The sequence below is a fragment of the Benincasa hispida genome, chromosome 2 (assembly GCF_009727055.1).
Source record: "Benincasa hispida cultivar B227 chromosome 2, ASM972705v1, whole genome shotgun sequence".
Classification (NCBI taxonomy): domain Eukaryota; kingdom Viridiplantae; phylum Streptophyta; class Magnoliopsida; order Cucurbitales; family Cucurbitaceae; genus Benincasa; species Benincasa hispida.
The window spans coordinates 40,634,201-40,706,289 of NC_052350.1; the positions used below are offsets into that span (position 1 = coordinate 40,634,201).

Consider the following 72,089-nt stretch of genomic DNA (forward strand, 5'->3'; position numbering starts at 1 on the left):
GACTATTAAAGTCAGTTACAAGAATCGTTTCTATCTAATGGTTAAGAATGTCTCATCCCAGTGAAGGGTCATTTGATCACCCCATCAGTGACTTTTGTCCTGCCTTACTGGGGCATCATTGCAAAATAGATGTCTTTTCACTTAGGATACACAGGAATTAGTTTGCTAAAACTAAAATTGGTGTTAAAAGTGGTAATTCATAGACTTGTTAAGTTTGTTCATGTTTTTCAGAAACATTAAAATGGCTACAGCCACGTTAGCTCTATTAAGTGTCGATAAATTAACTGGTGAAAACTACGCTAGTTGGAAAAACACGATAACTACCATTCTGATCATCGATGACCTTATGTTCGTCCTTACGGAGGAGTGTCCTCGTATTTCGACTTAGATTGCCACTGAAATGTTCTGGAGGCATATGAGAAATGGAAACGAGTGAACGAGAAGGCTCAAGTTTACATCTTGGCCTGTCATAACGACGAGTTAAGCAAGAAGTATGAGCCTATGGTCTTGACACGTGAGATCATGGAGTCCCTGAGGGGAATGTTCAGATGACCATCTGAACAGCTCAAGCATGAAGCTCTGAAATGCATCTTCAATTCCAAATGGAGGAGGGTACATCTGTTCGAGAACACATTCTGAACATGATGGTGCACTTCAATGTTGTGGAGATGAATGGGTCCTGCATCGATGAAGGTAGTCAGGTTAGAATAATACTACACTCGTTGCCAAATAGCTTCCTGCACTTTGTCAGCAATGTTGTGCTGAACAAAGTTGACTATACCCATACAACTCTCCTCAACGAGTTGTAGACATTCCAATCCTTGCTGAAAAGTAAGGAGAAGAAGGTTGGTGAGGCAAATGTTGCTTCATTTTCAAAGAAGTTCCATCGGGGTTCGACCTCAGAAACTAAGTCTATATCTTCTACTTCTAACACTTCCAAGTGGAAGAAGAAGAAAGGTGGTAAGGGAAAGGGGAAGGAACCTACTAACCCGCAACCTGCCGCACAGCGGGGTAACTGACTAGCGTCGATTGAAAAAGGAAAATGCTTCCATTGCAACCTAGATGGACACTGGAAATGGAATTGTCCTCGCTGATTAAAGGAGAAGAATAAGGTTAAGGCCAAGACAAAACAAGGTAAATATGATATACTAGTTTTGGAAACTTGTTTAGTGGAGAATGATGATTCTACTTGGATTATTGACTCTAGGGCCACTAATCATGTTTGTGCTTCGTTTCAGGGGATTAGATCCTGGCGGCAGCTTGATGCTAGTGAGATGATGATGTGAGTAGGTATCGAGCACATCGTCTCAGCATTGGCAGTGGGAAGACTTCAGTTGACTTTACATAATTAATTTATTATTTTGAATGATGTTTATGTTGTTCCCGAGTTAAAGCAAAACTTAATTTCTGTAAAGTGTCTGATTGAATGTAAATATACTCTCAACTTTTCGGTGAATAATACATTTATTCTGAAAGATGGTGTTGAGATTTGTTCAGCGAAACTGGAAAATAATTTGTATGTGCTAAGGTTGTTAGCAACAAATTCCCTCCATAACATAGAGATGTTTAAAACTGTCGTAACTCAAAATAAGAGACTTAAGATTTCACCTAAGGAAAATGCCCAACTTTGGCACCTTCGATTAGGGCACATCAATCTCAATAGGATTGAGAGGTTGGTGAAGAATGGACTTCTAAGCGAGTTAGAGGACAATTATTTACCTATGTGCGAGTCATGCCTTGAAGGCAAGATGACTAAAAGACCTTTTACTGGAAAAGGTTATCGAGCCAAAGAGCCTCTAGAGTTAGTGCATTTAGACCTTTGTAGTCCGATGAATGTGTGAGCCCTAGGAGGCTACGAGTATTTCATCACCTTTACTCATGATTACTCACAATATGGGTATGTTTATTTGATGAAACAAAAGTCAGAATCCTTTGAAAAGTTCAAAGAGTTCAAGGCTGAAAGTTGAAAACGCATTGGATAAACAAATTAAAACACTTTGATCAGATTAGGGTGGAAAGTTTTTAGATTCTGAGTTCCAGAACTATATGATAGAACATGTTATCGTTTTATGCTTGTTGTGGCCAACTTGGTGGAGAGGTTGAAGAAGATGTCACTCTCAAGCTTCTCTCCGACAGCATCTCGTTACCAATGGTGAAATATCGTTATCGTCCCTCCTATTTCTTTCTTGCAATCGATAGAGGTGAAAAATGACCAACTCTCTAACTAACTAATCGACTGACTTGCTATCTTTTTCTTTTTCATTTGTAGAGAACTTCTCCTTATATAGGTAATCATCTCAACTACTTGGTGATATGATTGCATTAAATTCCATACCCTAAGATAGCCGCCTACCATTTTGCCTTGATCAAACCCGCCAGTTAGATGTTCATGCCTGCAAGTTGTGATTTGATATGGATTGCACGCATTAAATGTATCTTTCATGCTTCGGGTAAGCTAGACGCATGTCCCTTGCGTTGGCCTTATCTGCAACACTTAGTAGATTGTTCTGATTCCTTCATTAAAGTGCGTTAGTGATGCAGCTTTTCATTTAAGAGGATACTTTTGCATTTGTTTATTACATATATACAATTTCATGCGTTGTCCTTTATCATGAGTTTGTTTACATCACTTATAATCTTAATTATTCTAACGTTGAAAGAATAATAACTTGTATTTCTGCAAGTTATCACACTCTCAAAATTTGAACAATGCTCGTCCTCGAGCATTCCTAAAATAATTCCTTACCATACCCTCATGGTCTTAATGCACTAGCTCCACCTCTCATCATGTCGTTTAGCCTATAAGTGTTTGAGATTGGCGTTTAAAATATAAGTTTGTTCCCTTCCCAAAAAATATGCACTTGATCTCTTATGCGGCAAGCACATTCTTCACAAGTTCTTTTGCTTTCCAAAACATTTGCGTATTTCAAGTTTAGTAATGTGTTAGAAGGTCGTTATAAAAATTCTTTCAACTACAAGATTTTATTTTTTATAGACTACCCATGCGTCGATTTAGGTATCTCACCTTCGTTTTGGCTTGCCCCCATGGTTTTCATGTGGATATCCAACTACGAGCAAGTACCTTTCACAACTAAACTCTTATCTAATCGTTATATTCTCTTCCTTGGGCTTAGATAGCGGAGATTGGGATGCGTTGGTTCTGGTTACTTACCTTCGTTTTGGCTGGCCCCCACGAGTGTCATGCGGATATCTAACTATAAGTAAGTGTCATTTCCAATCTTAACTCATATTAGGCTGGGTTTTTCCCTTTTGCCCTAATAGTGGAGTTTTGCTATTATGTCTAAAATATTTATGTTTTTTGTTGTGAAAAATGAAATGAAATTATGAAGATTTTTATAAACTAGAGAACAAATCAACTCGAACCTCCCCACCCCAAAATTTTGGAGGCCAGCAAGGTCCTAATTGTTGAAAAAGAACTATAAAAATGCCATATAAATTTCAAAAGGAGATTTGAGATGAGGCTTGCATGGATGGGAAATCAAAATATGTTTCATTTAGTAAGGTTTTTAGACTTTGATTTCTAATGCTTATCTAAACATGTGAATTATTACACATTAGTGTTATCATCGAGGTATCAAAGCATAACACAAGACACAAGAATGATGATAAAAGGAAAAATAAGAGGAATATTTAAGATAAATGCAAGGATCAAAGTGTTGTAAATTTCATTCATGGAAAAGATATGTACATAAAATTTTAAAATGGATAAACGCATATAAAAGTTGATAAACTAACTTAGAGTTAGTTTAGGACCAAAAAGGAAAAGGTAACCTATTAAGGACCTTCTTTTGTCCAAATCACCAGCATAGTCAGCATCAACATATCCATAAAGCTCTAGTTTTGGTTCAGCTGACCTTTGATAGACTAACTTAGAGTTTTTAGACCAAACTAGATACCTTAGGATCCATTTAGTAGCCTCCCAGTGTCTCTTACTAGGATTAGACATACATCTACTAACTAAGCTAGCTAAATATGAGAGATCAAGTTTAGTAGAAATCATTAAATACATTAGGCTTCCAACAACTTGACTATAGGGTATGACAGCTATCTGTTTTTGGTGCTCTTGGTCAGAATCCTTAGGAGAGTTAGCTGAGGAAAACTTAAAGTGTTAGGCAATGGGTAAACTTGCAAGTTTGGCATCATTCATGTTGAACCTTTTAAGGATCTTCTCACAATAATTGGACTGACTGATACTTAGAATAGACTTCTCTTTGTTCCTAAGGATCTCTATTCCTACGACCTTGCTTGCTTCTCCTAAGTCCTTCATATCAAACTCTCTTTTTAAGAGGTTTTTAACATAGGTTAGATCTTTTTTAGGCCTACCTACCAGCAACATGTCATCTACATATATGAGTAGGTAAACTTTGTCCTTGTAAGAACCTGTGTTTACATAAGCACATATGTCAAATGAACTTCTTTTGAACCCAATGCTAGAAATATAGTCATTGAATCTCTTATATCAGCATCTAGGTGATTGTTTAAACCCATATATAGAATTATTGAGTAAGCAAAAGAGATTTTCTTTTCCTTTAACTTCCAATCCTTTAGGCTGCGTCATATAGATTGTCTCTTCTAGATGTCCATGAAGAAAGGCAGTTTCGACATCTAGTTGATACAATTCTAGATTATTTTGAGCAACTAAGGATAGAAGAAATCTTATGGAAGTCTGTTTTACAATAGGAGAGAAAATTTCAGCATAGTCTATTCCTTCCCTTTGAGTGAACACCTTTGCAACCAATTTAGCTTTAAACCTAGGCTTTTGATCACAGGATACTCCTTCTTTTAGTTTAAAAATCCATTTAGATGCAACAGGTTTATACCCTTTTGGTAAAGGAACCAAGGACCAAGTGTCATTCACTTTTAGTGAATGTATCTTCCCATTCATTACCTCAATCCAATCCCTTGTATTAGCACAATTTGTTGCTTCCTCAAAGGTAGTTGGTTCTTGGCTAGTAAGAGCTACTACAACATTTAAAATCATATTCATATAATTCATTTTAGTAGATCTAGCTGGTGGTGTGATAGTTCTCCTTTGTCTATCCCTAGCTAAGACATATTGGCTTAAATCAGGTTGCTCACATGTTGTCTCCTCATGTTCCTCTACATCTTCCTCAGTTTCTCCTNCTAAGACATATTGGCTTAAATCAGGTTGCTCACATGTTGTCTCCTCATGTTCCTCTACATTTTCCTCAGTTTCTCCTGTGTTACTAGGTTGGCTAGACTCATTTGGCTGCTTCGAAGGTAGCTCCACCTCAAAACCGGTGTTGGATGACTCTCCCTCATCCTCTACCTTTTTCTCCTTTTGCATAAACATCCCATCTTCCCTAAAGGTGATGTCTCTGCTCACCAGGAACTTCCTCTCAATAGGATGCCACATTTTGAACCCCTTGACACCCTCTGTAAAGCCTACAAATATACACTTGACTGCTCTAGCTTTTAACTTTCCCTTATTTTGGTGTACAAACCATACACATCCAAAGACCTTGAGGTTATCTAGGTTAGGAGGATGGTTAGTCCACTTTTCCTCAGGTGTAAGCAAATCTAAAGATGTGTGAGGGCACTTATTTAAGGTATACACAGTATAGGATGTAGCTTCTACCCAAAAACATTTCCCTAAGATGGCATCAGAGAGCAAACACCTAACCCTTTCCATTATGGTTCTGTTTAACCTCTCAGCAACCCTATTTTGTTGAGGTGTATACCTTACTGTTCTATGCCTAATTATACCATTCTCACTACAAAATTTATCAACATATTCATTGCAAAACTCAAGCCCATTATCAATTCTAAAATATTTTAACCTTTTAGATGTTTGATTTTCTATCATGGCTTTCCATTCTTTAAACTTCTCAAATACTTAGTCCTTAGTTTTAAGAAAGTATATTTAGCTTTTCCCTAGAAAAATCATCTATAAAGGTTAGAAAATACCTTGAGCGACTAAGGCTTGGTGTAGGAGATGGTCCCCGTAGGTCAAAATGGACATAGTCTAAAACTCCTTTGGTGGTGTGCTGATATTTTGTGAAGCTTTGCCTGGTTACTTTATCTAGAATGCAATGTTCACAAAAGGAAAGGTACTCATTGATACCTTTGGGCAGTATTCCTTGCTTGGACAGAGCTTGCATCCCTTTCTCACTAATATAGGAGACTCTTTTGTGCCACACGTCATCCTCTATTAAGCTTAATGTTGAAGCTGTGTAGACACTTGTCATCATCTCTACTCCTCTTACAATGTAAAGGTCATTGACCTTTTCACCAACAAACACAACTTTGGAATCCTTGATCACTTCAAGAACTCACCCTTTTCCTCTGCATTCACACCCAATGGAGTCAAACATGCCCAAGGATATGAGTTTCTCTTGACCAAAGGTACATATCTAACATTTCTTAGAAGCTTGATTGATCCGTCCTTTAGCTTCAAGGACATTGAACCAACCCCCCTTATCTTGCAAGCTTCATTGTTGCCATGTACATTGATTCTCCATCTATTTCCTTATAAGTATTAAACAAAGGTCTGAAAGGTGTCATGTGATAGGTACATCCAAAGTCTAGCACCCAATCATGCTTCCTAAGAGGACTGATTTGGTTGGTTTGATTTTTGGTGGAGGCTAAGGCAACATAGTAAAAATAGGAACCTTCAACCACTGATGCTTCTAGTTGTTTCCCCTTCTGATCCTTTTCTTTTTCTTGGTTTTTCCTTTTCAGAGTAGCAATCTCTCATCACCTGATTGGTTTTTGTTCCCCTTAGACTAGTTCTGCTCGTTCTTCCCCTTAGCAAACAGCCCCTCTACACTAGGTTGCTTCTTCTTGATTGACTGAAGCTCTAACTCTCTTGTTCTTAATGCTGAGATGATGGCATCAGTTGTGACTAATTCTCTGCCATACTTCAGAGCATTCTTCACCTCTTTATAGGCTTCGAGTAGAAAGTTTAATAGCATGAAAGCCTCATTCTCGTCGTCAATTTTTTCACCGAAGGCTCTTGAACTCTGAGACTATCTACTTGAATTCATCCAAATTGTCTGAAAAAAGCTTGGCAGAATCCATCTTGAACGTGAAGAACTTATCCATCAGATACATCTTGTTGGGGAGATCCTTGGTAGCAAAAAGACCTTCTAGCTTGACCCACATCTTGTAGGTTGTGTCTTAATCAATTACTTGCCTCAGAATACTATCACTAAGATTCAGAACCAGAGTCTCATATGTTGTGAGCTCCATGTCTTCTCTTCTTGTGTTGATATGATGGTTGGCAGTGTTGATGGGTCCAAAAAGGCCTTGTGTGCTCTTTGTTGTACAAGAATGGCTTTGATTTTGCTCTTCCATAGGCCGAAATCGCCCTTCCCATCAAACTTCTCGATCTCATACCTTGCAATGGCCATTTCTGTTCAAACGAGTATCAAGTCTTGATTTCTTGAAAATCTTGAAACTCCAAGAAAGATGATCTTGATGACGTTTAAATGCTCTGATACCAATAATTGTTGGGCTAATGACCCTTCACAAGTCCCAAATACTCAAGATCAACGTTGAAGAGATGAAGAAATGGCTCAAAACAATTCTACCAAATCCTCGATGCTCGATTGCTTGCTACTCGATCCTCGATCAGAATTCTCTTTTTCTTCTGACTAGTCTCTGTTAAATCCTCGATGTAACTCGATGACAACAGAGTTAATACTCAATGTACTCGATCGTTCTTAAACGATACTCGATGTGACTCGAAGGTGAAAACGATGTACTTAGAGCTACTCGATAACGATGAATTGATGCATGATTGACTCGATAATCTGATTACTCGATGTGAATTGCAATGTAAACGATTGATGTGCAATTTTGCAGTAAAAAATTACTCGATTGGAACAAGAAAGATAAGGGAAGAAGAAATAGACATAGTGTTTACGTGGTTCAACAACAATGGCTACATCCACGGGAAGATCTGAATTCTTTTACTTAATGAAAATTGCTTACAGATTTATTGTTTGCAGGAAACTAAGAAATGATGATAACTCATTAATTTGAATTCGAAATAAGTGGTATTTATAAGGATATACTAGCTGACTGTTACAAATGTTAGTTATAAACAAAACAGAAATATGAGGTATTTGAGAAAAAACTTCTTAAAAAATTACATAAAAATTTGGGTTGTCACAAAAACAATTTTTAATAAAAGCTCAAATATAACCTACAACAAATTTTAAACTCAAATCTCTAGGTTGAATTCCATTCACCAAATTAACCAACTAACTCTAAGTAATTTTACCCAAAGCGAAGCTTGACCAAGAAAAATTACTTCCAAAGTGTCACTCAACGGCCTCCACCTAAGCACACGAATACCCAATTTCTAGCAAGGAATAAACAATCCAATGGAGTTTTAAGCCTTAGAAACTTACTAAAATCCACCAAAATCAAGCTTCACCTCCACTGGACAGCAGCCTCAACGCCCTCCAAACTACGAATCCAACCCAAAAATCCATGGCATTAACAATTTGGAACAAAGAATTATTGGGTACTAAAGATACACCAAAATATCCTTCAAATAACTCAAAACATGGAGTTACCCAACTCAAACGAAACAAACAGCGGGCTCCTGCGATGAGAACAGCGACGCACCGCGGAGTCCAGCAGCTCGGCAGTGGCGACAGACCTGTGCGACTGGCAGCTTGAAGGACAGCTTGAACGGCGGCAAAACTCGAGCGGCTGAGAGATCGCGCAACTAACGGCGACGACGACTGCTAGTAGATCCGGCACAAACGGCGATTGATGGGGCCGACGAGCGGCAGTTGACGTGCGACTGGGCAGACGGCGCTGAGAGAAGAAGTCTGACGTGGTTCTAAAAAAGGTGTATATATATACTTCATGTGAGAGAAAGAATCCATATCAGGCACGTATCGGATAATACTTTTCCCCTACGTATCCTACGCTTATTTTTTGTTAAAGAAAAAAGGCAAGCAACTCATCTAATCTATCCCAATCTAAAACTAGGACAACCTATTTAAAAAGCTTACTACTCGAGTCCAAAACTAAAAGGAAAAATAAATAAATAATTGATCAAACCCTAGACTAGAATCATCTCATCTCCATCTTCACATTTAAGTCGCCACAAAGTCCACCAAAATATAAACCATTGGATATCTTCAACGTATCAATGAAGAAGTTCTTTGTTTATCTTCATACTTCTCCCTCTAATCTTCTTCTTCTTTACAATATAAGTCACTTTTCTATTGCATTTTATTAACTATTGTACTTCAACATCTTAATGTTGCTTTTTTTTTTTATTGTATTTCAATATTTGTATTCTATTTTGTGCTATTGTTATTACTTATGCTAAATTTATCTATATCCTGGATTTTTTTTTAAAGAAAACGAAAATGTATCTTCAAAATATCAATATCCTTGTTTTTTAGAAATATATATATATATTATATATATCTATATACACTGGTGCATCTTAGAACGCTATCCATAATTTAGTGTTTTGGAAATTGACGTATCGCCGTATCCGATCGTATTCATATCGTGTAGTCGTAACTGTGTTTGTGCTTCATAGTATACATCTTTTCCTTCATCACATCAACTTAAATCACTTATTTATTATATATAAACCTATATTTTCCTTTGTCCTTCTCAAATTCCCATAAGTCCACCACTAAAACAAACCCAAAACTCAAACTAAACTCAAATCTTCCCTCAAATAAATTTCTATCAATTAACTTCTTAAATTATCTTAGTTTTGACTCTGAATTAAAAATTAAAGGAAACACAAAACTAGGAGGTTGAAGTAAATTAAATCATTCCCAATATTTAATTTAAATTAATTAACTTCTCAATTATTTTAAATTGGTTCCAAAATCGAAACACAATCATTAAAGATAATTAACCTCAATTTATCCAGAATTTGAGATTCTATATCTTTTTTAAAAAAATCTTTTACTATAGTCAATCTAAATGTACCCTAAATCTACTCTGGTTAGTTTTCCTCTTTAAAACATTTATCTCTATATATTCTTTATTTTTTTATTTATACGTCTCTAAATATTTCTCTCTGTTAAATATGTCTTCATCTTTCTAATTCTTTTTAAGAAAATCACAAACAGTTATGGGCAAAGTTTCCTTTTTTTTTTTTTGTTTAAAATTAGAAAATAAAATAATTATATTTGAGTTCTTAAATTACAAAAGATGAAATAAAAAAATAAAATTAACAGAAATCTGAAGTAGTTGTCAAAACTTGATTCCCCCACCCCAAAACTGACCAGGGTTTTTTAAAAACAGTTTTAGAAAGAGATAATAATTAAAAAATAAATAAATTCAAATAATTTTATTTTTTTAAGAAATTATTTTTATTTGTTTTAATAGATATAAAATAGGCTTGTTTTAAAATATAGGAAAATAAACCAAAATATTTACAAATATAACAAAATATCACTATCTATATGTGGTTGATCACGATAGACTACTATCTGTATCTATCTATGTCACGATAGACACCGATAGTAGTCTATTTCGTTCTATCGTAAATAGACGGTGATACTTTGTTTTTATTTATAAATATTTTTAACAGTTTTGTCATTTAAAATAATTTTTCTATAAAATAACTAATTTGTAAGAACTAAAGGATTGTTTGAAAAATATGTTTTCAATTTTCTATTTTTGTTTCTCAATCTTTATATATTAGAGTCATTTGATAACTGGTTATGACTTTTGTTTTATTTTTTTAATGTTTTTAAAATTAGTTGACAAAATGTATATATTGCAAAAGTTTAACTGATCCCAAATGTCTTTTAAAAATTAAACTAATATATAGATATACATATTACAAAATTCAAAATTTTAAATTTTAAAAATATATAAATATACGTATAATAATTTGAAATTTGAAATTTGAAATTAAGATAATATAAATATACTTAATAGAAAATTTAATATCGTCAACATGAACATAGCTCAATTGGCATAGTGTTTGTACTATAATTTCGTAAATAAAAATAAATAAAGAAATAATTGTTAATTGTGAGATACTAAATGTTGTCTTGGTAGACCATTAGATTGAATGTAGTCCTTTCAAGACAAGAAACTTTCTTCCAATATTTCAACTTGAAGTAGAATGTGATTGGAATATATTTTCAATTGTATAATTTAAAAAATAAGTCATTTTAAAAAAAAATGGAGTGTTTACCATCCACTTAAATAGTTTTTGAAGTATATTTTAAATCGTTTTTATCAAAAGTGTTTAGATAAAAATGAGTCTTTTGAAAAATATTTTTTCTCAAGTCAATCCAAACGAACTCGAACATTCACATGCTTAATCTCACTAGTGAAACATACACATACAATAGAGAGAATTCTCCAACTATCAGACGACTCAATCCCTAAGCTTATGATGGTTGAATAATAATCATCGAAGACTCGAGTCATTTTGAAGATATGAAAGCTTTCTTCCAAGACTTCAACTACTTCATCTTCTGATTGAAGCTCTCACATATAAGAGAGAGAATCAGATGATTGAGTTTTAGAAATGGAATCGTATCCGCATAAATCTTTTAAGAAAAAAAAACTCAAATTCAACAACATGGACAACATTTCTGTGGAAACCTTGTGTGAACAATAATAAAATAAAAATATAAAATTGGTGATGATATATGAAATTCAAAAACAAAAGAGTTAATAGCTACTCCTGTTAGTTTTAGTTGAAAATTTTGTTTGGGAAGGAATGTATATATATATAAGGTATAAAAGAAACATAACAGAAACTATTTTTAATAGTTTTTAAAATTTATTTCAAATTTTGAAAACAAAGATGAGATGAAACTGTGGGAGGTTGCATTATTTCGGCCGGAAAAACTTACTTTGTTTGGCATGAAACGGAAGAGATTTTGTTTCTCCCACGTTTTTGTTCAATGATTTGTTTGTTTTGTTTTGTTTTTTGTTTTTTTTTTTCTTTTTAAGGTTTTTTTGTTTTTCTTATCAATATACACAAGCTTTATAAATGGATATTTTCAAGATTTTTACAAATATCAATTTATAACTTTAAACTTTGGGTTGTATCAATTTAAACTCTAAACTATCATTGTATTAATATAAATCTCAAACTAATAATTGTATCAATTTAAATCTTATACTTTTATAAGTATATCAATTTAAATTTATCAACTTACGAAAGTTGAGGGTTTAAATTGATACATTTATTAATTTGGAGTTTAAATGACATACTTATGAAATTTTAGGATTTAAATTGATACAATTATTAGTTTAGGATTTAAATTGATACATCCCCAAAGTTCAAGTATATAAATTGATTTTAACCCTTAAAACAATTGTGAGAAAACTTTTAAAAAAAAATAAAAAAAATCTTATTATTCTTTGGGCTTTCTACATATATAGCCGGAATAAATAGGTCTATTTATATGATTATCTAAAATTTTCTATTTTTTTGTATTAATAACCTATTAAGCTATTAATTTACAAAAAAGTCACACCTTACCATTAAGTTAATATTAATACCCAAATAAGCATGTAAGGGAAGTTTATTGTTGTTATGTACTTTCCAAGACGGTTTTCTTTTCAAAACCTACACAAGTAAGGAAAGATTGTCAAAAAATTCAAAAATGGCCCTCATAAAAGAAAGCAATAATCGATAATAAGCTGCAAAGGAGAAAATAATGTATATCTAATATGTACAACACTATATATTTAAATTTTCTAAAACTATGGTATATTTGTTAAGTGCATGAACATGACAATTTATGTACAATATATTATTGTATATACCAAACAATATAAGCTGTATATATTTATAATTTTCAGCATATTTGTAAACATGCAAAAAATAAATAAATAAATTACGGTATATGCGATGTGTATTTATATTTTCTAGCATATTACTAGTATATTTGAAATATACGAATGTGGAAGAAAATAAGCGACATCTCTTCAAATGAAGGAAACAATAATATGAAATATTTTCATCAAATTAATATCAATCCAAATTAATAAATAAGGAAAACAAAGTCAAAATTCAAAAATGATGTTGATAAGTAAAAAATAAATATTTTAAAAATTTATTGATGAGAGATAATGAAATTAATGATATTCCAAAAAATACATTCCTAACATAATTAATAGTAAATTCTAAAATCATATATTTTTTTAATAAAATGATACAAAATTAAAAGATTAGAGATTTAAATCGATATACTTGTGAATGTTTAGAGTTTAAATTGATACAATTATTAGTTTGGGGTTTACATAGATACATTTATGAAAATCCAAGGTTTAAACTGATACGATTATTAGTTTAAGGTTTAAATTGATACAACTCTCAAAGTTCAAGGGTATAGATTGATATTTGCCCTAATTACATTGAAAAAGAAGTAACCTAACACACATTAGCTCTTGTCAAACATGAAAACACATCAATACAACGAACATTAGAAAATAAACGCAAAAAGCATTAATAGAACACAACGTATGGTAACCCAGATCAGTGAGTTGTTGCCTACATTGAGAAGGCAATGTGTCCGTAGAAAGATATTTTCATCAACATAGGAATTAAGAGGAAATAGGTTTAATTTTTTTAAATAAAAAAAAATAAAAGATCAAATAGTTACCAAACGAGCTTTAACTTTAAAATTATTAATTAGTTAAGAAATATAATTCCTCAAAATTAAGTAATTTTCATTTTTGTGGCTATTTTGGATAAAATTGAAATTATATTATAGTTTTTAAAATATTTATGAAAATGTGGTACTTTAAAAATATTTAGAAAAATACCGTAGTTTTCTAATAAGTACATTCTCTCTATTCTCTTCTCTCCCAAATTCCAATAATCTCTACTCATAACTCATATTTTTCTATCTTTCTTCTTTCCCTTTCTCTTTATATCCTCACTCAATGTGACGTTCCAAAATTCTTAAGATAAATTCAATTTTTTTCATCTTGGATTAATTGAGGATTTTGTTATTGAAAAAAATTGAATTTTATTCCGGGTTTAAAAATATGTGATGAGTGATTTGGAACTTGGAATTAAGTTAGTTTTTGGATTTATCTTGTTGTAGGTTATTTAATTTAATGGGGGGATTAAGTGGTTTTAAGGGGAAAAAAAGAAGGAAAAGAATAAGGTTTATTTAATTTAATAAGGGAAATTAGGGTTTCTTTGAAAAAGGAAATTGATTATAAATTAGGGTTAAAGTGGCCTCGTTATGCATGCAAGGAAAAAATTAAAAGGAAATTCTTTTCTCTTCTTCTTCCCCTCTCAGCCGTATAGTCGCCCCCCTGGTTTTTTTCTTCTTTCATTCACACGCCGCCCACGCCGCCAGTGAGGTCCAGTCACCGGTCTCGTCTCCAACCGCGCGTCGTCGAGACTACACCAGCCGCTCACGTCGGATACAGTCGCGCGACCTCCAATTGTCCACGTCCCCGCTGCTTCCTCCAGTCGTCCACGCCACGTCCCTCCTTCGTTCGCGCATGCTCGTTGAGCTAAATACTAAATTGTTGTATAATTAGGTTCTTGGTTTCACTTAGGAGAGAGAGTTTATTGCTTGGATTAAATTTTCTTTGTGTCTAATTCTGAGGTAAGCTGGCTACTGCCGTTTCGCCCTCAAACATAAGTTGGTGTAAGGTATTGGATGCATTCTGTATGTTGAATTAAAAGTTATGACCTGCTTTGTTGGATTGCTTGGCAAAATTATGGAGGCCTATATTTATGCCTTGAAACTATGATATTATGTGGTGTTTGATTGATGAATGGATCATGAAACTGTTTTAATTTGAAACCTCTAAAGCAAGATTTAAGACTATGAATGTATGCCTATGACTATATTAGTGACGGTTAGAATTTCTATTGGACCATGCACATCTTATGTTTTGAGCCTTTGGGTTCACACCTTATGTCTATGATTGTGTCCCTCTAGAGTTGTTACTTAAAAAAACGTGCCTTTGGGTTCGCTTCTTATGCTTTTGTCCATGCCTATGATGTGTACTATGCACTCAAGTCCCGATAGGAAGATTAATAGTTCATCTAGAGGGCCCAATAGTGGGTCATTTATAGGGTATATTTTACTCATTCTTTTCTTTCCACCTTTTTCAAGTAAGGGAAAGGATCAGATGACGAATAACAAGAAGAATTTGTGACTCGACCGTTGGGACATGACGTCACTTCCACATTTGTTCATTTCTTTAGTTTTACATGATTTAGTTTAGGAGTTTAGTTCTTTAAAACCCTTAGTTATTTCATTTATTCATTGATTAATTTATTTATTGGCTCAATTTATTCTAAAATTAGGTCAGGGGTACCCGATAGTAGCATTCCTAGAAGTATAGTAGAAAGTTGGGTGGTTACAATTGGTATCACCGACTTACCTAGTAAGTCTGGATTGTCTCATTGGCCATAAACGGATTCTGTCTTTGCTAGGTATGTCCATTAAATTAGATGCAAAATTTCTTGTAAGGGTATTTGATAAAGTTATGTGTGTCATTAGGAGATCACACCACGACAAAATTTCTTGTAAGGGTATTTTGATAAAGTTGATTGTGTGTCATTAGGAGATCACACCACGAATGAGATCAAGGGCCATTCGAGGCAAGAATGTTGCAGAAGAGCAGGACCCGCTTGCACGTGAGGACCTCCCACCACTTATAGACCCTTTTGTGTGATGGAAAATAAGTAGAAACATGCTCAGTGAAGAATCATAACGCTCTAATTATAAATAATTAAGGATTAAGCATGCAAAGAGAGTTAGAGATACAACCTTTGTAGTTTCCTCGATAAACTTCATCTCCACAAGCAATCAGCACCACCAACGGTGAATCCTCGCTATTCTCCGTGAAGAACACGGTCTTGGGGCCAAAACTTTAGTGAAAAAAAAAGGGAATTTCACTAATTAATTTGGAGAGTCGAGGAGAATTTGAGTAAGATTAATTTCAAAAATTACGGAAGCATTAGTTTTTAATTTTTTAAAAACAAAACCTATTTATAACCAAAACACGTGCAAAGTCTCTTCTTGCATGGCCTCCAACTCATACTCCATTAGCATGTTAAATATAGGTGTCAAGCTTAGCATGAAACACTTCATCAACCACTTAGTTAGTGGAAAAATCCAATAATTGGATTTTTCCACTAATTAATGTTTTATTAAAATAAAAATATAATACATCAATTTTTGACAAAAAAAAATATGAAATACAATTTTCTTATTTTAGAATTTATTTAATTAAAACAATTTTAATTAAATAAAAAAATTAATATCACATATTAAATTGTCTTGTTCATAGTTTTGTTCAAGAGAACCCAATGATTCAGAAAACCCAATTTTTGTTCTAGCAAACAAGAGATGGATATTAGATTCTTTTTCATAGAAGGAATGTAATAAACATTTTTAAGTAAAATGTATCTATCTCCTATAAATAACTTCATATCTCTCCCATCATATCTCCCTATTATTTTTCACTAAACACACTTCGACAACAAGTGTCTTGTTGTTCGAATTTTATTTTCTCATCTATTGAGTTCAAAACTTTAGATGAGTTGGGAGATCGAGGACAATCCTCTAGAAGAATTCGACATGCTAAAAATTTTAAACAAATTCTAATTTAGTAAAATTGCACCAAAATCCAAAATCAAATTTTATCAAAACAAGTAATAATGTACTCATAACTATTATTTATTTGCAACGATACTATAGTGAATCAAAATAAGTGCTACCAAGGGGCAGTCAAATACTCCTTCACTAAAACAAAAAAAATTTTGATCAAACACTACCTCGAGAATGACTATTATTCCTATAGTCGTTTAGTTACCGTTTTCGGTCAAAAATTACTAACACTTTAGTAATTCTGTAAGTGTAATCCTCCGTTCTCAAACCTTAGAGATCGGCCCCAACGATACTATCGAAATGGAGAGTTAAGGTTGAGAATGGACTTAAGAAATCATATCCATTTCTGGAGTTTAAGTTGTTCTGAATCCTATGTTACAACCCTCCGAGGGGATAGTCGTCGTTAAACGACTAGCAAGGGCTGCCTAGCAAATCAACAGTAGCAACATATGAATCTTACAATCTAAACTAACAGAAGAGACTGCAGGACACATTGACACATATCCTTCACCCATTTACTCTTGACTACTTCCCCCATTCACCTTGTTCTTGACTCGTACAAACACTTTTCGAATGGAGGTCACTCCTAGGGTGACACGAAGCGTCATATGAATCTCACGGTGTGAACTTTGTGGGGACATGAAATTTGTAATCAATGTATCATATACTTGATTTTTATTTGAACGACTTCCCTTTATTCACTTGGATCTTGATTTATGCAAATATTTCCGAATGTAGGTCATTCCCAGGATGGCACAAAATACCGCTTAAATCTCGATTATAAACTCTTAGGATGAAGTTGGGTATCTCATCCTAGTAACACTATTGAATGCGGCCTATTTTGTATATTGATACAAATGATGTGATCCACAAATCATTCATGTAGAGACATGTGAGTAAGGGCATCCTATGTAATGAGTCTGCATAAAACTGGATCTTGAAATAGTCACTTTTCTTTATAACAACCGTTTACTGTTAAAACTGACTATTTCATACTAAAATAACCTAGGATAACTCGATCTTAATCCTGAGCTAACTATGAACTCCTGTTTATTAAGGATTATCCTTTGATCGGCATAGGTGAGAGTAGTCCAACAACACTGCTCATAAGCCTCCCATTTTAGGGATACGACTAGATAGATAGCTGAGGATATAGCCTTGCAAGAAGGAATTCGCTCCCATCCATCTTAGGGTTAGCAGAAAGGTTGTTCTCTTAAGTGTTGATTTCTGGTATTGAACAACGGGGGCCCGCCCTCTCCTGGTAAAGAGGGACATGATTCATAAGTGGTATTATGAATCAGTTGTTTAATAGAGGATCAATGGGAGCTTAACGAGCAAGATGTATTCACAGGGGTAAAACGGTAATTTTGACCCAACTATAAATACAAATGACCTGTGAAGGATCGACTTACTTATTATGGTTACAATTGACAAAAATACATCTACAGTGAGGAGAGTGCAACTATCGAGTTATAGTGATATGTCTTGATAGTTAACGAATAGTAATCAATTCGGTTTACAGAGTTTAACCAATTAATTACAAATCATTGGAGCTCATGATTTGTAGGTTCATTAGGTCCCTCTACTAGCTCATAAATTGGATTAATAAATTGAGTATTATTGGTTGAAATTTGAAATTAGGGTTATAAATTTGAAATGTTCAAATTCATGTTTAGGGTTTCAATTAGTTGTATATGATACAATTGAAACGTTTAATTTAATTGAAATTAAACAAAATTGGAGAATCTATTAACATTTAAATTATGATTTAAATATTAATTATATGGAATTGAATCACATTAGTGGAATTGGTATTTTGTTAATTTAATATTAAGATATTAAATTAATATTTTAATTAAAAAGTTTAATTAAAATAAAAATTGGTTTTATTAAAATTAATTCATTTGAATTAATTTTATAAAACTAAATATTTAAATAAACTAATTTATTTAAATAGAAAATTATTTTTTAAACATTTTAGTTAAAAAAATGATTAAATGAGATTAATGGATTTTTTTTCCCTTTTTTAGGAAAATCCACTATCTCATTTAAGTGGTTAATCATCAAAATCCATTTTAATCTCATTAAATTGTTGAAGCTGGAGCTGGCCTCCATGCTAACACCATTTCCATGCATCATTTGAGCCTATAAATTGAAGTTGATAATTGAGGCATGCATGCTATGGTTTGAACCAAACCTCTGCTAAAGTAAAAACCCTCTTCCCTCTCTCAAATTCATCCAAATTCAGCTCAATTTGAGTGTTTCCTCCACACAATCCTCCTTGAGATTAGTAGAGAAGATCTTGATGGTGGTCTAATTGAATATTCAAGCTCAAATTTGTAAATATCCTGCTGAATTCGTGGAGGTTTCTTCAAACGTAATGTGTAACTCAAACTCTCTTGTAAACTTGTTATGAGTAGCATGTTTTGAACTCAAAGTAAGAGTAGTTAGAGTGCTTATTGATTCTGAATTCTTCTATTACATATTATCTAACTCCTTTAATTGGTATCAAAGCATGATTTAAGCACTTAATTATCGTTAATTTGAGTTTGGTGGGTGAATTTCCAAGCATGTTTGAGTTTATGTCTGATATGATATAAATTCAACTTTGACATTAGATTTCTCTTTGATTCTTTTGTTACATTTGTAATTGGCTCTTGTTTGATGAGCTTATATGTGTGCTCGAGAGTCTGTAATTTATTTAGAGTCATTAGAATTGAAATTAGGCTGTAATTTGGAGATTGAAGAAAGCAAACAAGGTCGAGCAGAAAAACTAAGCTGAGGTTTTTGTCCAAACAGCGTTGCGATGTTGTTCATCGAGCGTGGCAACGCCATGGGCTCGCTGATGAACAACGTTGCAATGCTAGAATGCAGCATCACGATGTTGTTCATCCCAGATCATTATAGTTCGTGCACTGCCAGTCCGGTTCACAGGTTGAAGAAGTCTGATTTGACCATTTCTTCCTCAAACCAGTTTGGTTCAACCCCTTAAGAAGTCTTGGTGGTCCGGTTCAGGTCGTTCGGGTCCGGTTTAGACAGTTTGGGCCAGTTTGAGCGGTTCTTCCCCAAATTGAAGTTGTGTTTATAAAATTATGTAATAATTTAGTAATTTTGATTTCTTAAAATGCCGAAGTTGAACCATATTAATATTACTTAATTATTTTATGCATGTGATGTGTATTATTTTTTAATTAAACATGTTTGTGCATATAGTATGCTATTTTAGATTTAAAATCCGACCATAGGTAAACATGTTACATATATTATTGTATGTTATAATTCGTTATAATATATAGTATGTATGTTTTAGGATTTGTTAAAATTGATGTAATGTTATATTAATTTTGAATACCTTTGAAGCATGTTATAATTTGGTAAAGCATGTTTATTTTATAAGTTTGTTATAAAATGAAAATAGACTTTAAAATCCATAAGAAAGATGAACACCATGATCGTTTAGGTTAACAACTTGATTTAACAGTTAAAATAGATTGTTACCTTATAAAATTTGGTTACGAACTCAAAACGGTTCATAAATCTGTCTAAGGCTGGGGGGTACTTTAGTTAATGGTTTACGTAACACCTCCTACCTGGAATTGTTGAGTGTTGTTAACTGCTTTTATGAGCTTGCATGAGTAGTGTGAGGTTTAAAACTGGTTTAAACACTTAAACATTGTAGATTAATATTCAAATATAAATGTTGTACTTGGATAAAAATCACATAGACTTGGGTTGTTTAAAATTAGCCATTTTGAACCTAAGTAAATGAATACCCAATCATTTAAAACACTTCAATGGGAGATTAACAATATATTTGGTATATAGTTATTAGCTCTCACGTCCCCAAGAGTTCAACCCATGCTCGGCTTTGTGTCGCTTTTACCGCGACTACTCCATTTGGAAAGTGTTTGCATGAGTCAATAACAAGGTGAATGGGAGAAGTAGTTCATAGTAAGTGGGTGAAGGAAATGTGCCAACATTGTCCTACGGTCTCCTCCATTAGTTTGAACTATGAGATTCCTATGTTGCACCTGCTGTTGTTTTTAGGCGGCACTAGCTAGTCGTTAACCACGGCGATCCCTATGAAGGGTTGTAATATAGGATTCGGAACAACCCAAGATTCATAATTGAATAGGGTCTTATCTTTCCACCTTGGATATCGTCTTCCAACTCGGGGGTTGAAGGAAATCAGACATGAGGGTTTCCATGAGCAGTGGAGGGATCGTTCCAAATTCCATTCGAAATTGAACATCAACAATTACAATACAAAAACAGAAAAAATAGGTCATGCATAACAAGAAATTACAGCATGCTTACTAAAAGTGTTAAGGAATAGAGTATGTATACCTTTGAAGAACCATTCTTCAAACTCTCTCGGTCAGTCTTCAAGTGTCCAAGAATAGCAATGCTCGAACACAACAACTGATACAACAGCACAATCAACAATAAACACCACATGAACAACACGAACATCCAAAAGCTCCTTTAACACAATCGAGTTGAGTGAAAACATCACCACAATGGTTACCTTGGTATTCTCGGTGTGAGAATCCAAAAGTTGTGGGCTCTATATAAACTTGGTTAGAGGAAGAAACAGGAGGACAACGATCATGTAGACGATTGAGCAAGTGGGAGATAAGAATTGTCTATCGTATAGACGATGTGCTCAATCGTGTAAAAGATGGCAACCTATCGTATAGACAATGTCACGCAATCGTTTAGCTACGACCAACTGAATGAACTATCATATAGTTAATGTTCACTCATTTAGTCTCTCTATTAGCTATCGCTTAGTGAAACATTTTCACTTGATAGCCTTGTTCGTGAGAAAATTTTCGAATCAAGTAACTCTCTTTTTAATGTTAGGAAAATATTTTTCCTTTTATCTCATGGTTACCATACAACCACCAATAACCTCCCACTCAATTGGTTATTAAAGAAAAAGAGATAATTATCAAATAATTAATATTATTATGAATAAATATGATAATCAACTTACCATATTATATTTATAACCTATAGTTTTAATATTTCATCTCATGAAACATATAAACCATAGTTCTTTTTCTATTTTATGGTACTTAATGTAAATCATATTTACATTAATCCTCTACTTTATGTATTTCATACATCACACCAATTATATCATATATAATTGAATTTTCTCATGTTAATTCGAACATTTCAAATCAACCCCAATAACTAATTCTCAACTTGAATCCACTGAGCTACCAAGGGGACCTTAGAGATTTGTAGCTTGAAGCTCCAACGGTACGTGAATAACTGACTAAACTCTTTAGCCACGGGATCCACCATCCGTTAACTATCGGGCACTTCACTAAAGATCGACAGCTGCACTATCCTCACTACAGATATATTTCTGTGTCCATATCAACCAATCAACAGTGTGATAACCCTTCACAGAACGCTTATAAGTACAGCTGGACCAATTAACCTTTTTGCCCCTGTAGTTACATCTAACTCCTTAAGTACTAATGATTTCTCTAATGAACAATAAGTCATAGTTCTACTATGATTGGGTCCTCTCTTCCAAAGAAAGGATGTGGTCACTATGTTTAAGACCCGGAATCAGTTCTTAAAAGAGAAATCTATCTACTTACCCCTGCTACGAGGAAGGAGTGAATTCCGTCTTATGTAACTAAGTTCCCAGCTCCCCAATCAGATAAATCCCCAAAAAGATAGGCTTGTTGAGTTGGTAATCTGGCCACTCTCACCTATACTAATCAAAGGAGTGCCCTCAAAGGCAAGAGTTTCCAAAACACTCAGGATAAGGTCATGTCACCTATGGTCATTCAAGTGAGATGTAAGTCTCAAGTATCAATGGTGTTATATAAAGAGACTAGTCATCTTGTGGTTCGGTCTTATACAAACTCTTTGTGTAGGACACCCCCGCTCGTATGTCTCCACATGAACGGTTAAGATCAGACAATCTGTAGTAGTTTACAACACTTATAAACCTCTACAAAGCGAGTTGTATCCGTAGTGTCATCAGGATAAGGTATCCCTCCTTTATCCTTATAGTACAAACCTTTTTAGGTTATTACTTAAGGCATGATCCACTTGTGTATCTCAAATACATGTTTAAGTTTACATACAATAACCACGGATCTTTATTTATTGGATATGAGTAAATGCATATAAAATAACTCTTATTTTATTCACAACAATGTGTACGATGTTTAAAAACTACGAGACTCTGAGAGGATTAGGACACCAATCCCAACAATCTTCTACTTGTCCCAATGCCTTGGGAGCCTAATGTACAATACAAGAAAAAACAAGAATAATATACAATAAACTAAGGCATATTCTATACCCCAGTATCATCTTCCACTTGCCCTAGATAAGATGCCTCATGTCCCGTAGACCTAGACTCTCCAGATGACCCTCGAACACTTTAGTCGTGAAAGCCTTTCTAAATGGATCAGCAACGTTGTGCTCCGATGCGATCTTTGTGACTATCACATCACCGCGATGCACAATCTCCCTGATCAAATGATATTTCCATTCTATATGCTTACCTCTATGATGACTCCAAGGTTTCTTTGAATTTGCCATAGCCCTGCTATTATCACAATAAAGAGTTATCGACAAAGACATATATGGAACAACTTCCAAATCTATAAGGAATTTCCTCAGCCAAACAGCCTCCTTAGCAGCTTCACAAGCAGCTACATATTCGGCTTCTATAGTGGAGTCCGTGATGCATCCTTGCTTGATGCTTCGCCATATTACAAACCCTCTATTCAGAGTGAACACTAACCTTGATGTCGATTTTCGAGAATCTCCATCAATCTGAAAGTCAGAGTCTATGTATCCTGTGAGGATCAAATCCTTATCTCCATACACGAGCATGTAGTCCCTCGTTCTTCGAAGATACTTGAGGATCATCTTCTAATGATCTATTCCTGGATTGGACTGATAACAACTGGCAATCCCTACTGCATAGCAAATGTCAGGTTTGGTACATAACATTGCATACATTAAGCTTCCAACAGCTGAAGCATAGGGAATCTGTCTCATCTCCTCAACCTTTTGAGGTGCCTTAGGACATTGATCCTTAGACAAAATTATTCCATGCCTGAAGGGTAATAAACCCCTCATGGAATCTTACATCCTGTACCTGATCAACATTTGATCAATGTACGATGCCTGAGACAAGATCAACCTATTATTCTTATGATCCCGAATGATCTGGATCTTTAGAACATATTGTGCCTCTCCCAAATCTTTGATTTGGAATTGGGCGGCTAGCCACTTTTTAATGTCAGTCAGAAAGCCTACATCATTCCCAATGAGTAGGATATCATCCACAAATAGTACCAGGAAAGCTACTGAGCTGTTGATGATCTTCTTGTAAACACAAGGCTCATCAACATTCTAATAAAAGCCAAATGATTTGATCGCACTGTCAAATCCAATGTTCCACGATCGAGACGTTTGTTTCAGCCCATAAATGGACCTATTAAGCTTGAAAACTCTTTGCTATTGATCTGGAACGATGAACCCCTCTAATTGAGCCATGTAGATGATCTCCTCAAAATTACCATTAAGAAAGGTAGTCTTGACGTCCATTTGCCATATCTCATAATCATAAAATGTGGCTATAGACAGGAGTATCTTGATAGACTTCAACATGACAACAGGTGAGAATGTTTCTTCATATTCACTCCTGTGACCTGGGTATAACTCTTTGTCACGAGTTTAGCCTTAAAGGTTTGCATCTTTCCATCTACACCTCGTTTTCGCTTGTAGATCCACTTATACCCTATAGATTTTACCCCATCAGGCTGATCCACAAGTTTCGAGACATTATTGAAGTACATACACTCCATTTCTTGGTTCATGGCCTCAATACACTCATTCTTGTCAACATCCTCTATTGCTTGCTAATAAGACAATGGATCTTTGACTCCATTATTAGAAATGATGTTTTGAGCTTCAATCAAACCGATGTAGCATTCTGGTGGGTTCACAGCCCTCCCACTACGTCAAGGCAGTCTCAATCTTGAGATTGTTGACTAAATGTACCGACATCAACAACTCTTGTTAATCTGTCAGTCTGTTCAACAACTCTTGTTGAACCCTCAATAGTCTCACTAGAAGTCTCATGTAATACAAGCTTACTTCATGATTTATGATCCCTAATGTGGTCTTCTTCCAAGAAGATTGTTGGGGTTGATGCCCTAAAGTCTCGTGTCCTGTAGTTTGCAAACAGTTTGTACGAACGCTTGTGATGTATAATATATGATATTTACTTCACTTCTTGATTTTGCTCATCTGGATGTTTTATTTGCTTTACCACAAACCAATAAACTAAAATCCCTGGTTGTCTTCTTGTAACTTAAGCATGTATGTGGTGACATACAAGTGGATCATGTCTTAAGTGATAACCAAAATGGTCTGTGGTAATGCTACGGATGCGGCCCGCTTTGTGGATTGTGACTTGTCACAGATAGTCTGATCCTGATCATTCGTGTATGGGTCACCTTCATAGTATGGGTCTACGGGACCGCTCGTGGCTAGATTAGAGCAAGTTGAAGATTTTTGTACAAGGCCTTAGTGCCTTAGTTTATTATCTAAACTTTCATTAGTTCTGTAGTTTGTAAACACCTGTATTGAACAAACGTTTGTGATGTAATAATATGAGATATTTTCTTCACTATTGTCTATGAAACATGAGATGTTTTAATTGTTTTACCACAAACTAATGAACTAAGATCCCTAGTTGTCGTTGTAACTTAAGCATGTTGGGAATGTCCTAGAACTCGCAGTTCGTGTTAAACATTCTATTTATCAATAATAATGACTTGTTGATTTTGCCTCTTATTATGAAAATCCAATAAACATATCCATGGATATAGTCTGAATACTGTAACTTTATGTAGTGATATAAACAAGATCAAGTTGACAGTATATAGCCTAAATGGTCTAATAAGTATATGGAAAAAAATGGGTAGCTCATCCTAGTAACACTATTGGATGTAGCCCACTCTATAGTTGTTACACGAAGTTGAAAAATGCTACAAACAATGTGATCCACAAATCGTTCATGTTGAGACATGTGAGTGGGGTCATCCTATGCAATGAGTTTACATATAGACTGGACCACGAAAATAGTCATTTTTCCTTATAAACAACCGTTTACTGTTAAAACTGACTATTTCATTTATCAAATAACCTAGGTTAACTCGATCTTAATTCTAAGCTAGCTATGAACTCCTGTTTGTTCGGGATTCTCTTTTGATCTGCAAACGGTAAGAGTAATCCAACAGCACTGCTCAATAAGCTTCCCATTTTGGGGATAAGACCAGATGAATAGCTAGGGACATAGCCTTGCAAGATGGAATTCACTCCTACCCAATTTAAGGTTAGCAGATAGGTTATTCTCTTAAGTACTGATTCCAGGTCTTGAACAATCGAGGCCCCACCTTCTCATGATAGAGAAATGATTTGATTCATAGAGATTATGAATCAGAATTGTTCATTAGAGGGTCAGTAGGAACTTAAGGAACAAGATGTATTCACAAAGGTAAAACGGTAATTTTGACTTAGCTGTGATTACAAACAACCTGTGAAGGATTGACTTACTGATTATGGTTATAAAGTGGACATAATATATCTACAGTGAGAGGAGTTCAACTATGGGCTATAGTGGAGTGTCTCATTAGTTAACGAATGGGGGTTAGATCAGACTAATGAATTTAGTCGATTAATCTTGAATCGTTGGAGCCCATGATCTGTAGGTCCATGAGGTCCCCCTACTAGCTCATAAATGGTTATGCTTTAGAGTAGCTTGAGAAATTAATTTGAAACGTTCAAATTAAACGGATTTGGAGAATATATATTTAAATATGATTTAAATATATGAAAATGATTATTGTGCAAAAAATAATTTAATATTTGATATTAAATTAATTAATATTTTAAATTAATTTATGAAATTAATTTTAGAAAATTATTTTTCAGTTTTAAAAAAGTAAAATGATTTTTAATATCAAATTTTGGTTTTAAGGAAAAATTGAAAAATTAGTTTGCATGCACAAAATGGAAAAACTTGGTTTTCCATGATCATCTTCTTCATGCTCACACAAAGCTCACTTCTTCTTCTTCATTAAACTCCAAGCATGAGCTGTAAGCCATGTACATCTCTTCTTTGCATGTTCATCTGCAAGAAATAAAGAAGATTGGAGTGAATTGATGGCATGCATTACAGAGAAATTTTGTGAGAAAATTTATGCTGGAAGAAGGGTTCTTCAGAAGTGTGTTGCTGTGAACTTTTCTCTGTTTTTCATCGCTTCAAGCTGTTCTTGAGTCCCACAACTCGATCTAAAGCAACAAGAGGGTGAGGAAAATCTTGAGGTAGTTCATGGTGATCTTTGGTGAAGACTACTGCTGTTTGATCAAGTTCTTGAAGAATTCTACAAAGGTATGATCTAAAACCCTCTTATTTAGATGAGTATGCTTTAATCTTTGTCAAAATTAGTGAATTTGAATGCTTATGGATCCTTGATACTTCCGCTACATGTTATCTTACTGTAACAAAGCATGTATGTGGAGACATACAAGTGGATCATGTCTTAAGTGATAACCAAAATGGTCTGTAGTATATGGATATAGGAGGGAAACCTTATCTTGGTAACGCTACGGATGTAGCCCGCTTTATAGAATAGTTACAAGAGTTGTGACTGGCTATAGATGGTATGATCCTGATCATTCATGTGGAGACATGCGAGCGGGGGTGTCCTATACAAAGAAGTTTGTATAAGATTGTACCACGAATTGTTTAGTCTCTTTATATATCGTTGTTCATGACAGAGACTTCACTTCACTAGGATGACCATAGGTAACATGACCTTAATCCTTAGTGAGTTGGGAACTCTTGCCTTTGAGGGCGGTCCTTTGATTTGCATTGCAAAAAGAAGGAAGCCCCAATTCCAAGCGAGTGGTCAGATCGCCGACTCAAACCTACCACTTTGAGGATTCATCTGATTGGGGAGCTGGGAACTCAGCTACACAAAATGGAATTCACTCCTTCCCCGAAGCAGGGGTAAGTAGATAGATTGCTCCCTTAAGGGTTGATTTCAGGACTTGAACGATGTGGCGTAACACACCTTCTCAAGGCCCGAGAGGTGTCCACTCATAGTAGGACTATGATGTATTGTTCATTGGAGGGATCAGTGGTGCTTAAGGAGTTAGATGTAACTACAGGGGCAAAATAGTAAATTGACCAAGCTTTATTTACGAGCATCTATGAAGGGTTATCGTACTGTTGACTGGTTATATCTGATTGACACAGAAATATATCTGTAGTGAGAAGAGTGCAGTTGTCAGGCTTTAGTGGAGTGCCCGGCAGTTAACGAATGGTGGATTTCGTTACTAAAGAATTTAGTCAATATTCATGTACCGTTGGAGCTTCAAGCTACATGTCCATAAGGTCCCCTTGGTAGCTCAATGTATTCAAGTTGAGAATCAATTTTTGGGTCAATTTGAAGTGCTCAAATTTACGAGAGGATTTTATATGATATGATTAAACTGGTTCAATTATATATGATATAGTTGACATGATGTATGGATACATTAATTGGAGGAATTTAATGTAAATATGATTTATATCAAGTATAGGAGAAAAGGACTGTAGTTTAAATGTTGCATATGATGTGTTGTTAAAACTATAGGTTATAAATATAATATGATAAGTTAGTTATTATATTTATTTATAATGAAAATAATTATGAGATAAACGATCGTGTACATGAGCATTTGTCTAAACGATCGTGTAAACGATCAACCTGTTTTACTAAACGATCATGTACCTTTACTAAACGATCAAGGACCACAGTCTATATGATAGACAGAAACCTCTCCCACTTGTTTGGTCATTGAGTGCGATCGTTGTTTCCTCCTTCCCTCTACCAAATCCAACAGAGCCCACACTTCCTGGATTCTCACTCCGAGAATACCAAGGTGAGTGGTGGTGTCCCAGTTATTACTTGTTCATGGGGAAGGTTGTTTATGATTGACCAGGTGATATACTAGACGATTGCATTGGTGTTCGTAGCAACAGTGAGAGGTGTTGATCCAAGGCTTCACGAGAGCGAGAGAAAGACAGAAAAAGAGTTCTTCAAAGGTAAGTCTCTCGTCCCTTTGTATTTATTTGTGAAAGCATGTCGTAATGTGTTCTGAAATGCATAACTTCTTTGTATGTTTGTGAATGCTTGTAATTCTGTCACAATGAATTTGGAACGATCTTGCTTCCGCTCATAAGTTCTCTTTGATAAGAGTTCCTTCAGGGGCTCCATGTTCAAGACTTGGATTCAGTACTTAAGAGAACAACCTTTCTTCTATCCCTAAATCGGGTAGACGTGAACTCTTTATTGCACCCTATGTCCCCAGCTATTTACCCAATCTTACCCCTAAAATGGGAGGCTTATGAGCCGGCGTTGTTGAACCAACCCTTACTTATGAAAATCTAAGGATAATCCCGAATAAACAGGAGTTCATAGTTAGCTCAAGATTAAGATCAAGTTACCTAGGTCATCTAAGCGAAATAGTCAGTCTTGAATAGTAAACAACGTTATAAAGAAAAAGTGACTTATTTCTTGATCTGATCTTATGTAAACTCATTGCATAGGATGCCTTCGCTCCTCATGTCAATACATGAACAAATCATGATCACTTCGTTGTAGCACCTTTACAAAACTTATAACCGTTATAGAGTAGGTCGCACCCAATAGTATTACCAAAATAGGGCACCCAACCTTATTCGTATACTACAAATCATTTTAGTTATTTACTCGAACTTGATCCATTTTTATGTCTCTACATAAAGTTTAAGTAATTATGTAATAGCCATGGATATTAGTTTATTGGTTTTAGACTTTATGTATGCAATTTAAAGATTCAATAACAACTTTATTGAAGAAATGTTGAATAACATCTTTATTGATAATAGAAAATGTTACTTTACAAACTGCGAGTTTTAGGACATACAACCCATCAAATAACAATTTCGAACTGATTTTAAATAATGTGGGGTTGTAATCACTTACTGATTTGAAATATTGTAGCCTCAAGTGCATCCACTCATATCAATCTTTAGGAAGAATAACTGTTTTTTTATGATCATACCTCTTTTTCAAAAAATTTCACAAGATACGGGGATCTTTTATTGTAAGATACTTCATTTTCAATCCTCGTGGATATGATGACGAAGGAAAAACATAGTTTTTGCTTTGTCCTGACTGGATGTCGCATTTCCTTCTTTAATTATTTCTCCCAAGTTCATAGCATCCAGGTGAATTTCGACATCAAATACCCATGACAAATAATTATTGCCGTTAATATCAAAGGCCGCAAATTTTAATTTTTTGAGATTTGTCATGGTAGCACTATCATAAAATATTGTACTTATGTTAGAAATTTAATAGATATTGAATATTCAAAATAACATTAAATTTATTAATTATAACGAAGAGAGAAAAACTGACATACTTTTAGGGAGTACCTTTAGCGGAAAAAACGACAGGAGCTCGTGTTGATAATGTGTTGTGAATTTGATGAGTACAACGGGAACACGGATATAGAGAAAATATAATATAATAATATTAAATATATAAAATAAAATAATTAAAATCATGAAATTGGATAATATGAAAATTAGTGGAAGTAGAATTCTCCCATGTATGATTTTAAGATCCACCAAATGTCACTATTTATAGATAAAGTGGACTTACATAGACACCAAACATGAAAAACTACAAGGCATATGGACAATATGAAGGGTGACACATGGCTTTGGGACACTAAACAATAGACATCTATTTATTATTATAATATTCATAATAGATATATAATTTTATGAATTTGTTTTATCCAAAGTCCTTACAAGTTTTTGTTTTTTCCCCATAACTTTTTATTCCTTTTTTTGTAGTTATTTGGTGTATTCTAAGTGTTTATTTGATCATATACATTCATTACATAGAGATGAGCTTTTAAAAATCAACGATCTTTGGGTATTGAATTCAATTTAAGGGCCTATTATTTTCAAATTGTTTATTATGTTTACCGTTAGTCTATTTTAATTAGTTTATTATTTTCTAAAATTCTTAGTAACTCTCTATAGAAAAAGTTGGTAGAGGTGAGAAACATGGAGAAAAGATGAAAAGTAAAAATGGAAAAAGATGGAGATATAGAGGAATGACATGAGAAAATTAGGTATGGAAGAGATAGAGAGAGGAGCTTAGAAAATTAGAGAGAAATTATAAACAAAATATCTATTTTACATTCTTTTGAAAAAAAAATATATATTTATTTTACATTTTAAATACAATACAATATCAAAATTGTTGTAAAAAAATCTTTGATGATCACAAGATTTTTTTTTTCAAAAAAATTAATTTTTCGGGTATGATTTTAACTATAAAACCTGTAAAATATATTTTAGAAAAAGGATGCTTGCAAAAAAGGCAAAGCAAATTACAATAATTAGTCTCCTAGTCCACACATATGTTATTTGTAAAAATGACAAAAAAATGTAGCCCAACTCACATATAAAGATGTAAAATGTTGCAAATGTCCTCACTATTTATAGAAATAGATATACATTTGATATACTTGACCGATATACTTGATAATGATACACTTTACTGAAATGCTTGTTATACTAGTGAATTATGAACTCATTTATAGTGTTGATAAACTTGATACACTTGATTGATATACTTGATATACTTGATAATGATGCACTTGACTGATATATTGTTGATAATTTTGTCAATCATGCACTTGTATATACTACTCATAAACTTGATGCACTAGATTGATATACTTGATAGATATATTGTTGATAAACTTGATAATGATACACTCCTTCATCCTGTTGATACATTTGATTGATATACTGCTCATAAACTTGATAATGATGCCCTCATTCATACTGTTGATGCATTTGTTTGATATACTATTTATGAAGGTTAAAAAAATAAAAACGACACTAAAATTTCTTTTCTTCGTGCACAGTAGACCCCTCCCTAACATTTTCCTCCCTTCGCCATTCACTGCCAGCCACCGCTCCGCCTCCCCCGTCGTAACCTCGTCGCACGTCCGATCGTTGTCACGTGAATTGTCACCAATAAGGCTCCTCTCGTCTATTTCTCTCTCCTATTTTCTCTCTATCTTTCTTTTCTCTCTGTTGCTGAAGAGGAATAAAAGTGATTCATTAAAAGAACAAAATTGGAATACAAAATAAACAAAACATCAAATTTGAAAATTTTGCCATATATGCAAATTTTCTTACATTGAAGACATGTTTGCAATTAGACATTCTAAATGTGTCACCATTGTAAATACCATAGAAAACCCAACAAAATCTTTTTTTAAAAAATTAAGTAGCTCAATGAATAAATATATTCTGAATGAATACCTAATATGTTAGAGTAATTGACGTTATTTAATTTTATTTTTTTAAAAAAATTTATATTTTTTTATCAACAAACTATGATATAATTTTAAAATTAGGATTTCATTAATCTTGGAAGTAACAAATAAGTTTAAAGTAAATACCTAATCCCATACAAACGTAAATAATTTTAAAATATTAATATCTTTTAAACTAAATAATTATAAAGATGGGGTTTTAGTCAAATTTGTGGTTAAAAAAAAAAAAAAACTTTACTAAAATAAATTGGCATATTCACAATTTAAAAAATAAATAAACTTTTAACATTCACACAACAAAACTCATAAACATGTGCATCCCACATAATTCATTCCTAATTAATACAAAAATGAAATGCAAAATTTTTTTTTTTTTTTTTTTGACAATATGAAATGCAAATTGTTTATATAAATAATATATACCTATGAAGCATATCTTATCGCTGCCCATTCTCCTGTCGTTGTCGGTACATTTTGTGTTACATTTAAGTTGGTTTACATTATTTAGAGGCGTTGACAGGATACATTATTTGAATAGTTATATTTTCTTGGGCTGATAATATAAATAGCAAATTTTAAATTTTCATTTGAAAGTTTCAAAATATTAAAAATAGTAAAATGAATTTAAATAATAAAAAATATTAATTAGTAAAGGACCAAACTATCCTAAAAACTAACAAAATGAGTACAAGTAGATAATGTTTAAAAAAAAACTTGAAAATCGCAAATACACTCTATCTAAACATTCTAAAAGCAAAAAAAGAAAAAAAAATTACAATCTCAACCAAAAATTAGCTAAAAAACAAATAAGATGACCAAAATCCTAGAAATGGTTCCAAAATCCAAAAACCAACCAATATGGTCCTCATCGACAACCAATTGACGGTTTCTTTTTCGGTGGACGATCACGATGGTGTGCCTACAATACGATGATCACAGGTGATGGCATGTGGCTATTTAGAGAACTAGTTGGTGATGAGCAAAAGAAGACTTGACAGTCATGCAAACTGAAATGTAGCAGAGATGGTGATGATGATAGTGAGAGAAGAAAGAATAGAAAGCTCTAAAGGAGGAGACCTAAGATGCGATTGTGGTGAAGAGGGTGTGTTGATATCAATTTTAAAGGAGAGGTTGTGGAGATGTTATGACTACAAGTTTGATGCAAATGGGAAAATAAGAGAGAGAAAAGGGTGGGATGAGAGAGAAGTAGAATTAGTGTTTTTAAAAAATATATATATTTATAAATTTGTAAGGTGGAGAGTGCTTAGATTTTTTTTTTTATTTTCCACAAAAAATTATAAATATATTGGAACTTGGAATGAGAGTTAGGTTTTCTTTTTAATGGAACAATGGAGAATAAATCTTATTAAAATAATAATTAGGTATATAAATATGTTTTATATACCAATGATATATTATTATATCACTGTATTACATTTTAAAAAGTATAAAATATATAAATAGTAATAATATAAAAAAATATGGTTATGCTAACAAAACATATAAAAAATAAAAAAAATAAAATAGAATCCGATAAAAAAAGATTGATTCAAATGGATATTAACATGAAAAATGATAATTAAAATCGCATAACTTCATATTACAATTATAGTGTATGTTAAATGTAGATTAATTAATCTCATAACTTCATATTACAATTACACTGTATGTGAAAATTTATATTAGTTAATTTCCAGAGTTGACCGAAGAAAAACTAGAAATACGTTTAACTTCATATCACATTTTGAATCTGATAACATTTTTAAACAAATGAAAAAAGATTTAGATAAAATTAAATCTGGTAACAAAAAGTGAAATCAATTTAAAAAGAGTTAAATAAACCAAATTTGATAATAATGTTCTCAGAAGGTTGGAGAGAATGATATGTTTCTATTGAATTATTACTCAAATGTATATTTGAAAGATTCACAATAAAGAGTAGTCAACCATCACGTAAAAATTATAACTTCTGATTTTCTAACGTCCAAGTTGTGGAAGTTTCAATTTATTATAATATCAAACTCTGGTTCTCTCTAATGAATAAGATTTCATCTTCTTTTATGAGAAAACGAAGAAAGTTGAATATAATAATAAAGTAAAAGAAGATTGGATCGTCATACAAGAACACATGAAGAGGAAAATAGGAAAATCAATGGATCAATGGATAGAATCGTTTGGTAAAATCAAAAGATGAAGATGAAAAAAAAAATTGAAATTAAGAAGAAAAAAAAATAAATTTGTTAATTCAATCTTATTTATGCGTCAATAACAAATACATGATTTTTAGATAATGAAATGTAAATAATCAAAAATGTATTTCGAAACGCTAACAATGGTAATATAATAATAAAATATAACATAAAATAAGATAAAAATAGTGACTAAATATAAAATATATACAGTTGAATCTAATAACATATGCAAAACAATTTAAACCTTAAAAAATATGGAAAAAGATCTAATTAATTTATCAAAAATATGTATAAAATAATGAAAAACAATTTATATATCTTTCCCTTTTTTAGTACTGAATGTAATACTTATACTAAAAAAATTTGTGGATCCTCATATATGCCTATATCATTTAATCTAATAGATATAGTCCGTTGGATAATTATTTTGATTTTTGGATTTTGATTTTTAAAATTAAGTCAACAAACACTATATCTATTTATTAGTTTTTTTATTACTTTTATTTTGTTATATACATCTCGTTTTAAAAAGCACGTCAAATTCTAAAAATTAAAAAGAAGAAAAAAATCAAAACATGTTCTTATTTTGTATGATTTGATTAAGAACTCAAATGTTTACTTGGGAAAAATAAAAATATGATTAAGAAATGGTGGAAAAACAAACACAATTTTAAAAGCAAAAAATTAAATGATTACCAACCGAGTTTAATTTACATGAAAAAAACTTTCAACTTTGAGGTTAGTTTAAATAATATTGCATTTCAAAAGGTTTAATTTTTACCATTAAACTTTAAATGGTCTTCCAAAAATACATTTTAGAGAGTTTTGTTTTTGTTAAAATTAGATGAAAATTGACCCAATAACTAATGTGTAAACATTGAAATGCATTATGTAAATAACCTAATAAGTGAAGCATAAAAATTGATTATGTAAATGATCCAATGATGTCTATTGAGATCAAAACAATCCTTTTAATATTTTATATAGTTACAAATAATATCACATATTTTTTTTTATTTATATATATATATAAGCTACTTGTTATCACGTCAATTTTCATCCTTTTTTAATAAAAAAAAAAATATATGCAGTTCGAAGTTCTCCCGTTAAAATGAAACTTTTCAAAATTTATCTATATTATTAAAATATAACCCAATGTTTAAGGCTATCTTGTATAATTGGATCATCATAATAAATACACACACAACCTAATATCATTCTAAACCCTATATTAAAAGGGTTTAATTTTAATTCTTATATCTTCCATAAATCTTAAATTTAAAATTATTTTTAAATAAAAAAAAATGAGCCAACTTATTTACAAATATAATAAAATTTCACTATCTATCGCGATCTATCACCGAACAGTGACAGTTTACTATATTTAAAAATATTTTCAATAATTTTATAATTTAGAATAATTATCTTAAATTTAATTTTATTACTGATTTTTTATTAAAAAAATTTTATTATCTATTAGCATATTCACTATAAATCTTGTATTTTCTTTTATGAAAAAATATTTATAGTATTTAACCAATTTCGATTAAAATAAAGTGTAAAGTACAAGAGCCAAAATGAAGTTTTAAACTAGATAGGTTTACTCCAAATACATAATATTATATAACAAATTAACAAAATAATAATAAAAAAAAAAGGTTAAAATTGAAAGTTATAGATTTATCACAAGAAAATGTCAACTATACATGGAAAGTTAATCATTCTCACTCTATTTTCTAACACAAATCACCAAATGTCCAAAAGGAATCTAAATTTAAACCCTATTTACATTAATTTTCTACAATAAAACCCAAAAAAAAAAAGGACAAAATTGTTTAAAAAAAAAAAAAAATTCACAATCAAAAAGAATTTACCTCCAAAGCATAATTCCTTTTCAACTTCATCAATTTCCTCACAGCTTCTCCATAGACTCCAAGTTTCTCCCGTTCTTCATCATCAAATTCATCTCCTATTGAATCTAATCCATCCAATCCAATTCCTCCACCACTTGGCCTAATCACCACCAGCGTCGCCGCCGTCATTACGAATCCGGCCGCCGGCAGATCCAACACCGGCACATGCCACATCTCCATCTTCAGATCTGGAATTACAGTCCTCTGTACCGAAGAAGCTCCAATCGAAGAACTCAAAGACGATTTCATCGATTCTCTGAGTTCCATCACTTCTTTCTCTTCCATACACAATCTTCCTTGTTTTGTTGAATCAGTAATCAACACAGTTTTTAGCAACGGAAAATCATTCACCATCTGTTTCACTAAGTAATGTCTCATGGAAGCAGCAATTAACGATGAAATCGTCCATATAATTCGTAACTTAAGCTCTTCATCTCCCATTTCCGATTCTGAATCTAAATCTAATCGATTTTCCTCTGTTTCTTTAACTTCTAAATCAGATTCAACAATCGATTTCCTCCGTAAAGACGACGCTCCGAGAACAACGCAACTCTTCAATTCAGAACCAAACTCGGCTTTCCATTTGAGTAAAGCACCGCCGTTATGATTCGAACCGATTTCATCGCCGCAGCAAGGGAGTTCCATATGAACGAACTTAATTCCTTTCAATTCCTTCAACGCAACGCTTGGCCAGTAATACCACTCGCTGAATCCAGAACTGGATTGCGAAGTACGAGCAATCAGACGGCGAATCAAACGAAAAGGCGTAAACAGAAACCTACGAACGAAAAACCTAATCGTTGAACTGGATTGCGAAGTACGAGTGATTCTGGATTTCGACTTGGAATCGAGGAGGAGACGAGGAATGGCGAGGAAAACGGAATCGGATTGTGAAGTGAGAGAGGCGAATCGTTTGGAGACGGTGAGGCATCGAATTAGAGAAGGAGCGTCGGTTAATTTGGTGAAGATGAGATGAAGAATTGCATCAGGTAGAAGATCAAACAAGTCTTGGTCTACATGTTGTTCTTGATGATGATTTTGAATTGGAATTGGAATTTGATTGTTGGTTTGATCCATGAGGAATATGATGATCTTGATTTTTGATGTTGTTGGTGGGGATTTGGAGAGGGATTAAGAGGAAGTTGGGTGAAGAGTTTGATTAGATTAGACGGCTTATAGAGAGAGAAAAAGGGATACCGTGGGTTTTGAGTGGGTTTCAGTTTGACCGATTTTTTCATAGATTTGTAAGAAAGAAGTTTTATTTATTTATTTATTTATATTTGCTGACTATACAAAATATGCAAACATATCTCTTCGTCTTCCCCCCATTCCTTAGGATATTCTCTTTCCTTCAAATAATAATAATAATAAATAAATAGAGACATTCTCGCTTCTTTGGAAAGTGCCTTTCCAATCCGGGCCAAACCATATATCTATAACCATGCAACTAATCATGATGTTTGTTGTTCGGATCTTCTATCTTATAAAAAAACTACATACCTCTAAGTCACTAATATTAGACGTGTTCAAATAATTTGAAACAACAAAGATAAGAGTTAGGTTGGATTAATTTTGTTCTTGGATTGGTTTGGGTTAAGCTTTTGGATGAGTTGTATAAATGGTATTCAAATACAAAATAATAAAATATGTAGTATAAAAATAAAATAATTGCATATATAGAACAAAAAAAAAAGGTAAAAGACTAAAAAGCTCATCCCAACAACCATTTCGGACGTTGCTTCTCGGTTTTATCAAATTGAAAGTTATCACTGATAGTTGCTATCAATGGTAAGTTTAAATTTGAGAAATGTGCTATTAGTGAATATCACTTATAGCTTCTATTAATGATATCTTTTGATTTGAGAAATGTGTTATTAGTGAATATCATTGGTAGCTGCTATTGATGATGCTGCATCAATTGCTATTACTAATAGCTCCTATCAGTGATAACTTTTAATTTGAAAAATGTGTAATCAGTTGCTATCCCAAACACTGCCAAAATCCTCCATCATTTATGCTGAAATGCTTATCTTTTAGTACAGTTGCAACTTTTGTTGAAATAAATTATTGATTTCAAGTTATTGGTATATGTGAGAGAAGACATTTATATCATTTAGAAATTCATAAATTAAATTGATAGTTAAAGTTGCTTAAACGAATTCTTCAACATGTTGTTCAAAAATTAAACACTATCAAGTTGTACAAACATTAAACACTAGAGATTAGTGATAGAAGCTATCACTGGTAGCATGATATCTATGACAGAAGCTATCATTAATAGCATGATATCAGTAACAAAAGCTATCACTGATAGTACGATATCCTTTTTTTTTTTTTTTTCTTAATCCCGTCAGTTTCAACGTCGTTCGATCCAACCGTCTGATCGAGATCTCTGTCGTGCAATTCGGAACCCTAACAGAAACACGTTGAAGTCTTCTGTCTAGTTTAGTTTTCTTAGAGCCCACAAAAATGGAAGCTCTGAAAGCTCCACTCCATGCGTGATCTCGTGAATGATCCCTCGTAAGCTTGCGTTCCCTTCCGAATTTGAAAGTTAACACCATCGATTGGGGATTTTTGTTGATCGAGCCACACAAAGGTAGACTTCCATGGAGAATCGCCCTTGTACCCTAATTTTTGGGGCTTCTCTAAAGGAAGAGCTATGGGAATCGTTCATCTCAAAAAATCCAACACGAACTTTGGCCACTTCATGCCGTCGGTATGGTTACTTTGTATTGATTAATTTGTGAATATCAATATTTTTTTCTTTTAAAATTGTTATGATATTTGTCTTTGTCTAAAGTCTGCAATAAATATCATAGATGTTTGGTATTTAGCATTTGAATTCTATGAGATTTTAGTTATTAGTCATGTGTTATATATAAATTTATATATTATTAATTTTTTTTAAAAAAGTTATAACCCGACAATCCAACCCAACCCGAATTTTAAGGGTTGGCTTAGGTTCGGTTGAGATTTTATTTGGGTTCTTTGGGTTGTCAATCCAACCAATTTGAATTTTTAGGTTGATCCAAATTTTCGGATTGGTCAAAAAACACCCTCAACTCAATTCAATCTATGTATACTCCAAACTAATATATGTTGTATTTTAGATGATTATGTTTGTTTGGACAAATTTTACACAATCTGTTGACGAGCGTTTCATTAATTAAATATATTGATGGCAAAGAATAATAAAAATAAGTTAAACTAAAGAACAAAAAGACTTGAAAATTAAAAACATATTTGGTGATTATTTTGTGTTTTAAATTAAAAATGTAAAAATTTTATACAAGAATAAGCTTTTAAAATTAAGGAAAAATTGCTCCAACCACCATGAACTATGGGTTGGGTAATTACACCCATGAACTTTTAATTTGACATCTTATGAAATTTTTTTTATAATTGTAATCAACCCATTTTGTTAACTTAAATTTTATTTGTGGATAACTCACACATGGATAAGAGGACAAACTTATCATATTGAGAAAGAAAAAAAGAATCTTGTTGAGGAAAATTTACGTTTACAAGAACATATATTGTGGCCATCTATTCCACACTTACTATATTGAATTCGACTTGATCTTCTATTGGTTTTAGATGCTAATGACTCATCGACATATTTTTTACGTAATCTCTTTGATCTCTTAGGTGGTCTCTTAATGAGAGGGGAAGTATGGGTTCTATACCAACTAAAGGACATAATTTTATCCTATTTACTGGTTTGATGTAATATGAATAAGCAGTCTCAAATGTAAGAATATGGTAAAATATATACACATTATTATTATAGACTTGGTAAATAAATAAAAATAATTATAACTTTTGTTATTTGGTTGTAACAGAGTTATTGCAATTAGTTGGAATTTTGGTTATTTAGTTTTCATTGTAACAAAGTTGTTGCAATTGATTTCATATTGGTTATTTCTCAGTCCTATATATAAAAGGGTTCTGTGTACTATATTTAGTGTGGAATAGTTATTTTTCTCTCAATAAAATAGAACTTTCAACTCTTATTATGGTATCAGTCCACTAGAAGAATTTTGGGTTTTAATGTCGGTTAACAACCGACATTAAAGATAGTGTTATTAAAGCCCTTTAATGAAATTTCAACCGACATTAAAGCCCATAATCTGTCCATTTTATCAATTATTGTCCGTTTTTTTAATTCTGTTGCCGAATCCATTTTTTTGGTAAAAAAGTATAACATGACACATCATCATCGAACACTATGACTATGACATATTATTGGATTGCAAATCTATTACATTTAATCCACAAATTCTACTATAAAATTATAATTTAAAAGGTCGTACAGTAATTCAACCCTTGAAAACACAAATTATAAGTAATACAAACAATATGATTTTACAAACATTATGAGTTTAGTGTCCCTCTCCAATTTGTAAGTATGGATCCCTTCATAAGTATTTTTTAACAGACCCCCCAGCACAGTGTCTGGTTATAGGCATCTTTATTGACCACTGTTGTTCAAGGATCACAAACAAAAAAGGTTTAAGACAAAGGATTGAAAGTGAAAATGTGATCAAAATTCATATTCAACTAATCATGTTTATTGGGAATGTGTATAAATGGTACATTCATGGCAAAATTCTTTACTAGAGTTCCACAAGAAAAAGCATAAAGAGGTTACGATACCAAATCCTTATTCCTTTGTTGCACCTACAAAACAAGAAAACTCAATAGTTGAATAAATGAGAGAATCTTCTTTTTAAAACTGTGAGTCATCAACTAAAACTTATCAAAACTGTGAGTCAAACATTATTTTAGTGTATTTAATTAGCATAATGCACATGTTCTCAAGCCAATCAATCGTTTAGTTCCTGCATCTATCGCTTAGCTCCAGCGGCCCATCGTGTAGCTCAATCGTTTAGTAAACGATCTCGAGCATAGGCTCTCTTTTAGCTACCGCGCCATCGTTTACCTCCATCGTTTAGCGCTGATGCCTTATCGTCTAACGCATTTGCCTATCGCTTAACGTCATCGCCTATCACTTAACGTCATTGCCTATCACTTAGCATTTCACCTATCGTGTAGCGCATCTGCTCATCATCTAGCGCAGCATGGTTATCGTCTAGTGCTCATGCTCATCGCATAGCGCCATCGTGTAGTCTATCGCTTAGCGCTCGCGCATCTGCTATACGATCGTCCAACGCTCATCTACACGATCGACGATCGTCCAGCACCCACGCATCTGCTATACGATCATCTAGCGCCCGTCTACACGATCGACAATCGTCCAGTGCTCGCCTACACAATCGTTCAGTGCTCCCGTATATCTACACGATCGTCTAGCATCGCTTAGCTTCGCGCATCTGCTATACGATCGTCTACCTCATTGTTTAGCTCCTCACGTTGCTACACGATTGTCCAGTGCCCGCCTACACGATTGCCTAGCTCATAGTTTAGCTCCCCGCATTGCTACACGATCGTCTAGCGCCCGCCTACATGATCGCCTACCTCATCATGTAGCGCTACCCATTTGCTACACGATCGTCTACCCAGCGCCTTGCACTCAACATTTCGCTTTCACTGCTCTTGCTCACACATACCCAACGCAGGAGCAACTCTTGGCAACGCCTCTTGCCAATACTTCAACAATTATATCATATACAACAAAACCATTAATCAAATCGAATTTTAAAGACCATAGACACGTAAAAAGACCCAAATCTAGGAGTAAAAAGACATATTGAAGTGAAACTGCAACTGGCTTTCATTGAGACATTTACACAAACAATTGAGAGGCGTAACATAAGAACAAAAATTGCTGTGAGTTTAAGAAAGGAAAGAGAAGAAGAGCATACTGATATGGATGAACGATGAATGGTAAACTTCAGATCTTCAAATCTGGACTTCAGATCGAACGACGAACGGCAACACACGGATCCGGGAAACTTCAGATTCGAGTGATTGGGTGCGGCCGATGACGGACGAACGAGAGGATCTACACCACGGACAATTGGGTGCGACTTCAGATCCGAGCCAGATCTACACCACGACAGACTCTTCACCCACGATCGACGAACGAATGGCAGACTCTTCACCCAAATCTACACCACGATGGTCGATCGACAGACGGGGATCTACACCACGGACGACTGGGTTTGGAAGAGAGAAGTGAGAGAGAAGAGGGAAGTGTGAGAATGAGAGGAAAAAGAAAATAGGGGGAGAGTGAAGAGGGAAAAATTAAGCAGGTCTTTAATGTCGGTTTAAAACCGATACTAAAGGTACCCCTACAATGTCGGTTTAAAACCGACATTAAAGATCCGCTTTTAAAAAAAAAAAAACCGACATTATACATCCGATTTCACTTTTTTCAATCGACATTATACTATTTTGGTTCATTCCGCAATTGTGTTGATTTGTTTGACGTCTTCTTTATTGGTGCTTTCTTCGTTCTTCCTCTTGGATTTTTCAATCTAGATCGTCTTCCATTCTTGTCAATTTTTATTTGTTCGGACTCTGGGACTAGCGTATCGTAACCGCTCCCAGTCCGAGCAAAGATAATTTATTTTCACCGATCCAAGACTTATACTACCAACGAAGAAAAGTGGTAAGATCGGGGTCGAATGACTGTTGAATTAACTTAGACCAATTTATTTATTCTAAATAAAGGGGTTTTCGATGGTTCTTGATTTTGTTTATAAAAATAAATTAAAAACCAAACCGGGAAAAATAAATAAGAGCTAGCAAAGAAAAGTTGATTGAATTAAATTGATGGAAAATCTGGGGATTAGTTTGTATGCTTTTTTATTTTCTATCATTAGATACTAGTTAATTTCTTCAATTATGTGAATCCCTCAACCTATTAGAAATTAGAATAACTCAATTAGCCAATTTTGATAAAAATCTAAATCAGTCCTAATTCAATTTAAAACTTTTCTTTCTCGACATACAAGTTAAAACTAAAAAGCAGTGACCACATCTTATAGCATGATTTATTTGGGAAGGATTATACTAGGGCATGCATGAATTTGATTAAACAAAGTCTAGACCCTAAACATGCGATCCTAATACGTGCAACTTAATCAATCAATTATGCACATGCTAGAATGATTTTGCATACAAGAAATTCAATAAATTAATTTGTCAGAAAAATTTACCGAAATTCCATTATTAATAAATTAAATTCACCCAAAGGGTTCACAATAATTTAATAAATTAAATAGTAAACTTCAAGAATTAAGACATACAAACTATCCCAAGAAAATCAAGGCATATTGGAATTACAATGATCAAAGGAAAGTGTCGAGACTGACTAAGACGATGATCGGTCGGCAACTTGGCTTCAATGGCTCCCAAAACTAAATTAAACTCTCAAAATTAACTCTATTCGGAAGTATTTAGCAACAGGAACGCGTTGGAAGGCTACTTGATTTCTTCCTCTTCGAATGTTGAACACCAACGTAATATTTATAAGTCGCGCGCATCATCGCGATGTTGGGAAATAGCATTGCAATGCTGCGACGCGCATTGGAAAGCGTTGTAATGATGCATCCAACGCTTGCTTGTGTCGCACGCTCAATAATTTTTCTTCAACCGTCGCAGCATTGCTGAGAGTTCTGCCTTACAATGTTGAAGCTCAAGCGTTGAAATGCATTGCAACGTTGGCAATGATTCAATTCCGAAGCGTCATGACGTTTGGGACAACATTGCAATGCTGCCCTGCACTTGATGCTACTGCCTTCCAATGTCGAATGAGCATTGGACTAAGGCTTGTGAAGAGTGTTACGGCGCTGAGTGTTCTGCCAGAAATTCGCTACTCATTGCTTGCTTACTCGATACTCACTACTCGTTTTCTCGGTGCTCAATGCTTGTTTACTTGGTAGAATTTGACTCGATGATACGATAGCTGACCATACTTGATGGCAATTTGGCAATCTCAATTCCTTTGAATCCCGGATGCTTAAATCAACTCCTAATTGCTTCAAATTGACCTCGTTCGGCCTCAAATCGTCAATTCTACCTCATGATTGCTCAGTACCTATAAAATAGGGAAATAAACATGTAAAATCTGATAACAAAACCAGAATTAAGCTAGGAATAATAACTTTTTTTAGAGCTAACAATGACTAAACTAGAGAACACAACGATTTCTATAACTTCAGTTCCTGCATCTACCGATCTTGAAGTTCAGTTGAATCCTTATGTGTTGTATCACTTGATCATTCTGACTACCAATTAGGTTACATAGCCTCTTGTCGGATCGAGCAATTACTCCTCATGGAGTAAGGTGATGTGTCTTGCACCTTCTGCTAAGAACAAATTAAAGTTTATCATTGAAACTATCAAGAAGCCTACAATGGAAAGAAATCTCCTCCCAGCTTGGCACTGCAACAACTTTGTTACAACCCATCAATAAAATTTACAATTATTTTATTTATTTACAAAGTTCTTAACAAATTATCTTCTCGTTTTCCTCGTGAACCAAATACATTGTATAAAAAAAAAATCAGCCTAAGTTGTACACTACATACTTCCATTGTGAGCGATTGGCTTTGCATGTGACGGGTTTTCCACGAATCTGCTAAGCCAAACCTTTGTCGCTTGAACTAAACGAGAATGATGTCTCACTACTAAACGTAAATCCCTTCATCTCCAAGATTGTCTTTTTTTTCTTTTTTTCTTCTTTTTTTTTTAATGACAAATTTACACTCCTTATATACTGAGTTATCCACAAATAAAAGTTGATTTAACAAAACAGATTGATTGCTACTATTAAGAAATGGTAGAAAGATAATTGATCGAATTGAAAGTTCAACCCTCCATAATGCAGAGGTAGTTTATCCAATGTTTTCTACCACCAAACCTTGAAAACTTCTATAATGTATTCATTTTTAGATTATTATTACAGATTTTAGTATTATAGAATAATTAAATAATACTTTTTTATGTTCTGGAAAAAAATTTGGAAAAGAAAACACAATGAGAAGATTTTGTTGTTTCTACAATTTTTATATAATTTTGGCAAGGTTTTTTTAAAACATTTTCGGAAAATGTAAAACTAGAGTAAAGAAGTAGCGCGAACAAATATATTTCTAAAAAACTAAGAATAAAAGAAAAACATCTATTTATACCACTAAATTTAGAATGTTTTATCTATCTATAACTGTATCTCGAAAGTATATCAATTTTATATTCTCCATATTATGTTCAGTTTTTATCTATTTAATTTTCATAAGTGAATCAATTTAGATTTTTAGTAAAGATTTTAAGAGATCACATATGAATGAGAGAGATCCTGAGGATATGCATGATTTAAAAAGACTTAAAAGAATTTAGAGCTACTACGTATACCAATAAGATGCACCTTATTTTTCGATGCCTCAATCTTATGATTTCCAAGAAAATTTCTTAGCAAACATGTGAATTGAGGATAAAATATGTTGAAAGGATTCCGATTGGTTTGTAAGGATAGTTTTCACGTTACAATGTATAGACAATTTTCAAAGGTATATTTTTCAAATGCATAAATTGATACGCTCGCAAAAGTTTAAAATTTTAATTAATACAATTATTATTTTAGTGTTAAATTAATATAATCCTAAAAGTCAAAAATATTAATCGAAAATTTTGTAAAATAAAAATAGAAATGTTATTAAGCGGTCGAAACTAAATAACCAAAATATTGAAATTAGAGAATTACTAGGTAGTTTAAGACGACGTCGTTTTTGGGTTGACAAATTCAAATAAAGGAAACTTAATTGTGTTGACAAAGTTTGTATAGGAAATTTCGAAGAAGGAGGGAAAGCTAGCGTATGTGGACTGCTAAACATTAACTTTAAGGGCTCATTCTTTAAAAGTTGACTTTCAAGTTGACTTTTGTAATACCACCTGAACAATGATTTTAAATTTCAACTTCTTAATCTTACACAAATTATATTTATTTTAATTTTTTTAAATACTATTTTAAGACTGTGTTTAATTTTAGTCCATGTTCTTATAATAAATCTTAAATTTAGTCTACTACTAGGACCTTTTTTTTTTTAAAAAAAAAAAAGAAAAAATTATGATCTATTAGCATTTTTACTATAAATTTTAGAAATGTATTCACATATTGTATTTTCTTGCATTAAAGTTACTGTTGTAATTAATTTTTTTTTTTTTTTTTTTTTTATCAAAATTAGCTTTGAATGACTAAATTTAAGATTTATTGAAAGTATAGAGATTAAAATTGAACATTTAAAATTATAGGAACTAAAATTGAACAAACTCTAAAGTATATAAACCAAAATGATATTTTAACCTATTAGAATACTCTGTGGAGATGTATAGTTTGTGCTTGGGGTATAAATGATTTTAATCTATGTTTGTTTGGGGTACATACTATTTTAGCATGGGTTCAAGAAGTGTATGTTTGATGTGAAGATTATTTTAGTCCGAGTTTAGAGTTTATGTGTCTTTGTGTTACTGATTTGTTGAACATGGAGTTTTTACTAAAATATTAAAATTATACTTTGCAAATAGAAATAAAAACAATTCACAAATTTTTAAAAATGTTTGGACTTTAAGTTACGTTATTCTTGGTCCACATTTTGGCCATTTTGGGATGTGTCTGTTGGGTTTTATGTCCTAAAAATCGTAAATAGAAAATGTAAATAAATGAATGTCATCAATAAGTTATCGATGTTATTTCAATAAGTGTTATTGATTATATTATTTTTGTTTTGTCTTAATAATCCTAAATCCGATAAACTAATATTTTAGGTCATCTTATGAGTCTTGAATTGTATGTGGAGACATACGGGGATTAATCTTCAAGATACAACCTAAATGGTCTACAGTATAGGAGAAATGATGGGTATCTTATCTTGGTGATCTTGGTGACACTACAGATATGATCCATTATGTATTTGATACAAATACAATGATCAATCGCGTTCATGTACGTGACATGTGAATAGGAGTATCCTATGCAATGAGTTTGCAAAAGACAAGACTGCGAAATAGTAACCATTAGATGTATCTCCATTGACTAGTTAGATTTTTATTTCAAAAGGATGACCTAGGCAATTTAGTTTTAATCCTGAATGTATTATATGAAGGAAAATCGATGAAGGTCCATGTGCGTAAACGGGGATCGTTCCCAATTTTAATTTTTTTACATAACTTTAAATTGTAGAAACAAAACAGTTATACATTATCAAAATAAATTACAGCATGCTTTTTGGGAATAAATTATGGAAGAAAACGATGTACTGTTGAAGCCAATTTTCTTCACGTATTCCCTCTTGATCACGATCTCTTTCAATTCAATATTTCCAATTGGACATCACCACTTGAGAACCCTCTAGTATTCTCTTTAACGATTAAGAATTCAAGCAAGAGTTGTGGGCTTTGCTTGAATTCTTAAAACTGGGAAAAGAGAAAGGAGAAGGATTTTTCCAGAGGACTTTTCTCTCTTATCCCTAGGAAGAAGATGAAAAGTACACCAAAAAAATAATGTTCAGAGAAATTAGGGGGAGGGAGTTGATTAAATTAAATTAAAATTAAAATTTAATTTAATTTAAATAATATATATACAATTACTACCTTATTATATATATACAATATGTTATATCAAATAGAACATATAACTTATAATTTTATATTGTATCAAATACAATATAACCTATAGTTTTATTTTCTCTCAACAATACATGGTATTTAATATAAATCATATTTATATTAAATTTAATTATATGAACCTCATCCATACAATTAATGTTTGAATAATATTCAAATATTTAATTACTTTCAATTATTTATGGTATTTAATATAAATCATATTTATATTAAATTTAATTATATAAATCACATTCATATAATTAGTATTTGAATCATATTCTCAAAATACTTTATTATAATGTAACAAATACATTATATTAGTTATATAACATAAATTAATTTAATTAATTATATCTTATATAATTAATTCCCTCAATTAATTTGAACAATTCAAATTAATCTAAAAAATAATTCTCAATTAAAATCCTGTTGAGCTATAGAAGAGACCTTATTGACATGTAGATTGAAGCTTCAATGGTACTTGGATAATTAATTAAACTCTTTAATTAAATTACCCAACTTCCATTAATTGTCAGTCATTCCGCTAAAGATCGACAGCTATACTCTTCGCACTATAAATATATTTCTATGTCAATTGGATATAACCAATCAACAGTGTGATGACCCTTCACAAATTGCTCGTAAATAAAGCTAGGCCAAATTACCGTTTTGCCATTGTAGTTACATCTAACTCCTTAAGTACCACTGATCCCTCTAATGAGCAATAAGTCATAGTTCAACTATGACCAAGTCCCTCTCGGGCCAAGAAAGAGTGTGGCCACATTGTTCAAGCCCCAGAATCAGTCTTTAAGGGAGCAATTTATCTACTTAACCCGACATCAGGGGATGAGTGAATTTCGTCTTGTGCAGCTATGTTCTTAGCTCGCTAATCAGACGAATCCTCAAAATGGTAAGCATATTGAGTTGGAAATCTGGCCACTCTCACCCATACAAATCAAAGGACCGCCTTTATGAGTAGGAGTTCACAACTCACTCAGGATTTAGGTCATGTCACTTATGGTTATCCTGGTGAAATGTAAGTCTTTATTATTAACGGTGTTATATAATGAGACTAATCATTTCGTGGTCCGGTCTTATAAAAAAATATTTGTATATTATACCTCCGCTCACATGTCTTCACATGAATGATCAGGATCAGATCATTCGTAGCACTTTACAACAGTTGTAACATCTACAAAGCAGGCCGTATCCGTAGTGTCATCAGAATAAGGTACTTAGTCTTATCCATCTACTACAGACCATTTAGGTTTTTATTTAAACAAGATTCACCTGTATGTCTCTACATACTTGTTTAAATTACATAAAATAACCTAGGATCTTAGTTTATTGAATTGAGTATATGCTCATAAAATAAAAATTTATTATTAACAATTTGTTTATACAATGTTTACAAATTATGAGAATACAAGAGATTTAGGACAAAATCCTAACAATCTCCCAGTTGTCTTAAAGCTTAGGGAGCTAATGTACAATACAAATAAAGTACAAAATAAAATAAACAAGGGAATTCACTATACCTTAGTAACATCTTCCACTTGCCCTAGAAAATATGTCGTATATCTCGTAGACCCTGACTTTCTAGATGATCCTCGAACACTTTAGCCATGAGAGCCTTTGTAAACATATCAACAATGTTGTGCTCCAAAGCAATCTTCATGATAGTCACGTCACCTCGATGCACAATCTCCCGAATTAAGTGATATTTTCGTTCAATGTGTTTGCCTCTACGATGACTCCTAGGTTCCTTAGAATTTTCCATAACACCACTGTTATCATAATAAAGTTTGATGGGCAAAGACATATTTGGAACAACTTCTAAACCAGTAAGGAACTTCATAAGTCAAACAACCTCTTTAGCAGCTTTACAAGCAGTTACGTATTCGACTTCCATAGAAGAGTCTGTAATGTATCCTTGCTTGATGCTTCGCCAAATTATAGCTTCTCCATTCAGAGTAAACACTAATCCTGATGTGGATTTCTGAGAATTCCAATCAGTCTGAAAGTAAGAGTCTGTGTATCTTGTAAGAATCAAATCCTTATCTCCATACACAAGTATATAGTCACTTGTTCTTCGAAGATACTTGAGGATTGTTTTAACCGCTGTCCAATGATTTAATCCTGGATTGGATTGATATCGATTGATAATCCCTACTACATAGAAAATGTTAGGTCTGGTACATACCATTGCATACATAAGGCTACCAATAGCCGATGCATAGGGAATTCATCTCATTGCCTCAACCTCTTGAGGAGTCTTAGGACATTGTTCCTTAGATAATACAATTCCATGCCTGAAAGGTAATAAACCCTTCTTGGAATTGTGTATCGAATATTTGACAAGCATCTTGTCAATATACGATGTCTGAGACAAGGCCAATCTTTTGTTCTTACAATCTCTGATGATATGGATCCCTAAAATAAACCGTTCCTCTCCAAAATCTTTCATTTGGAATTGGGCGGCTAACCAATTCTTTACATTAGTCAGAAAACCTATATCATTCCCAATGAGTAGGATATCATCCATATATAGCATGAAGAAAGCTACTGAGTTGTTGATGATATTCTTGTAGACACAAGGCTCATTAACATTCTGATCAAAGACATAAGATTTGATCACAACATCAAATCTTATATTCCAAGACCGAAATGCTTGTTTCAATCCATAAATGGACCGATTAAGTTTGCAAACATTTTGCTCTTGATCTTGTTCAATGAGTCTTTCTGGTTGTTTCATATAGATGGTATCTTCAAGATTACCATTCATAAAGGCAGTCTTGATGTCCATTTTCCATATTTCATAGTCATAATATGTGGCTATGTAGAAGAGAATTTTGATAGACTTTAACATGACAACAAGTAAGAAAGTTTCTTCATAGTCCACTCCCTCAACCTGGGTATAACCTTTTGCCACAAGTCTAGCTTTAAAAGTCTGTACCTTTCCATCTATAGCTCTTTTTCTCTTGTAGATCCATTTACAACCTATAGGTTTTACCCCATCAGGTTGATCTACAAGCTCCAAGATAGAATTGAAGTACATTAACTTCATTTCTTGATTCATGACTTTAATCCATTCATCTTTGTCAATATCTTCCATTGTTTATTTATAAGACAACGGATCCTCAAGAGCATCATCAGCTATGATATCTTGGGCTTTTGTTAAACCCATATAGCATATAAGCGGGTTCATAACCCTGCCACTACGTCGAGGCAATCTCAACTCTTGAGATGAATGACTAGATGAACCCACATCAACAACTATTGTTGATGTATCAGTTCCTTCAACAACCCTTGTTGAAGTCTCAATAAATTCATTAGAAATTTCACTTAAAACAATTTTACTTTGTGGCTTATGATCTCGCATGTTGTCTTCTTCCAAAAAGGTAGCATTTGTCGACAAACACTTTATTCTCACTTGGATCAAAGAAGTACCCACCTCTCGTTTCCTTGGGATAGCCTATAAATAAGCATACTTTTGAATGAGGTTCCAACTTTTTGGGGTTTGCCATTAGCACAGGGTTGGGGATTCCCAAATTTTGAAGTGGCATAAACTACCTTTATGACCTCCCTATAACTCAAAAAGTGTTTCAGAAACACTCTTTGAGGGAACGTTGATCAAAATATAAACTGCAGTCTTTACTATATGTCCCCAAAACGGGCTAAAAAGTGGAGCATAGCTCATCATCAGCCAACCATGTCTAACAGGGTTCTGTTTTTCCTTTCCAATACACCATTCTATTCAGGTGCACCAGAGGCTAAAAGTTGGAACATAATTCCATGTTCTATCATATAGGTTTGGATTCTTAAGTCCATATACTCTCCACCACGATTAGATCGTAGTGTTTTTATCTTTTTGCCTAACAAGTTTTCAACCTCAGTCTTGTACTCCTTGAACTTTTCAAGTGCTTCAGACTTATGTGGCATTAGGTATAGATACCCATATCTAGAATAATCGTCTATGAAAGACCCTCCTCGTACTCTTACATTCATCGGACCACAGGGGTCTGAATGTATAAGCTCCAAGGTCTCTTTAGCTATATAACCTTTTCTAGTAAAAGGTCGTTTCATTATTTTGACTTCAAGGCATGACTCACATATAGGTAAAAAAATTTTCTTCTAAACCATTTAGAAGTCCACTTTTTACCAATCTCTCAATCTTATTAAGATTGATGTGACCTTACCTTAAATGCCAAAGATGGGCATTTTCTTTTGGAGAAACTCTCGGTCTTTTAACAGTTGTCGTTTTGAACATTTCAGTATTTAGCATGACTTTTGTAACTAAAGACCTTAGTACATATAAGTTATTTTCCATTGAACCAAAGCCTAATTCCATTCCATTCTTAAAAAGAAGCACTTTATTTTCAGAAAAGGATAAGGAATACTTTTGTTCAATCAGACAAGAAACTGAAATTAAATTCCTTTTGATTTGAGGTACTACATATATGTCATTCAATAACATATATCATTTCTTGTCCAAAAATAACTTAAGCCTTTCTATGGAAATAGCTGAAACTGCCGCACCAGTACTGACTGTAAGAGTCATCTCTCTAACTACTAATTGTCCCTAGGAATTATATCTTTGATAAGAAGAACATACGTAGCTCATGAATCAATTATTCAGGCAGAATCATCATTCTCTACTAAGCACGCTTCCAAGACAAATAAATCAGATTTATTTTCTTCGGAGTTCTTTCTTTTCTAGAGAGTAGTGGGATCAACTCCACAACTCATATCATAAACTTCAAGTTTTATCTTAGAGGACGATCCTCGTTGGTAAACTTCATTAGATTTAGCAACAGTTATTTTCTTTATTTGTCCCTTGACATTCAATATGGATTGGAGTTTATCTAAGGAGCTGACATTACTGGTTTCATTCTCATCAACCCTATTTTTCTTGAATTGTGAGAACTTTCGTTCAAACAATTCTTGCATTGATTGCATGATCTGATGTGTAGTGACCATGCTCTCAAATCTTTTGGCTAATGTATCAGGTATGCTTGCCAAAATGTAAACTCGGGCCTTTTCATTAGCCTTCGTCCATATTTCATATGCATCACGAATATTTCGTGTTGTATCAAGGGTTGGGACTTGAGGATAACCCTCAGTATGATAATGTTGAGGTCGTTAATCACGAAAAAAGTTTTAATTGAATCTTTCCACGTTGTATAATTAAAACCGGTCAAATTAGAGGCAACTAACGGGAAAATATTGTTTAACATTTTTGCTAAAAAATAAACAAATTGATCTACATTAGATTTTAGCATAACTCTAAAACATCTAATCAGTTTTAGCAAAATCTAAATAAACCCCATTTAACATTTAATTTTGCAATTATACTTCAATGATTTAGAACAAAAGCCACCGAAGAGTAGTCAGTTGTCCCTTCATTGAACTAGGACGCTCTCAACCAATCATTATACTAGAATTTTTCTTATTCCTATAAAAATCAGTCATCATTTATTTGGTCAAGAAATCATTAACTAGCTTAACAATTTCTCATAAGTATGATCCTTCATTTTAGACTCTAAAGTTTCACCCCAATGAGCCAACCAAAGGGAAAAACTGATTGAGGTAAAAATTAAAACTATCATATCCATTCCTAGAGTTCGCCTTGATATTGACCTACTGCACAAACCATTCGAAGGGGAACGCTCCCAGGGTGCCTCGAGACCATTCAAGAAGTTCAAATCAATGAAGGCGATCGTAGGACATGTTAACACATATCCCTCTCCCATTTACTATAAATACTCTCTCCATTCACCTTGATATTGACCCATGCAAGCACCATCCGAAAGGGGACGCTCCCAGGGTGCCTCGAGGCCAAGCATGAGTCTCACAGTGTGAACATAAAGTATCATATACATCTTTTTCCTTCCATTGAGTATTTTAGTAACTAAGTGAAAAATACAGCTAATTATTTTTACTAAGTGACTGTTTAAGTTTGCCCAAAAGTTTCACTTACTTTGGATAGTTAAATTTTTTTTATTAACGTTTGTTAAACACTTTAACAAACCTTAATCAACAATTACATGCTTGTAGAAAATCTATCTAATTCACCTTTTCAGATCAGTTCCCAGGTAGGAGTGTTCCGTTTCTGTCAACTTAAATACTCCAGCCTAAACAAAACTAACCTTAGACAAAAGGTCCCTTATAGATATGTTTACTACAATTTTATCTTTTATTAGAACCAATTTAATCCTATTAAACTAATTTCTAATCTCATTAGAAATTTATGATCTTAGGTCTATATGAATCAAATTTTAAAACTATTTTAAAAAATGATTTTACCTAAGTTTGCATGCAATTCTGAATTATTGATTTTAATTTTTAATTTAATTTAATTATAACTATTATAAAAAAATTAAACAAATTAAACAATACATTGCATCGTATGACATACTTTATAAAATATAACATTTATAAAATTTTCTAATGTAATATCATGCATCATGCAATTCCCATTTCATTACTATGTATATATAAAACCTATATACTAAAGTAATGAAATAATAACATATATTGCAACCATATATCCAAACTATATATTATAACTATTATAATATAAATGATGCATGACTATGTTATTTATGCATGCAAGCATATTAACTCTTATATTATATATGTATGAGCATGCTATAAAATAAAATCATGCAACTATATATTATAACATTTATAATATAAATAATACATGAATTAAATGCATAACCTATGGTGGGATTTTACTATATGACATACTTTATGACATATATTTCAAAATTAAATCATACATCATATGCATAATTTAAACAACAATTGTGGACCAGGATTGGACTTCTAAAGCATTAATTAAATTAATATAACGTTTATATTAATTTAATTAATAAAAAAATTACCTATTACAAAAATAAATAGCTCAATCGGTTCAAAATAAGTGAACCAGGTCTTGAACCGCTTGACCTAAATTGCCTAGCAACGAACTCTCAACAACGAACTCTCAGGAGCAAACGTCCAATGCCAATGCCTAATGCTTAGTGCCATCACCTAGCAATGGTCGCCCAATGCTATCACATCGATCGCCTAGTGATATCGTATAGCAACAATCTCTTAGTGTTATCGCAGAACAACAATCTCTTAGTGCTATCGCATAGCAACGATCACTTAGTGATATTGCATAGCAACGATCTCTTAGTGCTATCGCATAGATACGATCACTTAGTGGTATCACATAGCAACGATTGCCCAATGCCATGCCTAATGATCGCCTAGCAATCTATAAACGATCGGCTAGTAAACACCTGTCTCTTATACACATCTAGATGTGTATAAGAGACAGGCCTAGTACACATCAAGCGATCGCTGAACAACAAGATCTTCCTCCTCGTAGCGTTGCTTTGTTTTTCCTTTGAAAGACACTGGAAACAGCACGAGCAAATCAAAACACAAAAAAAAAAAAAAATAATTACAGACTCGATAACTTTTAAAGCCCAAAACAACGGCCCTTTACAAATCGAATTTGTAAAAACAAAGTAGGAAACAGAGAAATCCAACCCCGAAAACATCCATAATTATAAACTATTCAATAAACATTCATCAACCATGAAAATTTTTATAGAATGCAACCCGCCACTTGTAATTAATTTCTGGAAATAATAAAAATTGGGATTGAAACTTATACAATCTGGCTCTAATACCAATTGAAGGAAAACCGATGAAGGTCCCTATGCGGAAGCGGGGATCGTTCCCAATTTTATTTTTTTACAAAACTTTAAATTACATTAACAAAACAGTTATGCATTATCAAACATAAATTAAAACATGCATTTTGGGAATAAATTAGGGAAGAAAGCGATGTACCCTTGAAGCCAATTTTCTTCACGTATTCCCTCTTGATCACGATATCTTTAGTTTCCAATTCGAAATTCCTAATTGAACACCACCACTTGAGAACCCTCTAGCATTCCCTTTAGGGATTAAGAATTCAAGAAAGAATTGTGGGCTTTACTTGAATTCTTGGAAGCGGGAAAAGAGAAAGGAGAAGGATTTTCCCCGAGAACTTTTCTCTGTTATCCCTAAGAAGAAGATGGAGAGTACACCCACTGTACGTAATGTTTAGAGAAATTAGAAGGAGGGAGTTTAATTAAATTAAATGAAAATAAAATTTAATTTAAATAATATATATACAATAACAACCTTATTATATATATATATATATACAATATGTTATATCAAATATAACACATAACCTATAGTTTTATATTGTATCAAATACAATATAACCTATAATTTTATTTTCTCTCAACAATGCATAGTATTTAATATAAATCATATTTATATTAAATTCAATTATATGAACCTTATCCATACAATTAATATTTGAAACATATTCAAATATTTAATTCCTTTCAATTATTTATGGTATTTAATATAAATCATATTTATATTAAATTTAATTATATAAATCTTATTCATATAATTAGTATTTGAATCATATTCAAATTCCTCTCAAAATACTTTATATTATAATGTATTAAATACATTATATTAATTATATAATATATAATCGATTTAATTAATTATATCATATATAATTAATTCCCTAAATTAATTTGAACAATTCAAATTAATCTAAAAAATTAGTTCTCAATTAAAACCTTGTTGAGCTACTGAAGTGACCTTATGAGCCTATAGATTGAAGCTCTAATGTTACTTGGATAATTAATTAAACTCTTTAATTAAATTACCACCATTAACTACCGATCATTTCGCTAAAGATCGATAACTGCACTCTTCGCACTACAAATATATTTATGTGTTCATTGAATATAATCAATCAATAGTGCGATAACTCTTACAGCTGGGCCAAATTACCGTTTTGCCCCTATAGTTATATCTAACTCCTTAAGTATCACTGATCCCTCTAATGAACAATAAGTCATAGTCCAACTATGACCAAGTCCCTCTCGGGCCAAGAAAGGGTGTGACCACATTGTTCAAGCCCTAGAATCAGCCTTTAAGGGAGTAATTTATCTACTTATCTCGACATTAGGGAATGAGTGAATTTCGTCTTGTGTAGTTGTGTTTCTATTTCCCTAATCAGAAAAATCCCCAAAATGGTAAGCATAATGAGTTGAAAATTTGGCCACTCTCACCCATACAAATCAAAGGACCGCCTACATGAGCAGAAGTTCACAACTCACTCAGGATTTAGGTCATGTCACCTATGGTCATCTTGGTGAAATTTAAGTCTTATTATTAACGATGTTGTATAATGAGACTAATCATTTTGTGGTCTGGTCTTATATAAACTCTTTGTATAGGATACCCCACTCACATGTCTCCACATGAATGATCAGGATCAGATCATTTGTAGCACTTTACAACACTTGTAACATCTACAAAGCGGGCCGTATCTGTAGTGTTGCCAAGATAAGGTGCCTAATCTTATCCATCTACTACAGACCATTTAGGTTATTATTTAAACAAGATCCAACAGTATGTCTCTACATACTTGTTTAAATTACATAAGATGACCTAGGATCTTAGTTTATTGGATCGAGTATTGATTTTATTAATAAGAATATGTTTATACAATGTTTACAAACTATGAGAATACAAGAGATTTAGGACACCACTCCCAACATTATGGACTCTTATTCATGAGAGATTGTCCATTTATTTGTACGGGTGAGAGTGGCCAGTTCGCCGACTCAATATGCCTTCTATTTTAGGGACAAGATCGAGTGGGAAGCTAGGAACATAATAATACAAGATGGATTTCACTCTTTCTCGACTATAGGGTAAATAGATAAGTGTTTCCTTAAGTTATGTCTCTGGGACTTAAACAAAAAGCCCTACCCTCTCACTAGCCCAATAGAGGTTTCTGTTTATTGGTTGGACCATAAACAAGTTGTTTATTAGTAGAGTACTGGCACTTAAGGATAAAGAAGTAACCCAGGGGTAAAACGATAATTTTGACCCAGTTGATGTTATGAACACTTGTGAAGGAATAACTTGTTGTTATTGGTCTATATCCATGGACACAGAATTATATCTACAATGAGAAGAGTGCAGCTGCAGGTCTTTAATGAAGTATACTCACAGTTAATGAATATTGATTAATGTGGTTAATGAGTTTAACCAATTAATTTCATATCGTTGGAGCTTCATATTTGTAGGTCCATGAGATCCCCTTCCTAGCTCATAAAGGGTATTGAAGTAATTATGTCTTGAATAGAATTGGAAATGTTAAAATTTACTTAGGGAAATAATATAATGTATAACGATACACTATAATATAAAGTTTATACTTTTTTAAAATATAAATTTAACTTTATTTTGGATATGATTCAAAATTAATTTATGAGAGAATTAAATACTTGAAGTAGTTCAAATATTAGTTTAATATGATTTAAATTCATATTAAAACTATAGGTTAAAATTAATGTGTATTAGATGCACATTAAAACTATAGGTTATGAGAGAAATACAATTGAATATGATTCAAATGTAGGCTAAATTGAATATTAGATATTTAATTTGATAATTAATTAATTGAAGAATTAATTTATTATTTAATTTAAGTTGATTAAATTAAATTAATTAAATTAAAACTATAGATTATGTGAGAGATGTTCATTTAAATCTGATTTAAATAAAATTATTAATTAAATTAGATTTAATGAATTATTAAGTATTTTAAATTAATTAATTAATAAAATTAAAATGAATATTAGATATTTAATTTGATAATTAATTAATTGGAGAATTAATTGATTATTTAATTAAATTTAATTTAATTAATTAAATTAAAACTATAGGTTATGTGAGAGATGTTCATTTAAATATGATTTAGATAAAAGTATTAATGAAATTAGATTCAATTAATTACTAAATATTTTAAACTAATTAATTAATAAAATTATTTATTTTATTAAATCAAATAAATAACTCCCACGTAAGGGAGTTATCAGAAATGTGGGATAGCTCCCATGTTTTCCTCTCTCTTCATTGGTTGATAAAACCTGCAAAAAGTATAAAAAAGAAGAGATTTTTTCAGAATGGTTTTTCTACAAAAAGGTTCTGTGTGAAATTCTCTCTAAACTTCTCTTTGAAAATCACAAAATTCTGTTGATTTTCTTTTTCCTTCTCGAGATTGGTTCCCACAAACTAATACCACAATTACTCAGAGAATAGGAAGGTTCCCAAGTGGTGGTGTTCGAGATATACATCCCAAAGGAGAATTGGCGATTTTCCATTCGAATCATCAACAAAAATAAGTGACTTTCTTTTTTCTATAGAATTAAATTCCTAATTTTTAAAGTATGTTTAATCTAAATTTTGTAGTAGCTTGAGATTTTTAGGTCTATGTGTTATTCTGTAATTTTTTCCAATGTATTGGTATTTTGGAATTTAAAATAATTACAAGTTGGGTCTTCATTTTATCCGTTGTATTAGGGTTTTTATCCATACAATTAGTATCAGACCAACTCGTATAATTAATTTAGAATTTTCAAAATTTACATTGGTTTGGTGGGTTCCATTGCATTCTGGAATGCGATTTTCGAATGAATGTATACGATATTATTTGGCCTTCCTTCAATGTACATGTTTTGATTTGATCAATTTGTAAAGGTGATAGCTCTAAAAAAGAGCTATAATTCCTAGCCTAATTTAGGCTCCTTAATTGATTTTTATATTAATTATCCTATTTTGTAGGTATTGAGCACCTAATAGGTAGAACCGAGCAATTGGAGTCAAACAAGGTTAATTTGAAATAATTTGGAGGTGATTTGAGCATCCGAACTTCAAAGGAGGAGAAATGACCAAAATGCTCTTGACTGGAGCACTGCAACGCTCATACATGTATAAATCCAACGCTCGCGCAACGCTGAGAGGTAGAACCTCAAGATATAGAGTAGCGTGCAACACTACCCTTAACATTGTAACACTACGATGATTAATGGAACGCCAAAACATCCGCACGTGTGTGCCCATCGCAAGCAAATGTCGCACGCAACGTTGAACCTCTGCTCCAATGCTCGAGGGCTATTATCGACAAAAGCTTTGCAACACTGCACCTGTGGTATAAATGCTTTCTTTCTGAATTAGGTAAAGGGGAGGATGCAAAATCTGATGGAGCCTGAGGAGTGGCTGCTAGTTTTTCCTCTTCCTTTATATTTTTTGTATCTTTAGGATAGATTTTATTTTCTTTTGGATTGTAAACGATGAATTGGATCTTCTTCTTCGATTTTTCTATGGATTTCTCGTGGTAACGATTTTTTATTTAGTTTATGGAGCTTTAATTCTTTGCTAATTTCTTGAGAATTATGTGTTCTTGAATAAATTGCATGCTGAATTTGTGTCTTCTTCGAATCTTTTATAATTTCTAAAAGCGTGATTGTGAGTTTGATATTCACATCTTGAACAATGTTCACTCAAAAAGTGTGTCAGAAACACTTTTCAAGTTATGAAGGGAACGTAAACCTAGATTGCACTGCATCGGAATTTGGGTTTGTCCTACACATGTTCTAGTGACAAATCCTAAGAAATTGGAACCTCATTCAAGGTTATGCCAATTTGTTGGTTACCCTAAGGAAACAAGAGGTGGTATTTTCTATGACCCACAAGAAAACAAGGTGTTTTTATACACAAATGCTACATTCTTGGAGGAAGACCATATGAGAGACAATAAACCATGAAGCAAATTAGTATTAAATGAAGTTACTGAAGAGTCAACAAGGGTTGTTGATGAAGTTGGTCCTTCATCAAGAGTTAATGAAGAAGCTAGCACTTCAGGTGAGTCTCGTCCTTCTCAATCGTTGAGAGTGCCTCGACATAGTAGGAGGATTGTATCACAACCTGATCGTTACTTGGGTTTAACTTAAACTTAGGTTGTCATACCAGATTATGGGATTGAAGATCCATTGTCTTATAAACAGGCAATGTATGACGTAGACAAGGATCAATAGGTCAAAGCCATTTACCTCGAAATGAAGTCTATGTACTAAAGTTCAGTATGGGAACTTGTATATCTACTTGAGGGGGTTAAACCCATAGGGTATAAAAGGATCTATAAGAGAAAGAGAGATGTAGCTGGAAAGATACAAATCTTCAAATCTAGACTTGTGGCAAAGGGTTATACCGAGAGGGAAGGGATTGATTATGAGAAAACTTTTTCCCCTCTTGCTTTGCTTAATAAATAGAAGTTCATAGTTAGCTCAAGATTAAGATTAAGCTACATAGGTCACTGTATTGAAATAGTCAGTTTTAACAGTAAACAGTGTTATAAAGTACAAGTGACTATTTCTCGGTCCGATCTTATGCAAACTCATTCCATAGGATGCCCCCACTCACATGACTTCATGTGAACAATTTAGGATCACATCATTTGTATCAAATACAAAGTGGGCTGCATCCATATTGTTCTCAAAACAAAGTACCCAGCCTTATCCCAATACATAGACCATCTTGGCTATTGCTCGAACTTAATCCACTTTTATGTCTCCACATATACTTCAAGTATTCATTCTATAGCCAAGGGTTCTTAGGTTATTGGATTTAGTATTTTTAAATGCAATTCATGTATTCAATAACATCTTTACTGAGTAAACCTCAATAATAACTTTATTGTAAAATAGAATCCACTTATTGTTAACCACGAGTTTTAAGAAATAAAACCAAACATGAACAACTTGTTTATGGTCCAACCATTAAACAGAAATCCCTCTCGGGCCAATGAGAGGTTAGGGCCCTTTATTCAAGTTCCAAAGACATCACTTAAGAGAACACTCATCTACTTACCTTATTGAGAAGGAGTGAAATCCATCTTGTATTATTATGTTCCCAGCTCCCCACTCAATTTTGTCCCCAAAATGGTAAGTATATTAAGTTAGCATACTGGCCACTCTCACCTATACAAATCAAATAAGAATCCCTCACGAAGAGGAGTTCATAATTCACTCATGATTAAGACTAAGTTGCCTAGGTCATCCTTTTGAAATAGGAACCTAACTAGTTAACGAAGTAACATCTAATGGTTACTATTTCGCGGTCCAGTCAAACTTATTGTATAGGATACTCACACTTACATATCACCTACACGAGCGCGTTGGATCATTGCATTTGTATCAAATACAAAATGGGTCGTATCTATAGTCTCACAAGGATAAGGTACCAAGCCTTGTCCCTATACTATAGACCTTTTAGGCGGTACCTTAAACATTGATCCCCGTATATCTCCATATACAGTTCAAGACTCATAAGATAGCCTAAGATGTTTGTTTATTGGATTTAGGGTTATTAAGACAAAACAAAAATAATACAATCAATAACACTTATTGAAATAACATCAATAACTTTTTATTGATGACAATCATTTATTTACATTTTCTATCTACGAGTTTTAGGGCATAAAATTCAACAAACTCCCTCTTGAACTAACACTCTAGTTGGTAGGATGTACATAATATCATGAACCCAAAAGAACGAGAATGGTAAGTAAATACAATAAACTAGGGAATCCAAATACTCATTACACATCTCCCACTTGCCTTGCATTCTATAATGTACATGTCTCGTAGACCTAGACTCTCTAGATGACTCTCGAACACTTTAGCTGAGAGACCTTCGTAAATGGATCAACGATGTTGTGCTCCGAAGCAATCTTTATGTCAATCACATCTCCTCATTGCACGATCTCCTGTATTATGTGGTATTTTCTCTTAATATGTTTTCCTCGTTTGTTGCTGCGAGGCTCTTTTGGGTATGGCCCCATTATTGTAACAGTATAAGGTGATAGGCAAGTCCATGTTTGGAATGACTTCCAAATCACTTAGGAATTTCTTTACCCAAACTGCTTCACAAGCAGTTACATACTCAGCCTCCATAGTGGAGTTTGCAATGCATCATTGCTTGATGCTATGCCATATTACAACTCTTCCGTTCAGGGTGAACACTGATCCTAACATGGATTCCTTAGAATCCCCATCAATTTGGAAATCAGAATCGGTGTATCCCATAAGGATCAAATCCTTAGCTCCATACACTAGCATGTAGTCCCTTGTTCTCATACTTGAGGATGTTTTTAACCGTAGTCTAGTGGTTTAAATCTTGATTGGACTGGTACCTATTGACTATTCCCACTGCATAATAAATGCCTGGCCTAGTGCAGGGCATAACATACATTAAGCTGCCCACAGCTGAGGCATAGGGAATACGTCTCATATCCTAAACTTCTTGAGGTGTCTTAGGACACTATTCTTTAGACAAGTGAACTTCGTGCTTGAAAAGCAATAAACCCTTCTTAGATTTCTGCATCGAATAACGGGCCAACATTTTGTCGATATAAGTTGCTTGAGACAGAGCCAACATTATGTTCTTACGATCCTTAATAATTTAGATCCCAAGAACATACTACACCTTTCCCAAATCCTTCATTTGGAATTGGGCTGCTAGCTATTTTTTAACATTAGTAAGGTACCCTACATCATTCCCAATGAGTAGGATATTATGTACATAATGTACCAAGAAAGCTACTTCATCGTTGTTGATTTTCACGTAGATACAATGTTCATCAACATTTTGGTCAAAACCAAAAGATTTGATTGCAGTATCAAATCTAATGTTCCAAGATCTAGATGCCTACTTATACCCATAAATGGATCGATTCAGCTTGCAAACGTTTTGCTCCTAGATTTGGGCTATGAATCCCTTGGGCTGAGACATAAAGATGCTTTTTTCAAGATTGCCATTTAGAAAAGCAGTATTGACATCCATTTGTCATATATCATAATCGTAATATGTGGTTATGGATAAGAGAAGTCTACCATTTTAGGGATAAGACCGGGTAGATAGCTAGGGACATAGTCATCCAAGATGAAATTCGCTCCCACCCGATTCTAGGGATAGTAGATAGGTTGTTCTCTTAAGTACTGACCCAGGGTCTTAAACAAGGGGCTTCATCCTTGTTGGCCTGAAAGGGATTTAGTTTGATTGTTGGACGACAAACAAATTGTTCATTAGAGGATCAGTGGGCTTAAGGAACAAGATGTAATTATAGGGATAAAATGATAATTTTGACCTGGCTGTAATTACAAACAACCTGTGAAGGATCGACTTACTAATTATGGTTATATCTACATTGAGGAGAGTGTAGCTACTGGGCTATAATGGAGTGTCCCGGTAGTTAATGAATGTTGGTTAATTAGGTTAAAGAGTTTAGCCAGTTAATCTCGGATAGTTGGAGCTCATGATCTGTAGGTCTATTAAGTCTCCCTGCTAGCTCATATCGAACCAAACTTTAGAACAATATGATGAGAAAATTTGAACCGTTCAAATTTAATTTAGAAAGTAAATGTTAATTATATTTGATATATTTAACGTATTATCGTTTAATTATGAATTAAATAATATGGAGAATGAGAAGTATTTAAATATGATTTAAATAATGTACACATGAATAAGGGAATTCATGATTGAGATTGGTGTTAATTATTAATTTAATATTTGATATTAAATTAATATTATTAATTAAATTGTTTGATTAATTATTTAAAATAATGATTAGAATTAATTCTATTTAAAATTGTTTTTAAAATTAATTATTTGAATTAATTTTAAGAAAACTAATTTTCGTTTAAAAATTTGATTTTTGAATATTAGAAATTCAAAAATGGAGTTAGTGGATTTTTCCCACTTTTCTCCTTCATAAAATACCTCAATCCCCACTATAATTAAGCTTCAATTTGCTGTCACTTTAAGATGTTTTTGTTATATAGGATTTCTTCTTTAAATAGAGGAAGGAATTGTTGAGATTGGAGTTGGAAAAATTGGCTTTTGAAGCTGAATTTTATCTCTCAAAACCATAGCTCTAAGTTTTCTCAAACTCCATTTCCCATTAAAATTCATCACAATTTTTTATTCCACAATCCGTTCTGGGGCTAAAGAATAGTGGGGAAGACTCTAGCGATGGTCCACAAAGTGTTCGTGATATAAAACATCCAGAGGATTGCTTCAATTTTTAGCTACATCAAGGTTTGTTATTCAAAACTTTGTTTTGCAGTTTTGAACAAGCTCGCTTCCATAAAATTAATGTAATTAGAGTACTTTAGATCCAATTTGCTTTCGCTTGCATGTTTTTATTCTTACAATTGATATCAGAGCATATTTTAAGCAGTCAATTTGCATTAATTTATGGTTGGTGAGTAAAATTTCATGAGATGAATGATATGGTTGCTAAAGTTGGATATATTATGGCCTTGGCATCAAATTAAGTTTCATTTTGTTGAAATTATTGTAATTGCGCGCTTGTATATGGGCTTTAATGTGTAAGGAATGATCTATAATTTTGCTAGTCATTAGAGTTGAAATTTAGGTTTTAATTTAAAGAAATTTGGAGCAAAGCTGAAACAGGGAGCTGGGACCCGAGGCGGAGCATTGCAACACTCTTCAACAATGTTGCGATGCTGTTTTTCATTTTTTCAGAAATGCACATTCGAGGAAGAATGGTTCAATAGGATCGATTCGGATCGGTTCAACCTAATTCCAGTCGGTTCTGTCCTATTTGAAGCCGTGAAGGTTTGGTTCAAGCTATTTTCATCTTGTTCGGGACGGTTCGAAGAGTTCGGGAGCAGTTCAAGTCAGTTTTTCAATTATTACTGTAATAATTTAGTTGTTTGATAGCCTAGGATGCCAAAACTGGTCCACTTTAGTGTGTTTAATTAATTATGGATTATGAATTTATGTTTTAATTAAATTAAATTTGTTTGTGCATAAAGTATGCCATATAGGTTTAAAATCCTACCATAGGATAAACATGTTTCATGTACTAAAAGTATGTTATAAGTGATATATATATTGTATGCATGTATAGGTAATCATGAGAATGAATATAAGTTGTTAAATTAATTTATGAAATGTTTGATGTTTGTTATAGATATTGTCTAAGTTATAAGTGATGAAATGAATTAGACTTTTAAAATCTATAACAAAGAAATTTTCATGGTCACATAGGGTCAACAAACACAACCTTTTTTAATAGTTAAAATAGGTTGATAACTTGTAAAACCAAGGTTACAAGAAAACTCACCCCACAAGATCTTGTCTAATGATAGAGGTACTTAAATTGACAGTTTACGGAACACCTGCTACATGGGGATCGAGCTGGTACTTGAGTTAGGTTAACCCGGTTTTATGAGCATGCTTAAGTAATGTGAGGTTTTAAAGGGTTTATCACTTAGACATTATATGTTAAATCCAATATAAAAGCTATACTCATATAAACACCTAAACTTGGATATATTTACTTAGTGAGAATATGCCTAAGTAAAAGTATACCCAAATCGTCTAGAACACTTCAGTGGGAGAAAAATGGTATATATGATATATTATTTTTAGCTCTCACGTCTCTAAGAGTTCACGCCATGAGATCCATGCTCAACTTTATGTCATCCTGGGCGCGACCTTCATTCGGAAAGTGTTTGCATGGGTCAATAACAAGGTCAATAGAGGAAGTTATACATAGTAAGTGGGAGAAAGAAGCGTGTCAACACATCTTATAGTCTCCTCCATTAGGTTGCACCATGAGATTCCCGTGTTTCGCCTGCGTGTCATCCTAGAGTGACCACCCATTCGAAGGGCCATAACATGGAGGTCAGAACAATGCAAACTTCAGAAATGAATAAGGTCTCATAGGTCCATTCTCAACGTTGTTTCCATTTGGTAGCTTGCTGGGACCGATCTCTGGGAACTGAAAATGGAGGGTTACACTTATAAAAATTACTAAGTGTTAGTAAGTTCTTGACCAATAGAGCGATAACTAAATGCTATAGGAATAAGAGTTATTCTGGTATTAGTATTTAGTAAAAAATGTCTTGGTTTAATGAAGGAGTAATTGACTGCCCCTCGGTAGCAGTTATTCTAAGTCATTTAAGTATCATTGAAAAATTAATAAATTATATGGGTACGTTATTACTTTTTCTAAAACCTGATTGGAATTTATAACAATTCACTAAAAGAACTTGTTTATTTTTTTAGCATGTTTAGCTTATTAGTTCAACTACTATCTTTTGAAAAGTTAAACGAAGACAACTAAGCAACTTGGAAATCAAATTTTGAACACAATACTTGTAATTGATGATCTTAGGTTCATTTTAACAGAGGAATGTCCTCTGAATCCCGGCTCGTCAACTAATCAAAATGTTTGAGAATCCTATGACAGATGGAATAGGGCCAGTGATAAGGCCCGAGTCTATATCTTAGCGAGCATATCTGATGTTCTAGCTAAGAAATACGAGAGCATGGTCACTGTTGAGGGGATCATGGATTTGTTACAACCGTCCTCATTTGTCAGGAACGATGCTCTCAAATATTTTTACAACTCCCGCATAAAGGATGAAACCTTTGTTAGAGAACATGTTCTAGATATGATGGTCCACTTCAATATACCAGAGGTAAATGATGCTGTCATTGATGAAAAAAGTTAGTTTAATTTCATCATGGAGTCTCTTTCGAAGAGTTTCCTACATTTCCACAAAAATATAATGACGAACAAGATTGAGTAGAATTTGACTACTCTCTTGAATGAGCTCTAGACATACTAGTCTCTCATGAAGACTAAAGGACAAGAAGGGGAAGCAAATGTTATTACCTCAAAGAAGTTCCAAAAGGAACCATCCTCAAGAAATAAGTTTGGACCTTCCACTTTAAATAATAAGAGTATTCAAATGAAAAAGAGGGAAAAGGGAAAGGTAAGGCTCTTGCAACTTGCAAAAGCAAGGAAAAGCTGCAAACAAATAAAAATGTTTCCACTGGAACGAAGACGAGCATTGGAAACATAATTGCCCAAAATAACTTGCCAAGAAGAAAGTTGAGAAAGCAAAACAAGGTGAATATGATTTACTTGAAACATGTTTAATGGAGAATGATAACTCTGAAGGAACTCTTAAACAAGAGAACCATTAGCGGAAGTAGATTATTCCAAACCCATTGTGAAAGAACAACACATTTACAATCAAACAAAAATAATTATGCATTATCGAGTAAATTACAACATGCTCTTAAGTTAAAAACAAAAGGAATTGAGTGATATACCTTTGAAGAACTATTCTTCGAGTATTCTCTCAATCAACACCAGTCAAGCGTCCAAGAAAACTCGATCAAGTGCACGAATGCAACGAACAACCAGTGAATAACACGAACTGTCAGATCCTCGAACACAATCGAGTAACACTCAATCCTCGACCCTCAAACAACAAACTCGACACTACCAAGAGGCTACCTTGGTATTCTCGATGTGAGAATCCAGGAGGTGTGGGCTCTGTGTGGATTTAGTATAGGGAAGGAGGAGCTATATGATTGTTTAAACAATCGAGTAAGTGGAAGAATGAGAAAGTCTATCGTATAGACTTGGTACTCGATCATAGAGTAATGAGGAACTAACGTCTAGCAAACTCGATGCCTCGATGCTTGATCGTTCACTCTCTCAAAGGCTATCGTATAGCTATTTTCTTTACGCAATTGGTGAATGCATTCCATTATGAAAAATGATTTTTTTTTTTCATTTTTATCCATCAGTTATCAAAGCTGATTAAAAAACTTCCCACTCAAACGGTTAAAGAAGAAAAATTAACCACCAACAATTATCTCATAATTGTTTTATTATAAATAAATATAATAACTAATTCATCATGTTATATCTATAACCTATAGTTTTAATATCACATCATATGTAATATTTAAACCATAGTTATTTTTCTCCTTTATTGCAATTAATATAAATCATATTTATATTGATTCCTCTAATTAATGTATCTAATACATCAAATCAATTATATCACATATAATTGAATCAATTTAATGATATCATATATAATCAAATTTCATCTTGTTAATTTGAACAATTCAAAATAACCCAAAAATTGATTCTCAACATGAATCCATTGAGCTACCAAGGGGACCTTATGTACCTGTAGCTTGAAGCTCCAACGGTACGTAAATAGCTGACTAAACTCTTTAATCATGATATCCACCATCAGTTATATGCCAGACACTCCACTAAAGACCAATAGCTGCACTTTCGCACTATAAATATATTTTTGTGTCCAACGGATATAACCAATCAATAGTACGATGACCTTTCATAAATCGCTCGTAAAAATAGCTGGGCCAATTTATCATTTTGCCCCTGTAGTTACATCTAACTCTTTAAGTACCACTGATTCCCCTAATGAACAATACGTCATAGTCCCATTATGAGTGAACTCTTCTCAGGCCATGAGAAGGTATGACATCACATTGTTCAAGCCTTGGAATCATCCCTTAAGGGGACAATTTATCTACTTACCCTTGCTTTAAGGAAGGAGTGAATTTCGTCTTAATTTATCTACTTACCCTTGGTTTGAGGAAGGAGTGAATTTCGTCTTGTGTAGCTGAGTTTCGAGCTCCACAATAAAAGGAATCCCCAAAGTGGTAGGTTTGAGTCGGCGATCTGGCCACTCGCACCCATGCAAATCAAAGGACTGCTCTCATAGGCAGGTGTTCACAACTCACTCAAGATTAAGGTCAAATTACCTACGGTCATCTTAGTGAAATGAAATTCTCTGTCATGAATGATGTTATATAATGAGACTAAACATTTTGTGGTCCGGTCTTATACAAACTCCTTTGTATAAAGTATCCCTGCTCGCATGTCTAATACATGAATGATCAAGATTGGACTATTTGTAGCACTTTATAACATTTGTAACACCTACAAAGCGGGCCACACTCGTAGCGTCACTAGGATAAGATTTTCCTCCTTTATCCATATACTACAGACTATTTAGGTTATCACTTAAAGCATGATCCACTTGTATGTCTCCACATACATGCTTAAGTTACAACGATAACTAGGGATCTTAGTTTATTGGTTTGTGGTTAATGCAACTAAAATAACTCATATTTCATAGACAGTAGTGAATAAAATATCTCATATTATTTCATCACAAAGAGTTTGTTCATACAGGTGTTTACAAACTACAGGACTCTATGAGATTTAGGGCATCAACCTCAACAATCTCTATCTGGATACTAGATCTAGGGACCACTAACCATGTTTGTATTCTTTTCAGGAAACTAGTTCCTAGAGTAGCTTAGAGAAGGCGAGACAACTCTCAAAGTTGGAATAGGAGAGGTCATCTCAACTAAAGCAATGGGAGAGTTAATATGAGAAGGAATCTAATATCTATCTCTTGTTTGTTAGAACAAATGTACAAAGTATCTTTTGAAGCTAATGAAGTATTTGTTAGCTCAAGAGGTGTTCAAATTTGTTATGCAAAACTTGAAAAAACTTATATGTGTTAAGACCAACTGATAACTTATAGAAATACAAGTTTTTGTAGCATTTTTCTTAGAATAATGAGGTTAGATAAGCAAAATATGCATTAATAATACTAGAAATTCATGCTAAAAATATACTTGCGCTGAAGTACATTTTAAAATCCCTATTGATCGCATATCATGAGTTAATTTGCACCGAAGTGCTATATCTTGCAGTTGATCGCAAAAATTGTCTGCATGCGTCAAGCTCACACCCGAGGAAGAAGCGGTTGATCGCATGTCTTGGGATCTCTAACGTAATTGATAGCTTTTAGAAATACAAGCTATTGTAGCCTTTTATGTAGAATTATGAAGGTCGATCTGCAGAATATGCACTGATATTGATAAGAATTCATGTAGAAAAATGAGCTTGCGTTGATTAGTATTGAAAATCTCTGCTAACCCTATATCATGCGTTATCTTGCGTCAAAATGTCTATTTTTGTACTTATCGCAAGAATCGACCATATGCATTGATCTCGGACTATTGTAAAGTTGATCGCATGCATTGATTTTCATGAAGAAAGTTCGTCGCATGGAATGCTACAACTACAGAGTGATAGCCGTGATAGAGGATGATCACAAAGTGGGTGGGATGCGTTGATACTTCAGAAGACACAATCATGGCTCATACCTCGAGAATGTCAAAGAGATAAGGTCATGACGACATTTCACCCACCGCGACAAGGATGGTAGAGATTCAACATGAGATTACCAATATTGTCGGTGTTTAAGCTTTATAAATAGAGCCTTAGAGCCCAAATTCAAGGCATCCGAGTCTCTGCCTTAGGCAGATTCTTGTGATCACAGATGAGAGCATGAGTAGACAGTCTTTGAGAGTTCTTCATACCCACAACTCTTTCCAATTGAAGATCGGAGCTTTGCCGTAGATAGAGCTTGAGAGAGACTACTCTACCACCCATCCATGCACCACCGGCAACCTTGACACACATCTGATGGAAGCAAGAGATTGCCTACATCTAGCCATCCGCCTCTCTTCTTACCTCTGTATTGTATTACATTTAGGCTTAAGACATTAGTACATTTTGTAATCAATGCATTTCTTTAGTTCATTCAACACCATTTCCATCATCATCTTCTACTTTGTCATCTTTTACTTTCATCGCATTGAGTTAAGTACAGATTGCAAGAGTTATCGCATACTCAATTATGCGACATAGAGATATGACGCATATAGCAAACCACCGAGAGGTGTGCGTTGCAAAAGTATAATGAGTCAATCCTCTTTTCTTAGTGTAGGGCTATTGCAATGCTTGTCTATGAGCTGAGTAACTATAACCAACTACCTGAGAGGGTAAGTGGTGGAACTTATTAAGCAAAGTAAGCAGCGTTCCTAGAGATAGGAATAATCTTATGCTCAACGAAACCATGTGCTTTAGAGATATAAGCATGTGGTGACCACCGAGAAGTGTGCGATGCTTTAGTGTGGCGAGTTGGAATTACCCTTGTAATCAACTTAACGACTTTGTGAAATTTTATCCTCCAACCCTACTCCTCCATGCATCTTATTATGCGTTAATAGTTGTCTCATCTCTATCAATTCTCATAGTCAAACTTCAATTGCTCAGTTTGTTTAGCTAGGAGTAGGAGTAGGAGTAGTGCATGGCTAATTAACTTCTTTCTTTATATTTTTATTCACCACCTCAAACGCAGTACTTTACAAACATTCTTTAGTTACGAGTCCCTATGTTCGACCTCGAATCATCTCAAGAAACTTGCATTCTCGTTATACTTGGCGAGAGAGCAAGAAAACTTGTGACAGGAATGCATGGTCATCGCATAAATGATTAACACATAGTGCATGATCGTTGCATGACCATCGACGCATTTTAAATCATCATCAAAATAATAAGAATCATATTTTCCTCCCATCAGTAATCCAAGTGGATATTCTACCATAACTTAGAATGATGACCATGATAGCAATGCTGACATTCTCACCTACCAGGTCAGGGATAGTGACTAATCATTGCGGGACCCTTGAAGTCGTCA

General features: G+C 33.3%; 1 protein-coding gene across 3 annotated transcripts; it reads right to left on the reverse strand.

Annotated features, from left to right (window-relative positions):
- Positions 1-31,448: 31,448 nt before the first annotated feature.
- Positions 31,449-37,410, reverse strand: LOC120070746 (F-box protein At4g18380-like). Of its 3 annotated transcripts, none has more exons than XM_039022621.1 (2): positions 36,121-37,410; positions 31,449-31,806 (listed from the first exon to the last, which is right to left on the reverse strand). In XM_039022621.1, exons 1-2 carry the CDS (start codon positions 37,234-37,236, stop codon positions 31,744-31,746), a joined length of 1,179 nt encoding a protein of 392 aa, XP_038878549.1. In that variant the 5' UTR covers positions 37,237-37,410; the 3' UTR covers positions 31,449-31,743. The 3 variants fall into 3 exon arrangements, with proteins under 3 accessions (XP_038878549.1, XP_038878548.1, XP_038878550.1); XM_039022620.1 differs by having other exon boundaries at positions 31,450-31,812; positions 36,121-37,409; XM_039022622.1 differs by lacking the exon at positions 31,449-31,806 and having other exon boundaries at positions 35,904-37,409.
- Between the last annotated feature and the right edge of the window lie 34,679 nt (positions 37,411-72,089).

Bases quoted from the DNA above. Each gene is read 5' to 3' on its own strand.
- LOC120070746 (XM_039022620.1), bottom strand. From the start codon at position 37,236: ATGGATCAAACCAACAATCAAATTCCAATTCCAATTCAAAATCATCAT. The intron at 31,813-36,120 runs GTAAATTCTTTT...ATTCCTCTTCAG, and splicing joins AAAGGAATTATGCTTTGGAG to CAACAGAGAGAAAAGAAAGA.